This window comes from Chionomys nivalis, chromosome 18 (assembly GCF_950005125.1).
Source record: "Chionomys nivalis chromosome 18, mChiNiv1.1, whole genome shotgun sequence".
NCBI classification, from domain to species: domain Eukaryota; kingdom Metazoa; phylum Chordata; class Mammalia; order Rodentia; family Cricetidae; genus Chionomys; species Chionomys nivalis.
In genome coordinates, this window is record NC_080103.1 from 3936027 (window position 1) to 4003026 (window position 67000).

The 67000-nt window shown below is 51.4% G+C and overlaps 2 protein-coding genes across 30 annotated transcripts; one reads left to right on the forward strand and one right to left on the reverse strand.

The window, feature by feature from the left end:
* Positions 1-3364: 3364 nt before the first annotated feature.
* On the forward strand, positions 3365-25034 carry LOC130889493 (uncharacterized). 29 transcript variants are annotated; one of them, XR_009058573.1, is made up of 8 exons: positions 3838-4110; positions 4550-4650; positions 6237-6305; positions 6458-6550; positions 7919-8055; positions 17279-17383; positions 19531-23360; positions 23435-25034. XR_009058573.1 is itself a non-coding variant. In XM_057793261.1 (7 exons), exons 1-6 carry the CDS (start codon positions 3991-3993, stop codon positions 21039-21041), a joined length of 531 nt encoding a protein of 176 aa, XP_057649244.1. In that variant the 5' UTR covers positions 3838-3990; the 3' UTR covers positions 21042-23360; positions 23435-25034. The 29 variants fall into 29 exon arrangements, 5 of the variants coding, with proteins under 5 accessions (XP_057649244.1, XP_057649240.1, XP_057649241.1 ...); XR_009058572.1 differs by lacking the exon at positions 6458-6550 and having other exon boundaries at positions 4550-4721; XR_009058568.1 differs by lacking the exon at positions 6458-6550.
* Positions 25035-37993: 12959 nt separating this feature from the next.
* Positions 37994-42343, reverse strand: Rhbg (Rh family B glycoprotein). Its single transcript, XM_057793874.1, has 9 exons — positions 42162-42343; positions 41697-41847; positions 41451-41598; positions 40272-40438; positions 39960-40097; positions 39711-39844; positions 39151-39272; positions 38155-38228; positions 37994-38056 (listed from the first exon to the last, which is right to left on the reverse strand). The coding sequence occupies exons 1-9, from the start codon at positions 42326-42328 to the stop codon at positions 37994-37996; spliced, it is 1164 nt and encodes a 387-aa protein (XP_057649857.1). The 5' UTR covers positions 42329-42343.
* Positions 42344-67000: the final 24657 nt, after the last annotated feature.

The window sequence follows — 67000 nt, forward strand, 5'->3', positions numbered from 1 at the left end:
AGACCCTAAGCTAGCTGACCCACCTGTGTGGAGCCAGCGTGGGAAAGCATCCTTCCAGCATCAAGTGATCCAGGTGAGTGCAGAATAGAATATGCCTGATGTCATTGCAATCTGATCCCCAGTTTCTGGACAAAGCAGAAGAAGGGGTCCTATCCTGTCTCTCCTGTGGGGTGGGGAATGGAAGCTCAGCGCCCCCCTGGCTGGGCTTCAGGTGCCTCCCAGGCTCTACCTCTCATTCCAGGGCAGTAACCCGCCCCAGTTTTGCAGGTTTCTCCTGTTTTCCTGTCCTCCAGCTTCTGCCTCTTCAGCTCTTTCACTGTGCTTCTGCAGGGCTACGGTTCTTCCACTCAACACGACCAGACAGAAACCGACTGGCTGTAGGACAAGTCCTGTATGAGCACAGGTTCACTTTCTGCATAAACATCTGATTAACACCCCCCCCCCCAGGTTGTTTCCTTTTGCCTCTTTTTTGGCTCCTGGTTTTTTGAATATTTATATGCATTTCTCTCAGGGACATTCCAGACCCTTCCCTGATTTCAGTGACCCCTCTCCTGTGTTGCCTTTGTAGAATGTGACTTCATTGGCAAAGGCTTTGTATATGCCAGATGGATGGGCAAGGAAAGGGAGAGGGAGGAGAATTTGACAGGTGTCTTTAGGGATGTCAAAAGAAGAGGGGGGGCACCCTTAGAGGGCATAGTAAGTTAAGACACTTGCTGCACTTGCTGAGCTGATGACCCGAGCTCATAACTGGGATCCACGGATAGAAGGAGAGAACCCACTCCTTCACGTTGTCCTCTGACCGTGTGCATGCAGTGACAATCCTCACTATAAAAAATAATGAATAGAAAACATTTAAAGAACTTTGGAACCAGTCGGAGTTAGAGACTCCTTCTGAGCAGAGTGGGAACAGGGTTTGATGCCACTCTGGGTGCTCCACAGCCATCCAGAGCCAGCAGGGCATAGGAAGACAACTTCCATCCAGTCCATCAGGTCCTAATTAATAAAACCTGGAACAGTCTAGTCTGTCAATCTGGGTGGTGTGAACCCTGAGTAATGGGGTGGGGAATGGAATAAGAACTGGGCAGGGGGTGGTGGTGGGATAGTGGGCACCTCTGCAGAGACTGAAGAACCAGAACCGAGGTCTGGCGCAGAGAGCTCTCCAGCCCAGCCCTGGTAAGAAGGCTCTCGGGTCAGCCTTGGTCCTGGTTTGTAGGGTGTCCATGGAGCTGCTGCTTGGAAGTCTTGGCCACTTAGCAGGTATAGAAGGGAAAGGGGGTGCAGTCTCCAGGCTTGCAATGAGTGGAGGTGTACCCCCCAGCTCAGCCCAGATGCATAGATTTTTGTGTGCTCCCCAAATCAAGATAGTCTATGCCTGGCCCCCACACTCTATGAACCACTCCTCTCTGTCTTTGCCTTAAGGCTATCCCTATCTCCACCCCCTTTGTTCATTCAGTCTCCACACCGATCCTGTCCCTTCTTTCATCATTTTTGCTCTTCCCCTGCTGTCCCTACCTCAGTCTCCTCCTCCAAGGCTACCTTTCCCTCTTACAATGTCAGACAATTGCTGGTGTGAGGAACCAGAGCTTATGCCAGGAAGGAGAAAGGGAAGAGAATAAATAATAATTTGCCTCCATTCAGTGTATATAGGTTGCCTGATTTGCATATATGCTAATGATGCTACAATTACTTTGCTGTTCTGGCCTAAGCTCAAGTTCTATAAATACATATGATAGCAGAGATAGGCCTTGCAGCTCCACCCCACAGTGATCAGGCTTGTCTATGTGTCTGTGTACTCTAGCCTAGGAGCCCTCTTTGTTATCCTGTGCTTTCCGGCTTTCAGCTGTCCCTCCCTATACTTTGAGGCAATTCCAAGCAAAGGGGAATGAGAAAACATTCCGAGTTATAGTTCATTCTGAGTATCAATGCCGTTATGAATATGATGACTATTTTTTAGGAAAAGCAAAAATTCCCCCACACTCGTGAATTGGTTTTTCTCATCTGAATGCCCCCAGCTCCCATAGATCCACCTTTTGAGGTACAGGTTATGATCCAGGAAGAGGAAGACAGTATTTCCTGGGCCTAAGAAGCTTTTCCAAAAAGTGTCATTGGGGGAGAGGAAGTGGAGTGGCCTGGTCCTATGCCTGTCTCCCCCAGCAGGAGCTAGGACTAGGATAAGCAGGGGCAGATTTCTGGGTGATGGAAGAAATGGGGCGGAGGCTTGGAGCAACATAAAAGACAGGATCCACAGCTGTCTGCTTTTAATTATAATTATCCCCCTTTGCTTTCTTTCTGGCTAATGAGGGGGGATTTAAATTTTTCCCCTTCTTTTTTCTCCCGTCTTTCCCTGGAATCGAGGGTGGGGTGAATACAGGGTCCTCCCCTTCCTCCCCTAGCCCCTGGTTACTGGGGGAAAGGCAAGCTCCAGAGGGTGGCGACGGTATGAAGAGATTGTAGGAACAAAAGAAGGACAGGTTTGGATTGCTGGACACGTCCTCCTGGAGTTGGAGAGACCCCCCCATTTCATTGGCACCCCCTCCTATCAACCCCCCAGCTCCCTAGACAAGGAACTCAATGTCTTCCAGCCGGTGAGAAAGGAGCTAACGGGAGCCTGGGCAAGAGGAGAGGGGAGGGGAGGGGTGGGGTGCAAAATTAGTCTCAAAGGATCTTTATTCCTGAGCTAGTGAAGCAGAGGTAATCAAGGAGTGAAATAATCATGATGGGAGGGTGGGGGAGGGGCGGCTGCCCTGGAATGGGGAGACTGGGCCAGACAGGGCTGCGTTGGGGATAGGGGACTTGGAAGGGGGGCCGCAGTCAGAAGACTGTCCCTTCAGCCCTCAGAATTCCTCCTTGGGGCTTAGTGAAGCTTGGGCCAGAGGTGGCTGGGAAGGCGCCGGAGAAGAAAGCCTCTCACACACTCCCCATTTGGGGAAAGTGGTGAGGAGAAGGGGGACTGAGAGAAGGGGGGAGGGGGAGAGAGGGGAGCCAGCCAGCAGAGACTCGAGTGGCCTCCAGATCTGTGGGACAAAAGTTGGAGGGAGATTTGTGTATGAGAGAGAAGGGAAGGGGGCATGGGGAGGGGGGGCTTTGACAATGAACTTGAGACAAACTTCATTAGCATGCAGGCCTGCTGTCTATCACTTTGAGCTCAGACTGAGTTCCCATGCAGGCCAGGAAGAGAGGGAGGGAGAAAGGGGGAGGGGCTGAGAGTGGGGTGAAAGAAAAGAACCCCGACCATTGTACTGTGGGGGCCTCACCTTCTTCCACCAAATATTAAACCCCAGCCCTGGAAACCAACCTCCAAATCGTTCTTGTCCTCTAAGAACAAGATAATTTATCTCCGACTTTGAGCCTGTGGTCCCACCCCTCTTGTCTAGACATCCAAGAGCTGTGGCCCCTGTCCCTAGTCCAGCCTTTATCTTCCAGTGGCCCAGTTACTCCTTCACAACCGAGATCTAAATGTGTGATCAATCCAGTTGTTGGGGCTAGGTGGCCGAGGAGTAAACACCCCAACCTCAAACGCAAAGGGTGTCTCTGTGAGTCTCTGTCAGTCCCACATACACATCCAATCAGAGCCTTAAGTTCAAAAGTGAATTAAAACTCAAAGAAGCCTGGGGACAGGGACAAGGGTACTTCTGTCATTCATTCTCTTTTCCTTGCTTCCTTGGGGACAAGGGTGGCTTGGAGGAACAATAGTGTCCCTTGGCCCCTTCTTCCTGCATCTGGTTAGAAAAGCCAGCAGAAAGCAGTGAAGATGACAAAGACACACACACACACACACACACAGAGAGAGAGAGAGAGAGAGAGAGAGAGAGAGAGAGAGAGAGAGAGAGAGAGAGAGAGGCAGGCTTGAGAGGGAAGGAGGAGGTGACGCTGGTGGGGCAGGCTGTTATTTTGGTGGTGGTCACGGTTTCAGATAGGGCACCATCCCCCTTTTTCCTGGCTTTCCAGGGAGAGCAGCAAGAGAAAGAAAGAAGCAAACGAAATTCCTGAATGGATAGAAGATGCTACGTCAGCGGTACCCAGTCGCATCCTCCACTCCACAAGAGGAGAAGAACTGGGAGAGACCCGCGGCTGCTCAGCGTTGTCGCCTCTCCTCCTCGCAGAGGCAAGGTAAGTAGCCCCTGGGGCCCAGGGAGAGTCCTAACCCTGGCGGGTATCTGGGCTAGGGTTGGGGAGCGATACCCTAGGTTTGGATGCGTAGGAGTCCCAGCATCCAAACCTAGCCTTCCTCCTGGCTAATGGAGGCTGGTACCACAATCACAGAAAGAAAAGCTGGTGAAGATTTAGGAGGTCCGTAGAAGGCAGGCGACAAGGAGGCGTGTGTGGAATTGGCCTCCTGCCCACAGGTTTTCACCCCTGCTTCCTGGGCGTCCGGGCCATCTATCCGGTGCTGGAAGCAAGGACTCAGCCCCAGGCCAAAGGCCCCTGATCTCTCTGCCTACCCAGCCCCGGCCAGCCCGGAGCTCAATAAATTAGTCAATGAGATTGGGGTGGGAGGGTGGGGAGGGTCACAGTGCTACTGATCCTATTAATCCGCCCCTCCCTTCAGTACCCCAGACACGGCCAACGTCTTAATGCAGCCGGAGCAGCAGGAAGGAGAGTGCAGAGAGGACCTGGGGAAGAGGGAAGGGCTCTGAACCTGGGCTCCAGGTCGGTCCTCTTCCCGTCCCGCCTAATTCCTCTCTGTCCCGGAGACTGGGTTTTAGGGAAGAACAAGCCAGGTGGGACTTTGGGGTGAGAGGAAAGGTATCATGTTTTTAGGAAAGTGGACGCCAGAATTAGGAAAAAACCCAAAACCATTTTACAGAATTTATATTAATTTTATTCTTCTTCACCCTGTCCTCATGAGTGGACGGGCAGTGAAGGCAGATGCGGGGTTGGGGGAGCTCTCTTCACTTTTACCCCAATAGAGCCCTTCCCTCATGGAGTGGATTTTGGATTTTGTTTTTAATTTTTTTTTAAGAAGACCAGGATATGAGGAAGAGACACTCACTCTCGTGCCCCAAGTCCTCAGCAGCAGGCTATTTTTGATATACAGAGGGGACTAGGCTCCTAGGAGAGACTGTCAGCTGCCAAACATGTGCACACACATGTCCTGTGGACACTGGGCTGGCTTCTACCGCTGCCCTGTGTGAGCCTGGGGTGGGCTGGTTGGGCTGCAATGGGTAAAGAGAGGACCGCTGAGTTCTCTTTGAATCTGGTCAAGGGAGCAGGAGGTGCCTACCTGCCCTACTACCTGACTTCTCACGGGTCAGTAGAGAGGGGAGGCGAGGCGGGTACTTTTGATAACAGTTACAGACAGAGACCTCCAGTGCAGCTGAGCTGGGTCAGCTGAGCACCCCTGAGTGTGGGAATTAGGAAAAGCACATGCAGAACACTCCTAGAAAGCCGACTTGGTTTAAGGCTCATTCTTACTCCCCAGCTTTCTTTTATTCCTCTCCCAAATTCTTCTGTATTTAGGTTCCTTCCTGACTTAAAAAAATAGAATTCGTATAGAATTGCATCTGTTTAGGAGTTAACTATGCTGTTCCTTAAACCCTAATGTAAAGACCCAGAGAGACACTGTGAAATATGTATGGAGCCCCACACCAAACATTAAATAATAAGCATTGCTTTGTATTCATGTCTTTTGTGTACATGAAAAGAAGAAAACTGACATTCATGGCATGTCTTCCCGGATCCTGAGAGATACAAGGATCTGAGGACAGAGATGGCAGGGAAAGGAAGGGAGAAAATATGACTGTAAAGATCTTGTTTCATTATTATTTTTTAAGGTGTTGAACTTTTTTGATCCTTTTGCCCCATTTTATTGTGTGCTGGGAATACAGGTGTGTGCCACCAGGCCTAGCTATGACTGAGAATGTCTTTAATGCACACACAGTTTATAGTGCAGACGGAAATAGATCCCTAGTCCAGGCCCTTCATTCCACCCACCTATACACTGTCATAGCCCAAGAATGGCAACAATCTGTGAGGAGAGGGCGTTGGTTGGGTGGGCTTTTAGTTGCCTTGGGAGAGCCCCTCCAGTAGGCTCACCTCGGGCACTGGGCCGAGCTGTAGTAGGGAGGGATAGGCAGTGAGGGCAAAGCTACCCAGCAGAAATGAGCTGAAAGACCTGGAAGTGCCCAGTCCTTTGTTGGCATAACTGGGCAGACTTGAACCCTGAGGATTGAATTGGGGAGACTGCTGGAGGCAGGGGGGGAAGAGGACTAAACTCTGTATTCTTCCTTCAACAGGAGCAGCGGCCCTGTTCACTTCATCGGCTCATCGATGTCGTCATAGGCGGCCGGCATCTCTGACTTTGGGTATTTATTTCCTTCCTTGCTTTGAGGGTGGTGTAGGTGGGGAAGGAAAAAAGAAAGCTAGTTCTGTTCCCTTGAGTGCTCTCCCTGCTCGCTCTCTGCCCTACTTGCTGTCTCTCCCAGGCTCCAGCCTTTGGTTTTGGTCTCTTCTGTAGTGTGACCTGCATTGTCAAAGCTAAGAGGCAATGCAACAACACAGCCTGGGGACAAAAGGCCACCCTGTATCTGGTTCTGCATGGAGAGGGAAGGTATGGCTCTATAGGGCACCCTCCCTTTCTTCCACAGCCTCCTGAGGGAAGAGAGGAGGATGCGGGGGAAGTGGTTAGTTTGAGGAGGCGAAGAGGATTGCCATAAGGGTGACAGATGAGCCAGGAGGGGAGTTGGAATGAATGCCCCCCCCCAGGCCCTTAGCTGAGTGAGTGGGCATGCAAGGTCCTGTACCTTTAAGAACTGGGAGGTAAATCTGCTAGGCTTCTCCATGGAGTCACCACATAAGCTACTTGAGTTAATGAGGTGTGAGTGTGCATGCCTGAGATGGTGGGTGTGCTACACCTTTACACACCCATGCTTATGACCATGGAAGGTCTTAAGGAAAGAGCCTGATATGGATGAATAAGCTGCCCCCCTCATCATCTCTGTCACCTTGTCTCACCTCCCTGACATTGTAGGAGCAGGACAATAGGTAAATGAGACTGTGGAGGGACCAGGGGTATCTGGAAAGGAGTGTTGTCACAGGCTGGGTTCACAGTTCTGCCCCCACTCTTATGAGGAGGAAGGTTGGGTCCTCAGTGGCCACCTCCTCAAGATCAAGCCTCCAGGCATCCTAACCTCATCTATGCATATGGCTAGACCTTTTAAAAAACATTATTTACCATTTTTAACTGCCAACTATTACTTTAATTTGCCACAATTCTACAGACATTGCAAATATTCAGTACCAGAATACTGTTTAATAGTGGTCACAATAATGTCTTCCTCAGAAATAAGTTTACCCTCAGATAAAGCTCTCACCTGTATCTTCAAAGCAAACCCACCTTGTGAACAAGGAGAAACTATGTTTTTATTTAATTGCCTATTTCAAAAAAGTGCTTTAGTGCCAAAATATACATAGACTCAAAAGGCTGTATCCAGATGGCATAACCATGCTTCTTTCTCTGTGGGCCCTTCAGACACACAGACAATAAATGGGGGAGCAGCTGTGGATGGGGTACATTGACTTCAGTTCAGCCGGCCGTGGCTCAATGCTTGGGCACTTGCCTAGTCCAGGGTTTGATCCCAGGGACCCCAAAAAATGAAGGCTTCTGGGACACTCAGATTATCATTAGCAAAAGGAGTTGGGATGTTCTCCCCAGAACCTCCCGAGTGGACTTACAGTGAGGTTCACAGGCCACCAGAGAGGAGGCTGCTTTGTGTGGAAAGAGAGAGGGCTCTGCTCCAGCTGAGGCCTCTTTGAGGAGACTGAGACTGGTGAATCATTCTCACCCTCTGGAACTATTGTGCCCAGCTGTGAATTCTGCAGGTCTGCTGCTTCTCGTGTAGACAGGTCTCCTCTGACACAGCATGTTTCTCAGATATTCTGCATGAACCTTACTTACCTTTTCTTTTTGTGGATGAAGAATATGTCAGAAAACCTCCTCGCTCTTGAGGGACACTTTTGAAGGGGCATCTTGTTTCCAGCTGGAAGAGCATGAGCTATCCACAGACTGATCCCAGTTAAAGGAGCCAAGAGTCCTCTGCTCCTCTCCAAGCACAGGTACCTTTTGCACTGGCTGTGAGATGCTGGCTTGTCCTGTGAGCCAGAACAAAAATCTGCTTTGGGCAGAGGTGGGCGTTCTATGTGCAGGGGGCCAGGACAGCTAAGACTGGCTCCATACTCTTTTGTGAGATAGCTTCTCCTTAATTTGGATACCATTAGACTGAACTGCTCTTGGAAAACTCAAAACCATCATAAGAGGCAGCAGGACTTTTGTCTGTATCTGCTGTGTGGAGATTTTTCAGAACCAACCTAAGTGTGCTCATTTCTTCCTTAAGGTTAATTTTGAGGAAGCCCAGTTGAGTCTGAATTTGGCCATTAGGAGTAGGGGAAGGGAGTGGACATCGGGCAAGGAGGTCTTTGTGTATTCTCCTCTTTCCAGCAAAAGCACAGCTATGGTTGAGAGGGAAGTTTGAGTGGTCTAGTTGCCTCTCAACCACAAAGCCTGCAGGACTCCAGGGCAAGGGGCTGAGCCCTGCAGAGGGCAGGGAAGGGGGAAGTTGGTGAGAAGGAAGGGGAATGTTTGAGCTAGGGAACAGGGCTCTTTTCCCCGCACAGTGCTAGGTGCAGGGAAGGGAGGGAGAGGGGAAAAGGTGCATCAGGGGCTTTTAAGCGGGTTTGTGGGAAGATCAAGCGTTCTTGGGGTGCTTGGCCAGTATGTAGAGAAGTTTAGTGTGCATGGGATGTGTGTGTGCCAGGCATCCTGTAAAAGGTGTAAGGCGGCACGCAGAGAAATATTCAAGGGCACAGTGGAGAAACAAGAAGAGCCTTATGGGGATGGACGTGGGGACCGGTCTCAGAGTGGGGACTGCCTAGAGAGTATTTGGGGACAGCTCCCTTTTTCTGCAAATGTACTAGAGCTCCGGGATCCTCCAAACCTCCAGGCGCCCCATTCTCATCTGTAAGGGCATGTTGGGGGTGAAGGCTCTTTCTTTGCCTCTGTCCTTCCTTCCCCACCGCTGGTAAAGCACTCAGAGTGGCAAAGCTCCCAGATCACCTCTCTCTTATCTGGGGTTGGTGCTACAAGCTTGCAGTCTCAGCACTTGGGAGGCTGAGGCAAGAGGATCAAACTTCCAAAGTCAGTAGGTTCAAGGCTGGCCCGAGCAACCTAGAGACTCTGTCACAAAAGAGAAAGTGAGAAGAGGTCTGGGGGAAGTCTGAGGCAGAGGGCTCGGCTAGCCTATGTGAGGCCCTGAGCTTAATTTAATTCAGTACTTAAATTAATTAATTAGCCTCTCTTGGAAAAGAGCCTTAAGATACTGTAGAGGTTTGACAGAGAATTCTGGCTGAACCGGGCCTTGAGACATTGGAGGGATCAGGCCTTTTGCTCCAGTTTGCTATCACCGTTTTGACAGGGAAACAGCCGGTGGGCTTTATCTCACTCAGACCTGCCCCACCCACACCCCGCTGCCAACATTAATGGCAATGAATATTCAGATATTCTCCTGTTCAGGGGAGAAGAACCAAGTTAAACCTACTAACCATTACCTTCCATCGAAGCAACGCAAATAACACGCAGATCCAGCTTTGTCTTGGGCTGTATGTGGACTAGCAGATAGAAGAAAAGCTGGACAGGCCCGGGGGGTAAAACGATGGTCCCCCAAGTGTACTGCTGGTTTTAGGGGCCTGGATAGGGGAGCTGGCTGGTATTAACCTTGCCTGCAGGATCTGGGTACCTGAACCAGTTTTATAGAAGGGACCTAGCAGAGGGTGAATAGGAAGATGGAGGCAGATCCCTGGCAGATGCAGCAACTTCTGAGGGCCCATGACTTGTTTTGAGAATGTTGCTGTAGCTAGAACCCAAATATTGCCCGACAGCAACTGACTTCTGCGTCCTCGGCAAAGAGAAGGACCATCTAGCTGGACTAGATTGAGAGCCCGGTGAAGACAGTTGAGGATGGGGACTGAGGTTTACTGGAGAGTTACTTCCTGCTGGAGCCGGTAGGTCGTGCAGTGGAGCCTGGAGGATCGTGGGTAGTGGGGGGAAAGACTAAGCCTCCAGGGCTGGGGCCGTATTCTGAGTTCTCAGCTGTGGTACCCTTCCTCTCGTTGAACCTTAACGCTGCCACCTGGAAGGCAGGAATGTGCTCTCCCTGCTCACCCATTGTCTCCCAGCCAGAGTCTCAAACTGCAGAATCTTTCCTTCAGTGTTTTGAGTTAAAAAAAAAACTTTGAACAAAAGAGATCCTTACCCCTCCTAAATATTAGGATCACGCTTTGGGAGAGATTAGAACTAAAAAAGACTCCTCTGTTGGGAGCGGGCTGGGACCCATTGAGTCTCCAAGCCATACCCCTGCCTCAACCTCTTCAGTGCTGAAGTTACAGAAGACCACTCCTCTTTGAGGGAATTTTTCCCAATCTATTTTCTGTCTTTGCGCACTAGTTCTGGTGCAACTTACTGTAGGGCCTAAATGGAAAATGTAGGACCTACAAGAAGAGCGAGGGTGGCCATCAGAACCGCAAATGGCAGTGGATTACAAACGTGGCAGGCGGGTAGTAGGCGAGGCCTCAAAAGGCTGGCTAAGGATCCACACGAAGACATTGGTTCCCCCACCCCACCCCAGTCTCTGGGGGAGGGGCACCCCAATTGCCAGCCTTGGACTGGCCTGGGGGGGGAAGGGGCTGGGAGGGAGGGGCAGGGGAATGAAGTAGTGACGTCAGACCAGGTATAGCCAATCAGAGGTTGGCCTGAGGAAGGAGTGTGAAGGGATGAATGAAAAGTCCTGAGCCTTAGAGCGCCCCCGCCAGAGCAGCGGCCAAGGCTGAGGAGGGAGCTGGGACTCGAGATCCCGCTCCACCCTGCTGCCTACCGCTCGACCCAGTCACCTGGTAAGCCCGGGTACCCTCGATTCACGTCCGTGGCGCTGCCTGGGTGGAAACGCGCCGGAAGACTGCACAGGACAGCGCCACTGGGCACCCTGGGTTTGATGTAAGTGGCTTGACCCGCGTGGGGCACGAGGTGGGGAAGCGCCTCAGAGTCCAGCGCGCGTCCGCCACCTGCGATCACAGAGCCCCACACCCTCTGCTCGGCCCTTGGACCTCCTTCCAGTCGGTTCAGTCCAGATCGCCCCCGTCAACAACTAAGGACATCTCTTGCTCAGATCCCCGGCAATTTTCCCATCCTTGGGTGATTTCGGCTATTTTTTTTTTTTTTTTTTTTTTTGTACAAATCCGGCTCTAGCGGTTCTATGGGTCCAAAGCTCGGCGACCTAGCTGGCCTCCCTCCGCCCTTCCCACAGCCCCACATTCTAACTGCTCGCCCAAATCTCTCTGGGTGGGGTCTTTGCCCTTGGGAGACTCGCCGGGGAATCTTGGTATCACCCTCCACCCCGCCGCCAGCCACAGGCTTCTCCTCTGGGCCTCGGGATTCCCCAGTGCTGGGGTTCCCGTCCCGGGGTTCTTGGTTCGCTCTGCTTCAATCCGCAGCTCGGACCAGCTCTGCGAGCTCTGTTCTGCCGCACCCACGCGGAGCTCAGACTCCACCTTCCAGAGTAGGGTGTGGACCGGGGAGGTGGGGGAGGCCTCTGCTTCGGCCCCTGCGGTCTTCCCGGGTAGCACGAAAGGCCCTGAAGCCCTTCCACTTGCACCGGCGGAACCCCGCTTCTGCATGGAGGAGGAAGGGAGTGGGAAATGGGCGGTCAGGCTTGGGTGCTGCTTGAATCCAGTCTGGATTTCCGACCTCAGAACCGACGGCGGTTGCATCCTTTCCTCGCCTTTCGAGCTCTCATCGTGTCAGTGCTTAAGGTTCAGGACCCCATTTCTTCGCCTCCACACCACGCGCGTCCCCCTCCCGCCGTCGAGCGACGCGGGACTGCGGAGGTCCAGGCTGCGGAAGGCTGCGTGGAAGAGGCGGCGGAGGCCAGGAGGCGGGGTTGGTTGTTATCTTTGGTTATCTAGCTGTATGAGTGGTGTGGAGTCTTCATAAAGCTAGATAACCGAAAGTAAAAATAACCCCATACACTGCGCAGAGGGCCCGGAACGCTGGCGGCGGCAGGGTTGCATGCAGGAAGGAAAGCCGCGCCAGGCATCCCACGAGGCTGGGGGGCTAGGGCGGATCATCGTCTTCGAGGGTTGCTTAGCCCAGGCCACCTTCGAGGTCCCCTCCCACTGATGAGAAGAAAGCAAGACACCGCTTTGGGGTCGCCTCTGGAGGCCTGGTCAGAACGGAGCAGTCCGGGTGCTCCTGGGACAGATAGAGTCGTTGGAATCTAGTTGCAAGGTTGTGGGGGATGTGCCAGCACCCCTCCTGGTCTGGACACCTCCAGGGAGCAGCAGCGGGCTACTTGGTGTGAGCAGCTTCCCTTTGGCTCTTCGAAGCGACTGGTGGAATTCGAGGTTCGTAGGATATCTCTAGAAAGCTGGCTTTTGCTTTGGTGGGTTCCCTGAACCCCCAGCTTTTCTGGGAGCTGAGATTGTCTAGGTGGGAACAGGTCTAGGAGCTGTCTCGGGGTGGGGTGCTTAAAAATATACACACACCAAGAACTCATTAGGGAGTTGGGCCATGCGACAACACACCAGGGCAAGCGTGGGGGATGGCCAGAGAACCTTCTGCCCCAGTGGGGTTGGGGCAGAATCTTGGCATTCACTTTGCACCTTCAGGACCTGAATGAAGTTTAATAAGACTCTCTCAGACTGCTTTGACATTAATGGCCAAAGGTGTAGAGTGGGGGGGTCTTTACCTTCCAGCTCTAGCCTCACTCTTGGAGGTACAAAGGACCTCCAGGAGCTCCGAGGATCTCAAACACAAAGGAATGTGTAGCCCTGGTGCCCAGAGAAAGCAAAGAATTAGAGAGATTAATTGGGGCTCCAGCAAAAAGAATCTATTTATCTGACCTGACCTAAATATTTTAGTAAAAGAGGGTTTCTACGTGGAGAAGATGGTCTACCGAGCGTGACCGGCTAAGAATTCCAGCTGCATTCCTTCAGCTCTGGACTGGACTTGACTACCTGACCCTTGAAGACAACGGGCTGTAAGGATAGAAAAAAAGCAGAAAAACTGGGCGAAATGTCATTGCCCAGACTCCAGTGTCTTTTTCCCAGGACTTGATTTTACACCTAGAAGATTATGATTCAATTTTGTATTGTGTAGGAGAAGTATTGGAGAATTCAAATTCAAAATTTGGGGCTTTGAGGAGTCCATTTCTCTTGTGTGTCTCCTTTAGCCTTTTGGGGTGGGAGAATCTATCGGCCTCTTGTGGTCTTAAGCCTGGAATTTGTTTTGTTTGGCTATGAGGGGAGGTAGAAGGGATTTTGAGAAGAGGAGCTTGTTCTAGGCTGGGCTAATGGTCTTCAGAGCCACATGCCCCCTTTCTCATTTTCACCATCTGCCGCTACCAAGGAGTGCTTTTAGCCCAGGTGACAGAGACCCAAGTGAGCAGCTGAAGCTACTCAACAGCTTGACGCCCAAAGCTCCTTCCATGGACTGTCTTAGAGGAAGTGAGACCCAAGGGATCCAGCTGGGTTTGAGGAGGAGGGAAGTAGAGAGAAGAGGACCCTCACTGTTATTAGGAATTTTTGTGGGCAGAGGAGAAGCACCAGTAGAAATATGTTTTCTTATCTTTACTGTTTTTAATATTTTCTGTACGGTATTGCTAGTGTATAGCCCAGGCTACCTAAAAAATTTCAGGGCAGCCAGGGCTCCATCAAGCCTATAATCTCAGCACTTGGGAAGTAGAGGAGGGAGGACCAGGAATTCAAGGTCATTCTTGTCTATATTGCAAGTTTCTGGCCAGCCTAGACCCTCCTCACATGCACACGCCAAAACCAAAAAAAAATTAAAAAGAAATGTGTATTTTGGACACCGAGGGCCCATCCCCAGGAGACTTAGAGCCTCAATTACTAACCACAAGGTTTTATATTATGGTCTCCCACGAGCACATTGGACCACAGGCTCCCCAAGAGAACAGAAGGTTTTAAGGAAAGGAAGCTGTGGATTTTCAGGGCTTGTGTCTTCATTAAGTGCACACTGTTGTTGTGTTGGTGGGGTGGATGTGTGGGTGGGGTTCAGCAGGGCAGCTGGTGACTGTGAAGTACAGCTGTCTCACTGTGGGCAGTCAGCAGTGTGGGGATTGGGAGGAGGTTGGGTGTGTACAGCTCCCTGGTGAGCTAGGATGTGGGCAGGCAAGACCCACAGAAAACAGCTGGAGTTTACTAAATGCAACCGATCATAGTGACACCTGAAGTCCCCTCCTCTCCTTTATGTTTTAGGAAAATATCTGTTTTGAACTTTTTACTTGTTTTGTGTCTGTGGTCATGCATTTTAGGTCAGAGAACATTTTCTGGGAGTCCGTTCTCCCCTGCAACCTTGTGGGCACAGGGGAGGAACTCGAGTGCCAGGCTTGGTAGTGATCATCTTTACCCACTGAAATATCTCCCTGGGTCTCTCTTTTGTTTTTGAGACAGAGTGTAACACAGCCTTATGTGAAACTCATGGAAATCCTCCTGTCTCAGCCTCCCAAATGCTGAAACCACAGGCTCATCCACCCTCCCTTCTCTGTATCGGTGCTGCACCCTGCTTACCCAAGTGAATTACGCAAGACAACTGTTTCCTCTGGCAGTCTGGCTCCACCGTAGACTGCCTGGGCTTAATAGCTGCTGTCTGTGTTCTTAAAGGTTTGCTTCATCCGACAGATTCACATCTGATTTCCTTTCTTCTCTTCAAAAGTTTTTGAAAAAAGTTTTGTTTTTGTTTTGTGTGTGTGTGTGTGTGTGTTGGTGCTTTGCCTGCATGTATGTCTATACACCATATATGTAGTATCCTTGAAGGCAAGAAGAAGGTGCTGGATCCCCTGGAACTGGGGTTACAGATGGTTGTGAGCTACCATGTGGGTGCTGGGAATCGAACCTGGGTCCTCTGGAAGAGCAGTCAGGGTTTCTAACCACTGAGCCTCTCTCCAGGTTCTCAGCTACTTTCCTGGCCCATGTTTCTTCAGGCCCTTGTCCTATGTCCTTTTGTAAAGCTCTCAGTCCGGGCAGCTGAAGGCAGTTTCCTTGTAAATAATCAGCTAAAACTAAATCAATTCTACTTGATTACCTAGATCCAACATCCCCAGGCCCTTCTAGGCATCTAAAAGGTCTTGTTGAGTTGGGAGTGGCACAGGCCTTTAAACCCAGCACTTCAGAGGCAGATACAAACAGATCTCTGTGAGTTCCAGTACAGCCAGAGCTACATAGTGAGACCTTTGCAAAAATAAAATAAAATAAAAAACAAAGACAACCTCCCCCCCCCCCAAAAAAAAACCCAAAACAACAACAACAACAAAAACTTGGTTTTGTTTTGTGAGACTGGCATGGAATCCTGGTCTTAGGCACGGCACGCACACACTGCTTTCCAGTTGCCCAGGTTGTGTGTGACTAAAGGAGACCAGGGCGGGCACCCTCTGGCAGCCTGTTAGGAGAAGAGCTGGGGCTCCTGTCACTATCCATAGCTGTCCTCCCACCCACATCTCTCTGTCACATTTTGGAGCACAGTTTCGCATTCACCCCAAACTGGCCTAGAATTCACACGGTAGACGGGGCTAGCTTCGAACTAATCGTAGTCTTCCTGCTTCAGCCTTCCAATGCTGGGATCACAGGCATGTCTGACTTTGTGTTCTTTCTCCTAAGGAAGCACATATGTGGCTGGTAACCCGACCTACACATAATGTGCATGCAATAGTTACATTAAACCTCCAGATTCTAGAGTTACTAAAAGCAGGAGCTGGGCTTAGTGGGTCATGCCTATAATTTAAATACTCAGGAGGCTGAGGCAGGGGGATCCAGAATTCAAGGCCAGCTTGTTTACACTGAGATGTTGGCTAAGAAAATAATTTTTAAAAGACCCCACAATAGAGGAGATGGGGTTATTGTACCAATAGGCAAGATGGGCCAACTCCCCCAGGAGATAAGTGGGTTTAGGTTAATGGTGGCTTCAAATCACTGCAGGGGAGGAAGAGAGGGAAGTGAGGGAACATTTGGGGCTTTTGAGGAGAATGGGGGACTCACGGTTATGAAAGGAAGGGTGGGTGGGAGTGTTTTTAGCTAGGAGAGAGGTGAGAAAAAAGGGAGGCTCCTTGCCACCCAGGCTCACCCTCCTCCTACCCTAATCCCCCATTAAGGCAGTTCTGAGCTTGTTATGACAGCAGCTGAAGGCGGCTGAATTGCTGTTTGCTATGTCTACTAATTGGACTGAAGGGCTGGAGTCTGGACACTGAAAGAGACCATTGTTGCTGTTTACCTTCCTTGGCTGCCTCCCTGGGACCCTCTGGTTGCAGGGAATAGCTTACCCTCAGGTTGTGACACCCATTCCCTGTGTCTGTGTGATCACACCCTGTGGCCACGCTGCCCTCAGGTTGTGACACTCATTCCCTGTGTCCGTGTGATCACACCCTGTGGCCACGCTGCCCTCAGGTTGTGACACCCATTCCCTGTGTCCGTGTGAGCGCACCCTGTGGCCACGCTGCCCTCAGGTTGTGACACCCATTCCCTGTGTCCGTGTGATCGCACCCTGTGGCCACGCTGCCCTCAGGTTGTGACACCCATTCCCTGTGTCTGTGTGATCGCACCCTGTGGCCACACTGTACATCCCATTGCCTTGTATGATTTGAGTTTCCACATACAGAAGAGACAAGCATGGCACCTAAGCCTCTCTCTTCCTTGTCCTTACCTTCAGTAAGGGTACCTCTCCCTCCAGCAGCTCAGACACCTTTTCTTATCTGCCTCCTTCTGGACAAGGACTTCTAGACTTGGCTACACAATAAAACCACCCTCCACTCCCATACAGATGTCTGGGCTTGGCTTAGCCCAAAAATCAGAGAGGGAGCGAAAGCTTGGAATCTGCACCATGGATACAGTCTCATCTCTGTCTAGAGACCACACACTCACCTTCCTCCCAGCCTCCTGCTATATCTATAATGCTTTCAGCAGGTCGATCTCTTGTTCATCTTTATTACTAAATTATTTGTGGAGACTTTAGTACTTAGAATGGAATTTAAAGGTCTGCCTTTGACCTCAGTCCTGCTTTTCCCCAAGGGTAGAAGCACTGACTCAGCCTTGCATGTGCCTGTGAATTTTTCAAAAGGATCCTGAGGGTCATTGAGCTTGAAGATCTAGGATGAAGGGGCGGGAAGCTCAGGTCTCGTTGACACCAGCGCTTTCCTCCCCTCCAAAAGCAGGGAGACTTCCTTCAAAATTGCCTTTTGTCTTTCTTACAGTATCCAAATGTTTCTGCTTCTCTTCCCTTCAGCTTCTCCCCTGGGCGGGTGGGTGTTCCACCCTCCCGCCCTTTCTCTGCCTTGTGGACAAGGATGTGAGGACCAGTGGCATCCAGCACCGCGGACAGCTCCCAGCGGTGAGTGAGTCCGCTGACCCCTTTAGGAGCGGGGAGATCCTCTCATCTCCATCCCTGCAGACTCCTAAGTCTCAGTAGAGAGGTTAAGGGGTGTGGCACGGCAGCCCCAGGAACACTGGGCTTGAATTTGGTGAGGACAGTGAATGACAGTCCTGGTAGGAAGGATTCCTTGTGAGTCATGGAAGATATAGAATGTACAGTTAATTAAGGCTTAAAGGAGTCTCAGCCGACCTCACTCACCCTCCGTCATATATAACTCTGTGTGTGTGTGTGTGTGTGTGTGTGTGTGTGTGTGTGTGTGAGAGAGAGAGAGAGAGAGAGAGAGAGAGAGAGAGAGCATCCACAGCTGGTGGATGAAGCTTGGCTCAGGCTCCTGAATCTGATTCCCCCTTTAGGAATCTCCTTGCCCAGTCTTGGCAGGAGTTGCAAAAGGGACCTTACACACAGAAGGACAGGATGCATGTCTGGGAATGCGAAGTAGCCATGAGAACCAGGAAGAGGTGGGATTGACTGTTCTCACTGTCTGGGAAGGCTTGAAGGGAAAACCCTGCAGAAGGCATGGGGCAGGGCTACCTAGCAGGAAAGGCAAGGGGGCACCATCTGCCAGGGAATAGAGGCCAGTGGATGGCCCCAGGAGTCTCCGGAGGCCAGCAGGAGTCATGCAAACTGGAACAGGGCCTGGGAAAGGCCCTTCTGTGTGCCCATGCTTGCTCCCCCAACACCGTGAACCTAGAAACAAAGGGCCTTTCTCTCATATTTGATGCTGCCATCTCCGACTGGCAGTGCCAGGTGGCAGGGGCATCAAGGGGTGTCAATCCATTATCCACCCCCAACCCCTAAGTCCTCTGGGGCTGAATGTTGGGGAGGTGGGTGTTCTATGCTATGTTGCCATAGTAACCAACCCAACCCCCAACCCCAAAGCACACAAAAAGAGCTCTCACCCCATCTCTAGGAGAAACCTGGGTCTGCCTGGGAATCTTCCCTGAGAACCCTCTTTTCTAATGCACAGCCAAGCCATGTTTCTGCATGCCCCACCCTCAGCACTCAGAACCAGGCCCACAGGGCAGTGAAGTTGGTATATCCAGTATCTAGGCGAGAATACACAGTGGGCACCTACGCCTTCTACCTCACCCCTCTCTCCTCAAGGTCTCCGACCTAGGACTCCTGACCTGAAGTGGCAGGCTGTGTTGGGACCTTGGCCTTCTGCACTTTCCCAGAAATAAGGGACACCTGCTACCTTTAGCAAAGCTCCAGGCTGTGGGAACTGAAAGGAGGAGGGAGCCATTCCTGACACTCTCCATCTGTGCCCTCACCATCACTCATTAGGCATTCTGCCCCCTCCTTCCGCTCGTTAAGCCTTATTTGCATATATTTGCATAATACAGTTCATTTGCATTGCAGGAGGCTCATGGTAGAAGCCAGGAAAAAAGAGGTGGGGGGGGGTGGAGAAGAGAGAAAGGGAGAGATTTTGTTTTCATCAGAGTGTGGGGGGAGAGCTGGAGGGGAGGTGGCAGGAAGAGGTAGAAATAAAACTCATACTACCCTCTTTCTTCCCTTTTGCCCTCCCTCCTGGGTTGAATTCAAACGCCAAAGAGAGATGCCAAGGGGCTGCCTTTTTGTCCTTTCTTTCTCTTGCTTCCTCCGGCCTTGGCTTCTCAGTCGGGGCCCCCCACCTTGTTGGAATCAGGCTTCAGAAAGAAAGCCGGGTGGGATGTGAGGCTGTGGCAGTGGAAACATAGGAAGAGGGAAGCCGCCATCTTAGGTAGCTGGCGCTTATAAAATGGCCGACTGGGAGAGGCGTGGGCTGAGAGCCAGGCCGGGTGGTGGATCTGCAGGAGAATGACACTATAGGGAAGAATTCCTGGTTGACCAGGGACAGACCTGAACGTTGTTATCAGTGGCATTAAAAAGGGAGATAAAGAGGGGGAGCGGTAAGGAGGGGGTGTCCCCAGAAGAACTATGAGGTTCGGCATCTAAGCAGCAGGGTAGAGAAGTTCATCACTGGGTACAGATCCTGAGGACTCAAGACTGGGGGTGACGACAAAGGGGAGCTAGAAGAATCAGGGTTGAGAAGACCCGCAGCTAGAAGGTCTGAGGGCTGTGGAAGGACCCTGCTTACTGGCACGCTGGCCACTGTTGTCTTCCAGCTCTTTGGAAACTGTGCCTTCTCTAAGACCACTCACAGCATCTCCCGGGCCAGCGGACTTTCCTGTCCTCCCTCTGTGGACAATTCCATGCTGATCTGCTCTTCCCAGCCTCTGCGATGGCCTTGCTTTTGTGCCCTAGCCGACAGACTGTTGCTGGTCCAGTCACTCAGCCCTCTGGGTCAGCCAGCTCCACACAGAGGTGTCAGCCTTGATGTCCCCTCTTCTACCACCATCTGCCGACGGTGAAAACTTTCACTCATCTCCTTAAGTTTGGTCCATTCAGAACAGCAGAGTTACATCCTACCCACTGTCCAGCGTCCTGTCCTTAGCTCTCACACCCAAGCCTGGAGCCGGAAACGGCCACATGTGCCCAGGTCCTACTGTGAAGAACACTGGGAGGTGGCTGTGTTTCTACTTTGGGGTGGCAGAGCGCAAGAGGCTCCTATCAGGGAGTCCAGTTGCTCACTAGTGTGATTTGTGCCCAAGAAAACACTCTTGCTTTCTTCCCTCTAAACCTGCAGATCCTCAGGTTCAAATTTTTAGTTTTTAATTTTGGGGGTTCATTTTAGTTTCTGTATATAAATGTCTGCGTGTATATATGTGCACCACATATATGCCTGGTGCCCATAGAAGTCAGAAGAAAGCATTAAATCTCCTGGAGCAGGAGTTACAGACAGTTGTGAGCTGCCATGTGGGTGCGGGGATCTTAACCCAAGTCCTCTGGAAGAGTAAGTACTCTTAACCCCTGAACCATCTCTCTAGCCCCAGGCTCAAACCTTGAGCACTGTCTGGCTTTGCCCCGTGTCCAAATCCATCTCACCAAACCCTGTCATCCCCTCCTTGTGCCAACTCATGTGTCCAAGCCTTCCTTTTCCTTATGCCTCCAGGTCGACTCCTACAGTCAGAAGGCTTTTTGAACGCCTCATTCATGCCAGGTATGGCCCTGTGGAGCGGGCAGGCTAGTGGGAAAGCAGCTCAGGCCAGTGGTTGCCCTGCAATGTGCCCAGTGGCTTCCTGGAGGATACTCAAGCAGCTTTGCAAGGTGTTAGAGACTTTGGGGAGGTAGACGGTGGGAAGTAGCTGTCAGAAAGAAAATGTATATTTGGGGACTTGCCTGTCCCTCAAAGGAAGTGGAGCCTTAGATACTGAAGCAGGGAGGCTGGTTCAATGGTGAGGATTACAGGAAGTCAGCCATAGGCTCAGAGATGCTAGAACACGGCACCTGGCCAAGAGGTTGTGCATAACTTCCAGGTGGCTCACATGTGTACAACGTGATGGTTTCTGGGCTTGCATGTTAAAAACCAAAGACTTAAGAAGTCAAGGGCTATAAGGCCAACTCCTGCTAGACTGGAAAGGAGGGACTAATGAAAGTGGGAGGTGTCTGAGGGGGTTCTCTGAGAGCAAGGGGGAGCAGAGGAAGTGCTGCTGGTTCACAGGTTGCCACGTAAGCAAGATGCCAGGCTTCATACAGCCCCTTTCCTGGCCTCCCTTCAGCGTCCCTTCCTGCTTAGTGGCAGTGGAGAACGACGGACCGACCTCTCCCTCATCAGCAAGCCCTCGCTGACTACCTGGCCCTTCTAATTGTTCTTTGGGTTTGGAACACTTTAAACAGCAGAATGACTACAGATCAAGGGCTCAGTCCACAGGAAGGACAACAAAAGACTGAGTTAGGGTTGGGCAGATGGTCAAGACACAGGGTCCGGCTTCCCTCACTTGCTAGTAGAGGATTAAGAGGTAAGTTATCAATGCCTTTGGGCCCTAACTTTATAGCGCTTTGCAGGGTCACGTGCAATGTCCAGTGTTCAATGCTGAATGTTGAGGGACACGGTAAGAGGAAGTAGGAGGAACTGAAGCAACAGTCTCCCAGAAGCCTGGGCCTTGGGAACCCCATTAGGTGCCTGTCCAGTGCCTGGAGCTGTCTGGGTCTTAGGTCTGTGTTAGAGGGTGACATCTCGCTAGTACTAGTGATCTAGTAACTAGGAGGCCTGCTCCCACATTACCTACAGCTGATTCTGTTCCTTCGCTTGTCTCTCTCTCTCTCTCTCTGTTCTCCAAAGCGGCACAAGCCAGGCACTATGGAGTGAGGACCTGCAAGCCCTGCCCACAGGCTTCCAGCCTCTGATCCTCTGGCCCTTGGAATGGTCAGCAGTGAGCTACTTTTGAGTCTGTCAGGAGCCTTGGGCCCATGGTTCGGAGATACTCTGAGCAGGGCAGGTCTTCAGTTGTCCCTTGTCATGCAAGCAAGAGTCAGGGGGAAATGGCACTGGCCTTAGCCCTCATCAAGAGCACTGGGGCCTCCAGAATTGGAGGGAGGACCAGGCTGAGGCTGGCATATGGAGGAGAACCTGAGCATGGTGGAGTTTCACCTGCTAGGGCTGCCTTCTGCCGGATTGTCCATCTGGCACCAGCTGGCACATACCGGCTCCGCCCCCACAGCCACCCAGACTCCTTCCGCTGTTGCTATGACAACTGGCTGCCATCTTGTACTCAGGGCACTACCTCCTCTCTGGATTTTCCTACCAGGCTCCTGAAGGACAGGAGACGGGTCCTTAAAAATTTATATCACTATCTGGTGTTTGCAAATGGCCAGGAAGGCCAGGCGTGGGGCCTCCCAGCTGTAATCTCAGTCCGTGGAAGGCTGGGGCGGAAGAATGGTCAGTGTGAGGCCAGCCTGGGCAAAGAGTTAGACCTTGGTCTCAAAAACAAACCAAATTTCTTGGTTTGATGACACATTCTTTTAATCTCAGTACTTGAAAGACAGAGGCAGGAGGATCTCTGTAAGTTCAAGACCACCCTTGTCACCACAGCAAGTTTCAGGACAGCCAGAGCTACCTAGTGAGACCCTGTCTCTAATAAAACAAGCCAAATTAATCATCACATCCAGGACTAAGGCTCTAGCTCGGTTGGTAGTGTGATTGTCTATGCACGAGCCCTGGCCCCTTCCCAGCACCGGAGACCGTATATGGTGACACACATGAGTAATCCCAAAATCAGGGCTAGATTATGAGTTCAAAGACATCCTGGGCCGTGGTGTAAGACTCTATCTCAAAGAAATAAAAATGTCAATGACCAAGATAGGCCACTCCGTCCGGCTCTGCGTTAGACGTTATTCAGTTTGTCCAGAAGTTCAGATCCTGTGTCTGGGCCGAGGCTGTGGCTCCGTGGCAGAGTGCTTGGCTAGCCAGCGCTGCCTGGCTCAATCTCCAGCTGCCAGGGACGTGGGGGGTGGAGAGGCAAGGAGGCAGATCCTGTTTCCTGACCACCCATCCAGTCACCATCTATATTGCTGTCACATCAGCTCTTAGTTCACCACGGACGAGATGAAGGTAAGGCGGGTAACTGTAAAGCAATTCTGGTCCCTTGATGTGGGAAATGGAAATTGAGACTTAGTTAACTTGGTATGAAGTTTAAGTGCCCCTTAAAGACTCGGGTGTGGGGACAGTGAGATGTACTAATATCCTGGCCCCTATGTGGAAGGAGAAAGCTGATTCCCAAAAGTTGTCATCTGGTCTCCACACATGCACCGTGGCCTCCACACCCCAAAAATGTAATAAAAAAATTAAAAGCCATGGGGGCTTCCATCCAGTGTTCCCAATGTTTTGGAACTTTCTTTCTTTCCCCTACCAGCACCCTAGGGAGCCAACAGCCAGCATGGGCCATTTCCTAGGCCGGTTGATGGGACCTTAGGGTTCCCGAGAAGGCTCCAACTGGTCCCTGAGAACTCAGTCCTCCTCCTATCAACCAGGGGAAGGTGAGGACCGGCTGCCTAGCTGGGAGAGCGGTGGGAGAGCAGCGGTGATGCTGGGCAGGACCAGCTGGCTGAGAGGCAGGTGGGGAGGGAAAGGACCTTGCAAGAGGGGACTGGGTGGGAGGGCTGGGTAATTTATGATATCATTGTTCCCAGCTCCCTGCCACTTTACTGTTGCTAGGAGACCCTGGCTGACCCTGTCATCTGGATTGCTCCTCCCCAGCCATCTACAACCCTTTCTCAGGCTCTGCAACACACCAGCCTCTCCTGCCGGTCCCTCCAGGTCCAGCCAGCTACGGGAGAAGGAGCAGGGGAATATGGAGGCAGGCAGGCAATAACTTTGGGGATGGGGGAGCACTCTGACGGCCTGCAGGTGACCTGGGACCCAAGCCTAGAGGATCCAAAGTTTATCAATGTAGTCATTACCTTAGGGGTGAAGTCTTTCAGAAACATGATGCAGATACAGACTTCTCAGCCCAGTTCCTCCAGTAAAGGTCAAAGTTAAGGGCTGGTGATGGTGGGGGGAGAGCAGCTGAGGAGAGAAAGGCTGAGGAGCCTCCAGGCTACAGGTGGGTGACAGTGAGTGGAGCTGGTGACACAGGGACAGGGTTGAGATCCCCTCCTCTTCCTGGAATCCCCTTGTTAGAAGTGAAGGCCAGCCAAGCCTTTAACCCCAGCACTGGAGCAGAGGCAGGCAGATCTCTGTGAGTTCGAGCGAGTTCCAGGACAGCCAGGACTGTTTCACAGAGAATCCCTGTCTGGGGAGCGGGGAGAGTGAAGGCTGAGGAGCAGGTGGCTAAAGATTCCTGAATTTGGCTACTGCTTGAATTTTGTCACAGTTAATCTTCCCTGGGTGAGATCCAAGTGATCCTGTCCCCAGGTCCACAGGAGCAATCAGAGGTCGCTGTGCTTCACATGGGGCTCCCTCCTTCCCTCCATCCCTCCTTCCCAATGCTGATTTCCTGTGGGGCAAATTACGAGCTCAGCTGTAGACCAGAGCTCAGTGATCCAGACCCAACAGCACAGAGGAAAGCTCTACCATTTGCAGGGGTTGAAGGCAGGCCTGCAAAAGATGCTATCCAGCTGTTGAAGTCAGATACTCCTACATGGCTCTCTCATAACCAAGTTTTCTGGGCTCTGGCCACAGTTCTAGAATCCTTGGCGTCTGAGCCTCATCCAGGACATTCTGCCCTTGGTGCTCTGGGGTGGCCCGGTGGAGATGCTTACAGCAGGCCTCTTGTCTGCTGTCCCCACACTACAGGGGACTTTTTCCTCTGTGTGCTCCTAACTGAGGTCTCCGTTCAAAGAGTGCTCTTATTCATGAGTGTGCATGAGTATATGTTGTGAGTGTGAGTGTATCTGAGAGTGTGTGTGTGTGTGTTGATATGGAGTCCTATTGTATAGTTCAGGCTGGCCTAGAACTCAGAGCAATCCTCCTGCCTTTGGTTCCCCTATGCTAAGATAACAGACATTTTCCCACTCTGGACAATTTCTCTTTACAGGTCAGAGAAGACCTGACACCTCACCCTGCGCTCCCCTGCAATGCAAAATATGTTCCCAGACTTCAGAGGGACTGGCTCCAGCAAGCAGAAGTGAACAGAGGCAGAGGAGCCTCCTGGAAGCTCTCCCCGGAGCTATGGAATGAGGGCTTGCTTACCTGGCCACTTCCAGCGAGTTGTCCCACCAGCCCATCTGTTTCTCCTGTTGTCTCTCGACTGCATCCCCAAATCCTATCCCATGTCCAATAAAGAGTGTTGTGGACAGAACAGCAGTAGTGCCTATGGTGTGCTGGGCAGGAATGGGGAGTGCTGGGGTCTCCATAACAGAGAAGCACTAACACAGTATAGCAGGTGGGGCTCCCTGAAGCCTAACCAGGACTAGGGCGGTATGAGAACAGCTCCCCCTCCCACACCCTTCCTGCTAGCCTACAACTTCCTGAGAAGGTGTTTCAAGATCATCAGAGCAATAAACTTGCCTCCCAGCCAAGGGAACATCAGGCAAGAGCCGATGCTCCCGGCTCTGACGGTCCACAAGGAGGAGCACACTGGCCCATGCTGTAATTCTCTCTCAATGCTCTCAGTGACACAGAAGGAATTGTCTAGGGCTAGCAAGACAGACCAGAAGCAGGACTTCTGAGCCACAGGAACTGACAGACATCAAGGGAGCATGGAAGAGCCAGGAAAGAAGCTATGGCTGTGTCCTTGATCTTGGATCCCTGTAACACCCACATCAAACACACTTCCACCCTCTAGGAGACGAGGGTTGAGCATGAGCAGGGCCCAGATTGCATGCTTCAAGCTCTGATGCCACCTGTCTTTCCTGTGTGAGCACAATCCCTTCATAAAACTACAGTTCGAATCCCAGATTTGTCTAAACACAGAAAATATGCTGTTACACATGGCATGGGTAATAACACTTGTTACGATATAAAAAGAAAAGGAGGTGCCATTAACCATCCACCCTCCTTCCCAAGAGGCAGCCATTATTTCCAAGACCACCCAGGGATAATCCACAGGAATCAAAAATTGTGCATGCCCTGTGCCTCCACACCACTGCACCCCACAATGCACTGCTTCCCCACCAGCATCCCTGCGTATCACACACACACACACACCTGACACTATAGTGTTTCTCCACCTGCATCCCTGCACTGACACACACACCTGACACCACCCAAAGATGGCTGTTCCAGAGTCATCTTAGCCTCAGCCTGCTCAGGAGTAAGGTGCCTGCCTTCACGCTCAGACAGTGGATTCTAACCCTGCATGGATGCCCTGGTCTGGCCCAGTTCCTCATTTTACAGAGGAGCTGATGCTCTGGAGGGAAAGGACCAGCTGCAGGGTCCTCAGCGTGTCAGTGTCCGAAAAGCCCTTGAGATCCTGGAGCCTCAGGTCCCCCAGAAGGATGAACCTGGCTCTGACCAGGGTTCTAGGTGTTCCTGGTCTATTTCAGGATTCATCAGGCCAGAGCAGAGTTTCTGAATATCTCCATTTCAGGGGCTCTTTCCAAGGCCAGCCTTGTCCAGACCCACTGTGACCCCAAGGGTAGCTTCCTGCTTGGACAAATGAAAACTGGCCATCCCCTCCTGCTAGGCTGGAGCACTGGTCTCCAGGGACCTCGGGTAGGAAATGGTGACCAGTACTGAGCCCATCCTGTGCCTGCTCTTACAGCTCCCTAGGAAGCTCATGGGACCTATAGAGGATGGGTAGGGATGAGGAGTCCTCTCAACAGACCAGGGAAGGGGTTCAGACAGAGGCAAGAAGAGGCAGGAGGCAGCTACAGAGGATGGGAAGACCTAGGCAGACCCAGACGGGGTCAGGAGGGCAAGGGGGCAGAAAGCAGCTCCCCCCTGACTGAAGTGGGTGGGACCAGGCAGTCACTCACTCAAGTGTACTCTCGAGTCCCACTGAGTCTATGCAGATGAGCCTGTCTGCATGCAGATGAGCCCGGAGCAGGCATTCTCTTCTCAGGGTTACCATAGCGCCTGCCACCCCTCCCTTTCCCCTTGGGTTCCAGCTGTAGGGTAGCTTGGGAAAGAGGCCAGCCCCTAGGGAGGGGCAACCTTCAATGAAAGGTTAGACTTCAAGAAGGACTGACCAAAGAAAAATGGTCAGTCTGGGAAAGAACTAGAGATGAAAAAGGATATAGAGAGGCTGCTGGCACCGCGTATGGTGGGAGAGCGCCCAGACTCAGAAACCCGCACACTGGCAGACAGCTCTGCGGACATACAGGGCAGCAGATGAAAGGAACCTTGGAGAGCAGCTGTGCTGGCCAGGCCTCACCTGGTCCCAGGTGTCACTGGATCCTGGTGATACGGCTGGGCCCTGGGCAGACAGGCCTGGGGAATTCAAGGGCTCCTGCAGGCCACAGCTCGCGCGCTCGTCCCAGGTCCCCACTCACTGATTTTCAGCAACTTAGAAGCCTCCTATGCCATGGTGCCCAAAGCGGAGCGACTCTTCTTGAATAGCCTCAAGAACTTCTGTCAGAGAGTAGAGGCAAAGAAACCCAGAGGGAGGGAACACCAACCAGGGCAGGAGAAACTTAGACCCAGAAAGGCTAAGAAAGTTGCCCCTTCATTCAGCAGATCCAAGCCAAAGTTGGGCCTGAGCCCAGGCCAGGAACCCTGCTCAGGGCCTTCTCCTAGGAGTGCAGAGGCCTTTGGGAACAACTTTGCTTTTCCTCGGGTGGCCCCAGTTCCCTTCTCTGTTGCCTCCCATTCAATGGTATAGCCAAGGCCTTTGTGGAGAGGCCTTGGGGAAGAGAGGGTCATCCATTCATCCTGCAGGAGGCTTAGCCCATGCCAGCTCCGCTGAACTCTCCTTCCTGGGAATTGCCAGTCGGCCCCCACCACCCCCATGGCTGCTCCCCATTTCCATCATTTCCTGGAGCCTCAGGGTTTTGGCTGTGATCCCAGCCAAAAGATGGTGGGGAGTCCCATCTCTCACACCCTCCCCACACTTCCTCATTCACATACTGGCACCAGAGCTGTGGGAACTCCGGACAGCAGCTGGGCATTGGTGCCCAGCTCTGTCCAACCTCAGCCCACCGGCCTTAGAGAGGGATGAGTACAGGCCCTTCCCCCAGGCCCTGGACGCCCTCAGCACTGGTTGAAAATCTGAGGACAAACAAGACAGTAGCAGGCCTTTCCCAGGATGCCTCCAATAGGCCTGCATGCTGGGTCACCTTGTCCCTCCCCATACCTCTGTGGCTGAGGGGCTCTAAGGCTCTGAGAACAGGGGGTCAACATTAGGTCACTCCTAAGAGATATCTATCCAATCAGAACTCTGGCCTAAATTTCACGGTGACAGATCTTGGTGGCTCCTGGCCCAGGCAATGTGAATGACTTGAAAGAAAACAGAAGTCATTATGAAGGGGCCAAGGAAGACAGTTCCAGAGAACGCAGAGAAACTGGAACAAGAAGAGACAAAGGGGCGGGAGAAGCCAATCCTAGACACCCTAGCCTTTGTCCCAGACCATCCCCAGACCAGTCCTGGTCATAGGATGGCGGCCTCCCCTATGGAAAGACTTCTAGGTGGAGTAAAGCGGCTACAAGGAGCCACTCACTCCAAGACCAGAGACAGCACAGAGTCTTACTTCTTGTAGGCAGGAGGCCTCAGGCTAGAAAGGGGCTCTCTGTGGAAAAAAAAGGGGCTCCTAATTGGGGGAAGAAAGGGAGGGAAGAGGCTCTGCAGGGCAAAAACCCCAGAGCCAGCCTGCAATGGAGGGAGATTAAGGGATTAGAGCTGAAACAAAGTGCTGGGGCTGGAGCAGGTGGGTGGGGGCTGTGCTAGCGATCTAATTGCTCGGTGGTGTGAACCGGGGCCTGGCTGTGGATCTGTAATGAGTGGGGGTGTTGAGTGAGAAGGTGCAGAAATGAGGGGCCAGGCCGGAGTGTCTTTTCCTCTCTTGAAGCGGCTCAAGCTCACAGTCACGTGCTCTGCTCCTACCTGTGCCCACCCAGAAAACCTAGGTGGAAGAAGTGCCTGATGGGAGCCCAGCCTGTGCAAGGAGGGTGCCGGGTCCCTACCACATAGGCAGAGAGACGCAGGCCGTTATAACTGCAGCACTAACTGGGCACATGGTCGGTGTCAGGTTGCACTGAGCCTCCCAGATACACAGTCAAGTCTGGAGAATCCCTGCCCAAACCCAGGCCAGCCCACTAGCCAAGGAGACATCAGGGGGCTTTCTGACCAGGGCTGGCCCTTTTCAGATCCCTCCTTCTTCCTAGGGAGAGACAGATAGTCATACCCTCTCTGGGTGCTGAGAGAGCGCAGTCTGCAGTTGACTGCAGACCATGGGAGTCTAGTTCAGCCGGTCAACATGCTTCCTCTTTGCCCGCATACTAAAAGGACACTACAGACCTGGAAACATGGCAGTGTCCCATCTCTGAGCCTCTGCACACACTGTGCCCTCTCTCTGCCCACTAACAATCCTGTGACTCATCTGGAGTCTTCTCTCTGCCTGCTGGCTTCCCCTGAGAGTTGAGCAATAGCGGCTGCTCCCCACACATTCAGGGCATATATGGACACTCTGGTCACGGGGTGATTGTTTCCTTTTATAGCTAAGATGCCTGAGAGCAGGAGTTCTGGGAGCCCAATGAGCAGCAGGTAAACAGGGCTCTTCTGTCCCATATGAAACGAGTGCTTATTCAAAAATAACTTCTTGTACTGGGGATGAGTGTCTGCCTGTGCCAGTCTACCCTTCTACCAGTGAGCTACCCTCCAAGCCCAGTTTAATTTATGTTGATTTTGTCTAAGATTAGAGAAGGTAGTCTGGGATTGGGTGCACACCTTTAATCCCAGCACTCGGGAAGCAGAGACAGGCAGAGTTCTATGAGTTTGAGGCCAGCCTGGTCTATGTAGTAAGTTCCAGGCCAACCAAGATAATATAGTGAGATTCTGTCTCAAGATAAGCAAATAAAAATAAAAATACATTAAAAGGGGGCAGGTAGTGTTCAACTGTGGCGGTCAGGACATCAGGGGTCCCTGGATTTGAAAGGAACCAGTAAGGTCCAGTAAGGTCCAGTAAGGTCCTCTTCTCTTGGAGCCTCCCACACTCAGATCTTTTTCACTTCACCTTAATAAATTTACACTTGTTCCCCTACAAAAAGAAGGAAGAGGAGGAGAGGGGAGGAAGGGAGAAGGAAGGCTCCACCGTATTGTTTTGACTTGGAGTGGGAAGAACCAGTGTGTTTCTGGTCCTTCTCTCCCACCACCCTTCGTCACCATGCACCTGCCTCCTCCTAGGCTGCAGACTTGGTCATCATCCTATGGTCTTCCCCCATCCTCCCATGAGTCCTCAGGATTGGCCCCCTCCGCCTCTCTAGTTGGCACTGTGGGTGAACACCTGAATTCACCAGATGAATCCCGAAGAACCAACAAGCTATGGGGCCAGCAATGGTGGTCATTCTCTGCTGCCTCTAGAGGGTTATGGGAGTCCCTGCCCGGGGAGTAAGCAGAGAGAAGTCTGCTGCCAGCCAGGGAGCTGCTGTGCCACTGCCCCCTTCTGGACCTCGACACCTTCACCCTTCCCTTCTGTACAGCTGAGCTGAAGACAAAAGATGTCCAGAGGCTGCTTTACCTTTCTCGTCAGAAAAATGGGAACAGAAACAGTAGATATTTCTCAGAGCTCCTGGAAAACAAACTAAGCTAATGTCTGTGCAGAACTTGGTGCAGCGAAGGGCATGAAGTGAGGATTCACATGGTGGCTCTCACGATTGTTTTTTTTTTTTTAATATTTATTTATTATGTATACAATATTCTGTCTGTGTGTATGTCTGCAGGCCAGAAGAGGGCACCAGACCTCATTACAGATGGCTGTGAGCCACCATGTGGTTGCCGGGAATTGAACTCAGGCCTTTGGAAGAGCAGACAATGCTCTTAACCACTGAGCCATCTCTCCAGCCCCGGCTCTCACGATTGTTATGAAACAAGAACAACCCTGCAAAGTCGGCTGCTTCACGGCAGGGGCTCCTCACCTCCTCGCCATCACTCTTGCTGGGAATAAAGAGGCCTTGGGGCACCCAGCCCAGACAGGACACACTGGCTGTGGACGCCTGGAAAGTGAGGAGTGGTGCAGGATGAGACCCTGGAGGCTTGGCCTCGGCAGGACCCCAGGGAAGGATCCTCCAGCTATGGTCCCAGGTGCTTATGGGGCCCACAGACCAAGAATGTGAAGGACCCTGCCTTGCTCCAAGGCAATTCTGCAAGAACCTTAAATCAGCAAGTCATCTGGGCTTGCACTAATCTCTGGAGTGGCAGGTTGGGGCTAGCGGCTTGTTCAAAACTGTGCCACTGGAACCCATGACCTCTGACCGACAAGAATCAGAACAGCAGACAGCAAACGCTTGGTGTAAACCGTGCAGAGAAGGGAAGGGCAGGGAAAGCCGGCTCTGAGTTGCAGCTTAAAGTCAGGTACATAAGGAGAGTTGGGGTTTAGCCAACTTTTGTCTTGAGAAAAATTTTGGCGATACACAGGAAAACGGAGCAGTGTGGGGAACCCCCATGTAACTGATCCACTGTCTAGTGTCAAGATCTGCAAGCCTGGCTGCCTTTGTCTTCCTCCTCCCTCTGTGTCTCCCAAGCACCTCCCAAGTTCTGTCTCCTTTCATGGAGGTGCAATTAGAGCAAACCCAATGATCGCAGGAAGGGGAAGGAGCATTTGGGGTGGAGGGGCAGGACCAAGGCAGTGCAAATGCCTTGCCTGGTGTTTGAAGACTCCAGGGCACACAGTCTTCCACCTGCCTTTGAGTACGTGATCTAGCTCAAATCTCCTAACTGCTGTGTTTTCTCTATGGAAAATGGACTGGATAGCTGACCCCACAAGGAGTTTGTAAGGGAGTGTTGCATGAAGACAGAGCAAGGCCAGAGTCAAGGGTCAGTGGTTGCTCTTAGGTAGGACTGACCCCATAGGAAATATGTCTGAAGAGGTCAGACAAGGCTCCTGGGTGCCCGAGATACGGTGGTAGCTGGGAATGTGGCCTATCTTCCAAAGAAGGCTACACTGAAGGGGAGGAGCCTGGCCCCAGATCTTGGCTATGTCTGCTGCCCTTCACCCCCCACATACAGAGATCACTGACTCCTAGACTACTGGAGACAAGAAGGGTCAAAGGCCTGAATGGCCAACTGTTCTCTAAGGAGGCTTTAGAGGCTCTCCTCACCCTTACCATCACCTCCCTCCCAGGGTGATTATAGGGAGGGAAGTCACAAAAAGACCCTCAACAACTATGCTCTGGCCGAATAATGGGCCATTCACATTGAAGGAACCCCAGTCCCACACCTGGCTCTCTAGGACAGACCCCAACTGCCTCATTGTCCTAAACTCGCTACTGTGCCTTGAAGCCGGGTGTCAGCCATGGGAAGCCTGACACCCCAGCTGGGCATATTCCTGGCCCTCCCCCCACCTCTCCAACCACTCAGAGCTGGTTTGGTGTGGGCGTACCATTCATTCCTCACTCCTCACTCAGAAGTTCTCTCGCTCAGAAGTCCTCACAGCTATGGGAAAATAGGAGGGAATAATTAGGAGAGCCATTAGCGTCTCAAGGCCCATCTGAGAGGGATTAAGGGATTAAAGGCCTTCGAACAGGTCTCTCCTTGAAGATTGTTGCAGGGTTTATTTTCAGGACTTCTCTCCCTTTCTTTTTCCTGGGGTTGCGGGCGACTGAAACTCTTGGTGGACCCTCTCTTCAAAGCTGCAGGAAATAAAGAGGCTCATATGCAGTGGTTAGAGAGTTGGGGCCAGCAATGTCCTGCTCCTCCTCAGGGCACAAGTGGGGAGCAGAGGGCTGCAGAGGCCAGGAGATCCCTCAGGGAAGCCCAGACAGGGCCCCCTGGGAGCATGTGCTCCTTACTTCTCCAAAAGACCCCCAAGGGCTCAGCCCTGCCTGTCAGGCCTCTTCCTTGTCCTCTGCTCCCAGCGGAGGGCGCAGTCTCTCTGCCCCACTATTCAAGGCAAACTGAGCCAGAGGGCTCTACCCTTTTCCAGAGAGCCAGAGGCTGGAGGCGGCGGAAGGGCTCCTCGGGAAGAGCCACGATCTGTTTGCCTCTGTTTGCCGTGAGGCATGGCCACTGCCTGGCAGGACACAGAGCAGCAGTTCAAGCCATATCACTCGAATGTGGATGAGGAGGCGCAGAGCAGGCAGCCCTGGGCCATTTTAGAATCAAAGATGGCCGGCCCTTGGGAGAGAAGACCACAGTACATTTCTGAGTCTCCCTCCTATACTTCTCTGGCCACACGGTGCAGGGCTTGGTGGCTGTCAGGTAACTGTTACGGAGGTGTGTCACCAAGTCCTGTTACTGTCTATCTCACCGTCCTACTGAGATGATTCCCCAGGCCACAGGCTGAAATCAAACAAGGACTCCAGACTAGACACAGAGACGGATAGTCGCCAAAAGAAGTGGGGTACATTAGGGTACACACCCAAGCTCCCCCAACCAGCGTCCTGACCCCCTGGTTTTGGAAAGGAAGAAAAACCCTGACATGAGACCATCCTGCATCCACATGCTGGCCTTCCTGGACCCAGTTTGTGGGGACTTCTGGAAGTACAGCTTGCCCCCTCCGTTTCTAAGGAAAGTTCACTAAATGCCTTCCTAGCCTCTGTTCCTCCAACCTGCAGCTAGCAAGGCCTGAAGCCTTGGGCAGCCGGGAAGAGAGCACCTGGTGATGCAGGGCAGCTCAGCGCCATGACGAAGGGCAGGTAGCAGGTGATACACTAGCTGTGGCCTGACTCACCGTCACTGAGGCCCCTGATCAGTGGCCCTGTTAGCACTGCCAACAAGAAGCCCAGTGCTTGGACTGGTGTGAACAGAAAGGCCAGGAGAAGGAATGAATGGCCTGTAACCTGGGCCTGACATAGGCAGACATCACCATAGTGCTTGGTGTCTGAGTAGTAGAACTGGGGTCCAGGGGACCCTGCCCCCACCCCAGGGTTCCTTGACCCTCCATGGTACAGCCTCCTGGGGGGGTGCGCTGGGGCAAAGTGAAGCAGGAGGAATTGTGGAGAGGAGGGGCTTCTGTCTGCTCCTTTAGTGAAACTCAGACAGCAACCATGGGGCGGAGGCCAGTTTGTAAAAGCCTGGGTGAAATGAGCTAGAAGGGGATTGGGAACAAGTCCCACAGTGTCCTGAGCACATTCCTTGCTCTGGGGAGACGGATGGATGGTGCTGAACAGGGAAGGCGGGGTGCTGGGGCGGGATGGGGTGGGGGGCTTCTGTTGAGGACTCTCCTGCCAAGAGCAGGGTGGGAAAGTAAAGCTCTGGGGTCCCGGGGATGCCTGCGCCTCACGGGCCCTGCCGGGAGAGCCCTGCCCTCGGGCTGTGCAGGCATCTGTAAGCACCCTGTGGGGATAGGGCCCTGGGGGAGGGCAGCTGCTGAGGACCCCAGAGCAGCCTCCATGGGGGTCAGAGATTCCAAGGAACTAAGCAAGAGTGGAGAATTATGTCTGCTTTCTTGGCACCAGGAAACGCTACAGCTTCTACTGATCCCCTGGCCAACTCCCTCCTGTTCTCTAGGGTCTCAAATGCTATCCCAGAAACAGGAGAAGCAGGAAGACTCAGCCTGAGTCCAGTACTGGGGCTGCCCTCACCCCCTCTCAAGACTTCCTGGGAGAGCTGCTCCTCCGCACCTCTCCCCAGCCTCTGCAGGGTGTCTACTCAGTGCAGCAGAAATCTAGATGCTTCTGTTCTTTATTTGATAGACTCTCGTACCCCAGGCTATCCTGAAACAGGGTTTGTAGTTCAGAACGGCCTTGAATTTCCTGCCCAGCCTCAGCTTCTCTAATGCTGAGGTTAAGGCACAGGCCACCACACCTGGCAACACTTTGCTTTCATATTTTGGAGACAGGGTCTCTCTACATAGCCCTGGTTGTCGTTGAACAATGTAGAGCAGGTCAGGCTGGCCCAGAACTCACAGGGACGCAGCCCCTGAGTGCTGGAATGAATCCCTAGGTCCACTTTTCACTTTGGGGTTGTTTTGATTGATTCTGCCTGAAACTCTATTCCCAAGTCCCGAGGGACCAATGCCAAGGGGAACTCTCTAAAGAGCCCTTACCCGAGTGACTCTCACCTGGGAGCTTAAAAAAGGTGGACTCTAGTCCTGCATCAGGAATCTTGACTCTCTGTCCTGAGTTACAGACTGTGCACCCAGCGCATACTGTGGCTGCTCTCCGAGGCCATCCCTCTTGGCTGAACCACTGACTTTTTTTTTTTATGGTTTATTTAACTTTATTTTATGTGCATTGGTGTCAGATCCCGTTCAGACAGTTGTGAGCTGTCATGTGGGTGCTGGGAATTGAACCTGGGTCCCCTGGAAGAGCAATCAATGCTCTTAACTGCTGAGCCATCTCTCCAGCCCCTGAACCACTGACTTTGAGGCTCCCTTCTCCCACCTCCAGCAGTATCACTGGAGAAATTTAGGCCTACTGCTCACTCCACAGAAGACTCAACTACAGGGCACATTGCCCTGTAGTTTGCTCTTCTTGGGGGACATCCTGAGTACTGGATTCTCTGGAAGAGAATTGGCCCCAGTAGCATCTATCAGACTACCCTGGACCAATGTGACTGAGAAAAGGTAGGAGCGCGAGCACTGCGCAGCGATGGCTACTGGTTTGAACCCCAGGCACGGTGGCCCAGAGGTATGGGCTGCCCGCAGAGGCCTGCTTGAGGGGTGGGGGGCACTGCGCACCCACTCGATCTGACTCCCGAAGCTGATGCAGGTCCTCTTGCCACGAACGGCACAGACAATGGTGTTCTATTCCCGGAGCACGGCCGCCCCCTGCCCGGCCAACCCTTTCAGGCTGGCCGCCTGGAGCATTTGCATACGGCCCAGGGACGACAGAAGCCCGCTTTGTTGGCTGCGCACTTGGCGCCGGGCGGTGGGCGCAGCGCGCCAGACAAAGTCGCCGGGGGAGGGAGGGCGACCAGGGCAACCGGGCCGCACCTCGGATGCCGCGCCGTGTCTAATTCCTCCAAGGAACGGCCCGCGCCGTGACGCGAATCCCAATGCTCCCGGTTGTCGCAGGTTCCTCCGGGCCAGGTAACCTCCCACCCCAGACCCTAAGGTCCTGGCCTTGGACATGGGTCCTTGCTGTAGTGCACACACAGTATGCCACTCCGGAATAGTAGGGCTCCTGACGGGCTTCCTGCAATGCTTCTAACTACGCTGGCCTCATCTCCCCAACAGCCTGCCTGCTCCTCAGTCTAGTCTCCAGGAGGCAGGAGGTGAGGATCCAACATTGTTCCCAGGGCTCAGGCACTGGGGCTGGACAGAGTTCATGAGCAGGCAAGTGTCCCCTTGTCCTTGATAGAATGGGCTGGGCCTGAGAAGCAGAACTCTTATTGTCCTGAGGAATGACATGCCCCTGTCCTTGGCATCTGCTGACCCATTCTGAATAGGGGGACCAGTTATGATGAGGTCTGGGGGCTCCTGGCTGGAGGGAGGGCTCTGGAGAGACCTGTCTTTCCTGTGCTCTCAGACCTTCACTGGGATCTCCAGTGGACGAAATGGACACCCTGCAGGGCCCATCACATGCCTCTGCATTGAAGGCAAATGGGGAAAGAAAACACGTGGAGAGAAACCGAAAGTGTAGTTTTAAAGAGTTAGACCCCGGATGGAGTGCGCAACTGCAGAACCAGAGTACCAGGGCTGGTGGCGGAGTCTGTGTCATCGTGCACACGGGACCCGGTGGAGTGACTGGTCATGAGCATCCTCACCTTGTCTCTCTTCTCAGTGACCTTTTGTCAGGCCATCCTGGGGCTAGTGACAGAGCGACTGCCCTATCTGAAGAAGGACTCACATTTCTCTTCTGCTGGATTAAGATGACTTTTCTCAGAGCTGGAAGAGCCCATTTATTTCAGGCCTGAAGAAAAGGCTTGGTTGCAGTTTAGAACAAACCAGCAGTAGAGACTGAAAATGTTCGCAGGAAAGCCTGGGCAGCAGCAGGGGCAGGGCAGGGCAGGGCAGGCCAGCTGGCTGGCCATCACCCATCCGAGCTGGGTCCCAATTCTCCCAGCTGCTTTTCCACAGTGACTTAGAGCTTTCTCTTTCAGTCCTGGGACCTTACCCAGCAACGGGCAGGGTTCTATGGAGGGGAGAAGGTTGAGGGAACAAGAGGATAGCTCCCTGGAGAGCATCTCCACCTGAACCCAGAGAGCCCAGGTGAACCCTGGGCAACTCTGCCATTCTCAGAGGCTGGGCTCCAGGATACTTCTTCCCCTTTGGCTTCCTAGCTCGGAAGGACCTTAGCTTGGAGGTAGATGTGTCTGTGATTGCCAGAAGTCCACTAGCAGGCCAAGTGAGAGAAGGAAGAGGGGTCCCAGTCCCTCCTGATGGGGGGGGAGTCCCTGTGAGTGGGTGAGATATGGAATTTCTGACATCATCTGACACACAGAAGGGGTGGAGCTCAGAGAAGGCTGTGGCAGCTAGGAAAGTTAGGTTGCAAGGGACCTAGGTGAGACCCGGGGCTGCCATCTTCTTCTGCTGGTTTTAGAGCGCCCTCTTGTGGTCAAATGGTTTAGGCTCCCGGGATTCCAGGAGCTTTCCTCATCCACGGACTCAAGACAGGACTGTGAACTGGCATCAGTTGCTCTGGCTCTGAGATTTTGTGGTAGGCCATTCCTTCTGATGCCCTTCTTGGGCCTTTTTCCTACTCTGCTCAGAAGCGAACCCAGACGAGGGTCAGGGCAGCAGCAGTTAAGGAAGGACCAGGAAGGATTTGGGGGCAGCATTAGCTGGCTAAAACAGGCACAGACTTTCTGACACTGACGCCCCACTGGAGAGACGGAACTATCCGGGACGTATATCCAGGAGCATGTGGACCTGAGGAGACTTTGTCAACACTAAGATCTTTGATTGCCTCAAGAACTTGGCCTCAGGAGTCGAAGGGAAGAGACAAGTGGAAGATGTCGGGGTCCTTGGTGATGGTGTTGTTTATCATCCAGTCTCCCACCTGGAGTGGGCCTGGTTCAGGTGCACTGGGTCAGAGTAACACTGGCCAGGGGGGTAGCGGTCATCTACGGCTGACTTGGGCCTATTATGACCACAGGAGCAAGCGAATGGGGATCCACCTAGAGGTGGTAAGCCCCTTCTGGCTCTAGACCTCCCTGTAAAATAGTAACAAGGGCTGAGAAGGGCCTCTTGGCAGAAGCTATTGTCTTCTCCAAGGACAGTGTCCTGCCGCAGAAGCCATCCTCTCTGAAGACAGTGTCCTGCTGGCAGCAATTAGGCCTGGGTCTCCTCAGACTGCAGAGGCCTCTGGACCTCAGCCTCCTGCTCTCCGGGCACCTGCAAGGCAGGGAGGGGTGAAGGAAAGAGGGGAGTGGCAGCCCAGAGGTAAGGGCAGCCAGCCAAGGATGCCGTATGGGGAGAAGCCCGTGTCTCACCTCCCAGTAAACCTGGTCTTCGAAGCATTGGGAGTCTGGAGGGGAATCCAGGAAGGGCAGCTTCAGCAGAAGCCCTGGTTGCCATAGGGAAGGATATGTAAGGTTCCTCAGTCCCTACCCAAGGGGGAGGTTGCCACAGGTTGATAAGCTAAGGTCTGCAGAGTGCCCCCTTTCTGAGAAGGTATAGCCCTGCAAGGTGGCGTCCCCCCCCCCCCCCCGAATTACCCACAAAGAAGCCAGCTGGTGAAGTGAAGGAATCTGCTCGCGTTCACGGTCCTACTGGGGCTCTATCATAAAACATAGCTGTGATCTTTCTGTGGCTCCCACATGGGAGGGACCCAGAGGAAGTTTACTGCATAGAATGTGACCTGGAGAGCTGGACTGTGGAGAACGAAGTTTTCAGGATGAGTGTATATATGGGAGGGTAGGGATGTTCCATCACACTTTATTCGTTTTTGTTGTTTTTGATTCTTGTTTTTCGAGACAGGGTTTATCTGTGTAGCTCTGGCTATCCTGGAACTCTGTAGCCCACCAGGCTGACCTTGAACTCAGAAATCCACCTACCTCTTCCTCTGCCTCCTAAGTGCTGGGATTTTGTTCTTAAAGCCAGATGTCAGGAGGGATTCTGACCTAAGCCAGTGAACAGACAGCTTCTGCGGAAGGCTTTGTGCTCTGGTCCAGGGTGGGCTTAGCCTCCTTTCTGTCTGCTGCTATCTAGAGGAGGAGGTTGAACTGGCCCCTTCCCAGCAGCTGGGGTTGGACTGCCCTCTAGTGGCACAAGGGAGCATCACATGAACGTCAGACCCCATAACCTAGGGACCGGCCGTCCTTTCCCCTGGAAGGTGCAATCTCCCACCAGCACCTTTGCTGCGCCTCTGCTAGCGCAGGCAGGTGTTCCGAGAGGACCGCACGAAGTGCGCGGTATCCTTTGCTCTTCCTCCTGCGCGCCTGTTCTTGGGCCTCTCACCCACCACCCTGCCCACGAAACCCACTCACCCGCAAGGCTGCCCCCCACAGCGGCAGACACCAGTGTGACAAACATTCCAAAGAGCTGGTAAACCGCCTGAGACGTGGCGCTGCGCTGGCCGGCGGCTATGAGCGGAAATACATTCTGCAGGCTGAAAGGAGACCAATAGGGAAAGATGAGCAGGTGCCTGCAGCCAGGGGGTGTCCAGGGATCCCCACTGTCTCACCAAGGCCTTTGTCCTGCCAGGCCTCACTTTCGACCTCCTTTCCTAAGCTAGCCAACCCCACACACCTTCCAGAACCCAGTCCAAGGTCCCTTTTGCCTGCCTACTCCAAGCTCACAGTGTGAATTGTAGATCCCAGTGCTCATTGTCGCTTACTGGTTCTGAAGGAATGCTCAATGCTCTTGAAATTGTTTTCTCTGTGACCATCCACTTCACTGACCAGGAGGCCAGGCCTGGACAGGTCCTCGGCTCTCACCATATGGTGGGAGAATAGCCAAATGGGTACATGAGAACAGATGGGCATTTTCTTTTCTTGGCTCTCAGAGGAGAAGGGAGGCCATTCCAGGGAGGTTAGTGTAGACTCACCCATCTCCATAAGCCTCGTGGGTGGCCAGCCAAGTCACCAGAACTCCCAGGAGGGCCCCCAGCAGCCCTGGCATCCCATGGAGGTTGTGGACACCACACGTGTCTTGTATTTTGAATCTGAACTCAAGGACAGGCTGGAGAACAAGTTGGGTAATCAGCCGTGGGCAGTCCACCTGCCCCTACCCAGAACCTGGTGCAGGCCCCTTCCCTCAAATGCTTCTTCTCCCCAGGTCCTGAGAAGCAACCTACCGTAAAGAACTTGTACCCCAAGGTGGAGACAGTCCCAGCCAGGAAGCCAGCTGCCACAGCCCCAAAGGGTGTCAGCATCATTTCGCTTGATGCCCCCACCACGACCCCTCCAGCCAGTGCTGCATTTTGGATGTGGACCTACGGGGACAAAAAAGGGCAAGGTATCTTTTCAGATCACCACGCCCACACCCATTCCAGCCCCACCCATTCAGTGGCCTCTGCTGTCATCTGGCCACTGACTCGCCAGCTCTCATTCCCCTGTGATCTTAGACATCTCTTCCCTTTGCAGGCTGCCCGTCTGCTTCCCCCTACCATGTCCAGTCGGCCGTCCCCACTGACAAGGGCTGACAAGGCAAACGTGCTGAGGGTGCTTGCGGTGAGCGAATAGTACGTGTTCAGTGCTGTCCGATGCTGCCCATCCCCGAGCGCGGTGGGCGCAGAGTTGAAGCTGGGCCAGAAAATCCACAGGAAGATGGTCCCTAAACAGTGGGTAGCCACAGTGAGCATCTAGTAGTAAGTGGCCCTCGTCACCAGGGGGCGCTGCACTGCAGAGAAATTATTATGCAGCCTGTTCGCTGGTTCCTGGAATTGTCAGGAAAAAAAAAAAAACTTCTACGATGAGAGTTGAGGGAATGATGCTTATAAATGCTTGTCTCATGGGCCGCTAGGTCTGACTGCTCAGCATGGGGCCTAGCCCATGCTGCACTCCGGCTTCCGTCCCCAACACACACAGACTGGTTTTTTTGAGACAGGATTTCTCTGTGTAGCCCTGACTGTCCTGGAATTCCCACTGTAGTCCGGGCTGGGCCTCGAACTCAGAGATCTACCTGCCTCTGCCTCTGGAGTCAAAGATGTGCACCACCACAACCCAGCCCTGCTCTAAGCCTTCTGACTAAGCTCAGAGAGGGAAGGAGAAGCAGGGACTTTGCGGGCTCCTTCACTTTGGCTCAAAGTCCTAATACTGCCTCAAGATGAGGACCTTCTCAGTGTCCTGTGCCCAGGGTAGAGAAGGCAAGGACTGTTTCCAACACTCCACAGGAAACACGGGCTCTGGATGGCAAGCTGTGAGGGCAGTGTGCCACCTGAAGGGGGAACCTGGGGCAAACAGGCCCTACTGTTCCCGGGGTGGTCCAGGGCTCCTACCTCCCTGCCTGACTGTGGGGAGGAGTCCTTAGGCTGAGGGGGCCAGCTCAAGCACAGGTGACCAGACCTGGCAAGGGCACAGGAGAAAAAGGACTGTGTGGTGGGTTATGGGTCTGGCTTCACATATGTGAGCTGCAGAGCCCAGGGAGGTTTCAAGCAGGACTGAGGTAGATTTGAAAGGCCCCAGCGCCTGGTGTGGGCTCCTGTGTACCCAGCATTGAGTTGTAAGTTAGGGGCAATGATAAGCATGGATTTCAGGCCCCTCCAAAAGCAAGTAGGAAGGACTCAAATGTTGTCTGACAGTGCCAGGAAGTCTTCCTCAGGCCACTTCACCTCAGCAGGTCTCACCAATCATGGCAAAGAGGTCAGAATGGTAGACAGAGCTCGCGCGTTGCCTGCTCTTCTCCAGCTGGGATCTGTAGAGGACCCGTGAGAGGAACAGCCCGAAATAGGCCCCAAACATGTGAATGGTCATAGACCCTCCAGCATCTCTCACCTGGGAATGACAGAGGTTGTGAGGCAGCCCCTGCCCCCACCCTTCCTCCTCTCAGGCTGGACCAACACCTGGGTGGCACCTCCTCCTGGCAGACTTACCCTCAGGAGGTTGAGCAGTATGAACTCGTTGGCACTAAACAGCATCGTCTCCAGTAGGGCCATCAGCAGCAGCTGCGCTGGCCCTGTCTTGCCCAGAACAGCCCCGAAAGAGATGAGCACAGCGCCCGCACAGAAGTCAGCATTGATCAAACTGCAGTTACACAGGGTGGGAGAGGCGGGAGGATAGGAAGGTCACTCCAGGCCTCACCAGGCAGAGGGGCATGGTGGGGCACGGTGAGGACAGACCTCTCCTGGGTATCAGAGGGTGCCACCCACCCTTGGAGAGGAAAAGAAGCAGGAGGTAGGAGGTGCCATTTTTCGCTGGCTGCCAGTCCTCTGGGAGCTGGGGTGACAAAGGCCTAACGGGAGGGGTGTGTGAACATAGACAATGAGAACGGACAGCGGCCTAGAGAACCCTCTGGGGAGCAGGGCCGTTGAGGGTGTCAGGGGTGTACTGTTGCCCACCTCTCCACACTAACGTGGATGTGGCCGCCGTGGAAGGAGTGAAGGAAGCCTTGGACCAGCGTGGCCCACTGCAGGGTGAAGGTGGCCACGAGGAAGGTAAAACCCACGCTGCTGAAGCCATAGCGCTGCAGGAAGACCATGAGAAAGCCAAAGCCTACGAAGACCATGGCGTGCACGTCCTGGAAGCCTACGGGTGCACAGGGGAGGGGCCGGCGGGAGGAAGAGGCAGAGTCACGAGGCCTGCTCCAGTCACACCCACCAGCCAACACAGACCTCTAGTCAGGACTGCCTTGAAGCAGCACTGTGCCTGTAAATTCCCCCGCGTCTGACTCCTGAGCAGCTGGAACAAAGGTCCAGCCTGGAGCAGCAGGGCTAGGCCACCCTTGCTCTCCGTGCTCGAGGGAAGAGCTAGACTTCCTGCTACAGCATTGGCTCTCCTTCTCCCCGTGTGTAGTGTGTACATGTTCTCATGTATATATATGCACACGTGTGCATGTGTGTATAGAGAGGTAGGAGTCATGTTTCCCTCCATCATGCTCTCTGCCTTGCACCGAGATAGGATCCTTCAGCGAGCCTGGACCTCACCAACGTGACAGAGTAAACAGCCAGCAAGCCCTGGGGTCTGTCCTTCTCTGCCAGATCATGAGTGAGTGCTGCTAACCTGATTTTTACTTGTGTGCTGAGCATCTGAACTCGGGTCCTAAAGCTTGTGCAGCAAACACTTTACCTTCTGAGCCATCTCCTGAGCCACAAGGAAGCCCTTCTTGATGTCTAACTTCCATCTCTCATCTTTCCAAGTCTATACCTCCCCATTTTGAGAACAGAATGAAAATAGCTTAGGAAATGGCTTCGAATTGTTAACGGGGACTACACCCACCCGCACAGGAATTGAAGGGAGAGGGTAGACTGCTGGGGCGTGCCTGCAGTGGCAGAACCTGGAACCTGTGTCTCGCAGGCATCCTCAGGTGTGAGGACTGACTTTCTGTTTTCTTTCTATATTTTGAGTTTTTTGTGTTATACATCACACTTGCTCTGTTGAGACAGGGTCACACTAAGTAGTCTGGCTGTCCTCAGACTCTGGACCTCCCGCCTCAGCTGCCCAAGAGCTGGGCTCACAGCATGGGACCACACATGACCTGTGTCCCTGAACTGTTGAGCGTATGGTGGACTTCTGGACAGAAAGGCTTGGGCCTTTTCTCTTTGCTTTCTTCATAATACAGAGTAATACTGAGAATAAGATGTATACAAATGAGTTGTTGAGTGATTAGCTATATAGAATCAGCATTAAAGGGGTTGGGAGACGAAGAACAGGCAAAAGCATTAGCCACACAGGCAAGGCTGATGATCCCAGAACCCATGTAAAAGGCTGGATATGGTAGGCGCAGCTATACTCCCGGCACTCCACAGTGACATGGGAGGGGGAGAATCGCCTAGAAGTTCAGTCCCGCTGGCCTGAAACAGCAGCACAGCCACAGAAACGAGATCCTTCTTCAAACAAGGTGGGTGGTTGAACAAGATGTACACCTGAGACGTCGAGGGAGGACTGCCCCAAGTTCAAGGTCAACCTAGGAAGAGCCCCTCTCAAAAGATCGTGAACAAGGCCAGGTGTGGTGGCACACACCCTTTATCCCAGCACCTGATCTTTCTGAGTTCAAGTCCAGCCTGGTCTAGTGAGTTAGTTTCAGGACAGCCATGGCTACAGAACAAAACTGTCATCAAACAAATGTGAACAAGCAGAAACAAAACCCACCAGCAGAAAGCCTGTGGAAGTTCCCTTTCTGCAAACGCCTGGGGACAAGGGACATCACCCCAAGTCCTCCTTCCTTTCACACTCCACATGAGAAACTGCCCGCTAGGGATGAGAAGATGTCTGTCTCTCACTTGGGAGCAATAGATGTGCTGAGCATCTGTGGATGGGGCCCAGGGTACAGTTCCCACCAAGAAGTCAGTTCCTGCTCTCAGGGCGGAGTCAGACTGGAGAATCAGCCTGCTGGTGAGAACAGAGACTCCCACATGGGCCTTTCTCCTTGGCCACTGGGAGCCGGAGCTGTGGTGATGTCACGCGCCTACGCTCTCACGCAATTCTCACTTCAGATGCAGCACCTCATCTTCCCGCGCGTCTTTCCTTATGCACGCTCACTGTGCAAACAGGGAACCCCAAACGCTCCAGAATCAGAAAGCTTTCAAGCATCAGCGTGATGCCATAGTGGAAAATTCCACACCCACCCAGGGTCTCATCCAATGGCTTTACCCCAAATGCAGGCTTACTGAACACATTGTATGCAATCACCTTCAGGCTGTTTGTATAGGGTATGTGTGGGATGGCTTTGGATTGCTTGTCTAGGCTTGACTGCCATCCTCAAGGTATTTCATTATGCATACATAAACACTCCCCAAACCAAAACACTTCTGACTCCAAGGATTTTCATAATGATATTCAACTTGTATACATTTTTATCATGGATGACCTTGAATTTCTCATAGAAAGAAGCAGGTTCTCAAGCTCGTGTTCTGTGTTGTTTGATCTCAAGAGGCACAGCAAGCTGAGCGCTGCTACTGAACTTTGGGATGCAAGCAGGAGCCTCGAGAGCAGCTAAAGCTTGTTCCGGTTCAGAGCTGTCTGCATGTGTGAGCTGAAACAGATACTAGCAATGCCTTGCTCGTTCCTGCAACCCTGGGTGCCCAGGGCGTGTTGTCCCCTCCTCAGGATGACCCAGATCATACACACAATAGAAAGGAGAGGCACACTTAGAACTCAGGAGCCCCCAGTCTTTTCCCCCCCAAGACAGGGTCGTACTATGTAGCTCTGACTGTCCTGGAATTCACTTTGTAGACCAGGCTGGGCCTCAAACTCACAGAGATCTGCCTGCCACTGCCTCCTGAGTGCTGGGATTGAAGGAGTGTGCTGCCACACTTGGGCTAGCTTACAATCTTTCAGACCTCTCTGCCTTTTGCCTTGCTCAAACATCCAAGAGGAACTCTTTTTGTTCTTGTCCAAGGACAGCAAGAAACCAAGGGGGCGGGGCTGGAGAGATGGCTCAGCGGTTAAGAGCACTGACTACTCTTCTCAAGGACCTGGGTTCAATTTCCAGCACCCACATGGCAGCTCACAACTGTCTGAAAATCCAGTTCCAGGGGATCTGACACCTTCACACCAATGCACATAAAATAAAGTTAAATAAACCATAAAAATTAAAAAAAAAAAAGAAACCAAGGGGGCTGGGTGGCATGTTTCAAAGCCCATTCATGCAGGAAATTCTCCTAACTGCTCTGAGCTTGTTTTAAATGCTACTGTTTGCACTGAAAACTCAATCCCAGCCAGGCATGGTGACACACACTTGTAATTCTGCCCTGTAAGAGATGGAGGCAGGAAGATGAGGTCAAGGCCAGACTGGACTACACAATGAGTTTGAGGCCAGCCTGAGCGATGTGACACCCTGTCACAAAACAAAACAACAAAACAGGGTAGAACAAATAAAACCCCAAATCCTCCGGGCTACCACGCCAGTCCTTCCTCCCAGGGCAAGACTAGGGCAAGGCTACGGTTAGGGCTGCCATGTCAGCATCCAGTGCAGCTGACCTCATGACCTTGGGCACACGACCTGAGGTCTCTCTGAGCCTCAGGTGCCTCCTCTATAAAAGGCAGATATGAGGCAGAGGGGCGTGGGAGCTGCCATCTCTGAGCCTCTTCCACCCCAGCTTCCGGAAAAGAGGCCAAATCCTCCGAGGGCAGGTCACAGTCCCAATCTCCATCTCCCCTAAGATGGCTGTGATTCTAAAACAAGGACCCACTGTGAGCCAGTCCCTGCCCCCACCTGGAGGAGGACTCTCCCTTTACTCTGAACCACTTGCTTTGCAGAATAAGATGCTGTAGGCAGGGTGCAGCGGTTCACATCCGTATTCTCTAGTCCTTGGGGAACTGAGGCAGGAAGACAGTAAGTCTAGGACTAGCCTGGGCTACGTTGCTAGCCCCTACCTAAAAGATAATGTGAGCCAGGTGACGGAGTGTGGCAGGCACATCGCGATGGGGAGGGAATCACAAGCCAAGGCCCAGCGCCACTCTTTTGGTAATTCACCGTGTGGTCTTGGGTAGGTGAGTCCTTCCTGGTTCTCTGCCCACATCTGATCTAGAGAGGTAGACCATAGAATCTGAGGGCCCACCCTGTCCTGTCTGCGGGGAACATCTGCCATCTACAGATGGCCTCTGAGAGTGAGCAGCCATGGCCCACAGCCACGGAGCCACTGCCACCCGCCACACAACCCTTTCATCTTCCCTGTCAACGGCTGTTTCTCCCCGCCCTGTGGCCTTGACCTTTTTCTCTGGACACAGGACTCGCCTCATCAAAGCCCAGGCTTCAGGGACCTCACATCTCCCTCCTGCCTAGCTTTCCCAAACAGCAGGGTCAAAGTCCACAGAAATTGACACCAGGGCAGACAGGCGCTCACTCTGACTTGATCCTCTGGCTGCCCTCTTGGGGCGGAGAGCCCAGCACTACCGCAGTGGTAAGAGGGGATTCACAGAGGGATTTGGAACAAACAGGTGGGTTTGGAGGCCCCAAGTGAAGCTGCTCCTGGCCAGCTTAGACAGGGAACCAAAGCTCACCTCCCTCACTTCTTTGACCCATTTCCTCCCAGCTCCCAGTCTCTATGGTCAGTTTTAGGTTGGTTTGAATACCGGTTTCCGTGGCCTGGTTGCTGATTCCCTGACACACTTGGGAATGAACTGTGGAGAAGTGGGTGCGGTGGGTGGTTAGGGGTCTGGTGTTTCCTGCTACAGTCCAAAATCTCCCTCAATCCTCTATGTCCCCAGAGCTAAGGCCAGGACAGAGTGAGGTGGAGACAGCCTGCCACCAGCTCAGCTGTAGAAAGTGGGTGGTAGGGCTGGAGAGATGGCTCAGTGGTTAAGAGCATTGCCTGCTCTTCCAAAGGTCCTGAGTTCAATTCCCGGCAACCACATGGTGGCTCACAACCATCTGTAATGAGGTCTGGTGCCCTCTTCAGACATACACACAGAATATTGTATACATAATAAATAAATATTAAAAAAAAAGAAAAGAAAGTGGGTGGTAATAGCCTCATTGTTTTATTGGGGGAGGGCTCTCATACCCTAGACCTTATCTGAATGTCCTTCAAACTGAGATATTTTTCTTTTTCCTTTTTTGTTTGTTTTTGTTTTGTTTTGTTTTGTTTTGTTTTACCAGACGGTGTTTCTCTGTTTAGCCCTGGCCATCCTGGAACTCACTCTGTAGACCAGGCTAGCCCTGAACTCAAGAGATCCGCCTGCCTCTGCCTCCCAAGTACTGGGATTAAAAGCATGCACGAACCCACCTGGGGTTCCTTTTTGTTTCGTTGAGACAAGATTTTGTGCAGCCCAGACTGGTCTCAAACTCACTGTATAGCCAAGGCTAACCCTGAACTCCAGATCTTCCGGCCTCCACACCTGAGTGCTGAGATTACAGGCAGGAGCCGCCATACCCAGCTTCTTCCTGTTGCCTGGATGGGGAACTGGAATTAAATAAGGTTGACTTGGGCCCTCATGAGAGGGTGGTATGTTTGGTTCCAGATAACCAGCTTGAGGGAGATGCCCTGTCTCCATCTGGGAGTTAACGCCCCATCCGGAACCTTGTTAGGAAGCCAATGGCCATTGGTCGAGGAGTTTATGGTGTCTACACCCAGTTCTCGCTGTTGGACCCATGGCGGGTGATAACAGGCACATCACAGCCAGCTTAGACCCTGCCAAGGATCCCCCACCTGCTTCATGCTGGCCTTGCCCCTGGTGAGCCTGCCCGGTGTTGTCCTCTCTAGCACCCTACCTGTCAATCTCAGCAGGCTTCTCCTTCCTGTAGTCAAGCTGGACTCCTAGACAAAGTCGAATTAGCTCCAATGGAAGGTGAGACAAGACTCTGATTAACACGGAGCCTATTTACAAGGGGATTGAAACTTCAGCTCCCCTTACTATGTGACCCTGAGCCTTACCCTTCCTCAGCCTGAGAGAGAGCACGTGCCATCCCAGCAGTGCCGGGAACAAGAGGGACACTAGAGGAAGGGGCTATTTTAAAGCCCTGGTTGTCACCTCGGTAGAAGGAGTACCCCCTCATTCAAGCGCCCTTCCCAACATACCTAGGGCTTAGAGTCTCTGCTTCCCACACCCTCACCCTCACTCACTTGGGTAGCGAAAGTAAAACTCGTTGTCCACATTGCTGTGGTTGCCCCAGTGCCACAGGGCAGCGTCGGTTTCGTGGTTGTAGCGGACAAAGACCGCAAAGAGGAGGGCGGTGGCGCCCTGGAAGAGCAGGCACAGCAACGGCAGGACCAGGCGCCGGTGGCGAGGAGTGCGGGCCATGGGTGCAGTTCTGTCCCAAGCTCCAGCACTGCTGTGCCTGCCAAACCGACTCCTGCAGCTGCAAAAGGGAGGCCCCGCCCCGCGGAGGCCGTGTTGCTCCTAGGAGAGCCCCACCCCTCAGTTTGAGACTGGCAAGGACTCACCGTGCAGGTCAGATCCTGTTTCCCATGGCCCTGCTGAGGTCCAGGTGATGTGTGAGCTTCCCACAACTGTGCCCCAGATGCCAGAGAGTGGTGGGAGGAGAAAGGGGTCTCATCAAACCTGGCGTTAGAGAGTGGCACCCCTTAAAGGTCCTACCAGGTCCCTCCAAAGTTAGGACGAAAGATGGAAAAAGTACTCCCCCATCTGGAGAATGGCGGTGAGACAGCTTTCTAGGCTTGGAGGACTAACAAGCCACTTGAGTCCCACCAGGGGGACCCTTGCTGTCCCCCTCCAATCTGAATTCCCTAGGAGATGGAAGTCTGGGAAGGGGTCCCTTCCTACAGAGCTGTCCCCTGGGGTCCTGGCTAACACTAGGCTATCAGACTCCTCTGAGAACTTTCTTTGCCTGGCTGGGCAGCTAAACCGATGGCCCCTTTCAGAAGCCCCTGCCTCTACTACCTGAGTGCTGAGCTGAGGTTGTGGCTCCAAAAAGAGGGGCGCAGAGCCCACAGAGTCATGGAAGGGGCTGCTAGTCACTGGGTACTGGCTCTCTGAAGGACTCTAGCAGACAGAGATGCTGGCACTGTGGGTGCGGACACCTGCTGTCCACAGGGGCCTTGTCCTTTCTCCACTGCTTCCTTGTCCAGGTCCTCCACTGTCCCATCAGGGATTTGAGCCTCTATCCTACCCTTGTGTGGACTCTGGAGAACACCTGGATTCTCGGTGTCCAGTTTCCTGCCAAGGGTCCGGCCAGGCACATGAAAGGTCAGAGGTCAGCTCTGGTGGCAAGGCTCTCATCTGGAACATGTGGGCTCCATTCAGAGACTTTCCATACTCCTCAGTCAGCAGATAGGTTGTTTTCGGGTCCCTTGGGGAACCAGAGAGATTATCTGGTAAACAGCCTTTAGATAATGGCTCAGCATCTATGGGACCCCCCCCCCAGGTCACCTCCATCCCCTGAGCCCTACTTGGAGTCAGCACTTGCTTGGGTTGTTCCAAGCTCCCAGTCCTGGAGCTATAAGCAGAGGCTCTGGTACAGGGATGTAACAGGCTGGGTGCTAGAGGCCCCTGTCCAGCAGGTGTTAGTGCTAAATCGGGGAGGGCTTTAGAAGTCCCTTGGGGAGCTGGAGAGATGGCTCAGAGGTTAAGAGCACTGGCTGCTCTTCCAGAGGTCCTGAGTTCAATTCCCAGCAACCACATGGTGGCTCACAACCATCTGTAATGAGATCTGGTGCCCTCTTCTGGCGTGTGGGCATACATCAAGGCAGAATGTTGTATACATAATAAATAAATAAATCTTTAAAAAAAAAAGTCCCTTGGAAGGGCAGGAGAGCTGGGCCAGGATATGGTCAGCATATGAGACTTGTGAGGTGTGACCTGGGTATATTAACAATGTGTGACAGATACCAGTTATCATCCTTTCTAGCCCAATAGAGCGAAACCCCGAAGGCCTTCCCTGAGACTCCCCTGCCAGTGTGCTACCTAGGAGAGGCCCAGCCCTGGCTCTCGCCCTTGGTCCTCCCTCCTACGACCCTGTGAAGTGATGAACTTCAGCCCTCATGCCTTTCTCAATCATAGGCCTCTGAGGGGCAGATGCAATCACCAGCCCATTCTGTCTAGTCTTGAGGTTTTCCTAATCTCTTACTTTCCATCTCTGGCTTCCAGCCATGACCAGCCAAGCATTTAAAGGGCCAAGGGGAATTGATGTCTCCTGCCTGCCCTGACCGGGCCTAGGCGGGTTGTCCCTGGGGAATCAAGAGTCTGAGGTCACTAAGTAACTCAGTGTTGACCCAGTAAGCTCTCCGCAAGGGCCACATCCTTCCTCTCCCTGCTGCCTTGGTTCAGGGTTCTAGAGCTGCTGTCCCCATTCATCTCATTGGTCATCTCCAGTGTACTTAGGGCACAAGAAAGAAAGACCGGCAAAGCTACGGTCACACAGCCCCCCTCCCTCCCTCCCCCCTCCCTCCCCCCTCCCTCCCTCCTCCCTCCCTCCCTTCCTCCCTCATATCTGTACCGTATGATCTCAGGCAGTTTACTGACTGCTCTTTAGGTTCCAGTTTCCTTGCCTGTGAGAAACATTTCCTACAAGGAGTCTGAATAATCTGTATAGATTGCTGGCACGTTAGCAAGCATTCAACAGATGTGGTGATTGCTTTAATCTGATTGGCTACGCAAGGTCAGCAAATGGATCACTAGCGGCAGCACTCAGAAGCCCAAGGAAAAAGCAGGTGCTGGTGACTCTGTCCCCATGTGGGTCTAGGCTAGGCATTTTCTGAAAACACACTCCTTGCTTCCACTTTTTTTTTTTTTGAGGTCTTGTGTAGCTCATACTGGCTTTGAACTTGCTGTTTAGTGGAGGGAGACCTTGAATTTGTGATCTGCTTGCCTCCACTTCCCCAGGACTAGGATTATAGGCACATGACATCACCCCTGGGTTATTTTTTGTTTATTTTTTGAAACAGAGTCTCATTAAGCAGCCCAAGATGGCCTCAAACTAGAGGGAATCTTCCTGCTTTATTGCCCCAAGTGCTGGGGTTATAGAGTTGTTATAGCGACATGCCAGCTACAGGCCGCTCTTCAGCAGATTTAGCCAAAGGAAGAACTTTCCTTCATTCATCTAACACATGTTGAGAGCCTGCTGTGTTGTCACTGAGCTAGACCTTGGGGATCTTGGCAGCGCAAGGCCCATCGAGGGTGGTGAGCAGACTGCTGTATGCTACGACAGACAGCCCTTCCTAACCTGGCACTCTGGTCCAAGGAAGCAATGCCTGTGCTTGAGATCTAGGAGAAGGGGTTCCTTTTCTACCCTAGCCCTCTCCTGTGAGAACAGCAAAAGGCTATGCCAGGAAGCTCATCTCTTCTGTGTGGATGAACCCCAGACTTCAGTCTCGCCCAAACCAGCAGCCACTATGGCACTGTCTAAACAATACCGTCACACATACCTATTACATATGAATCCAATGTCATTCCTCTCTAGAGGGCTGCCACGTTAGCCTCTGTTAAAGCTTGTTTAGGGGCTTTTGGTGACCTTGAATTCTTAATTCTCCTACTCAAATCCAGGATAAAAGGCAGGCGCCTCACACTGCATTCGTGGTGGTGTTTTCATGAACATCTGGGTCCTCTGGAACGAGGACAAGCAAGTATAGAAATGTTTCTTACATACGGTCTGAGACAGGAGCGTTGTAAAACTTATCAGGCCCTACTGAAGGCCTGGCGAGGGCTGTGGAGGCAGGAAGACGTGCGATGCAGGAGCCGAGGTCTGAGCAGCTGGTGGCACCAAAGGCATCCGACTAGCCTGAGAACTGACCTCGGCCTCTGTGGGAGACATCCAGGGCCACGGGTTACCTTCTCTGAGACTTCCCTCTGGCAGCCTGGCCCTCACAGAGGGCTTGTGAGATCTGTTTCTCAGTTCCTATTGTTTGAGACGCCCAGATGAGGTGGCTGCCTCGGGGGTGCATATGCATCCACCGTATATAATATCCATCTCGTTTTCTCTACAAGGTCTAGGCACCTGGAGGTCTCCCAACGCCTCTACCCTAGGCCTACAGTTACAGTTACCTCATGTCCTTGACTCGGACTGTGCATGCGCTCTCTCTTTCTCATAATTCTTCTTTTTAATGATTTTATTTGTTTCATGTGCATTAGTGTCTTCCCTGTATGTGTGTCTGTGGAGGGTGTCAGATCCCCTGGAACTGGAGTTACAGACAGTTGTGAGCCGTCATGTGGGTGCTGGGAATTGAACCCAGGTCCTCTGGAAGAGCAGCCAGTGTTCTTAACCTCTGAGCCATCTCTCCAGCCCCAAGGTGTGCTCTCTTAAATGACTGTTTCGCCACCTTCTTTTGCAATTTGTTTGTTTCAGCTTGAGACAGAACTTCACCCTGTAGTGTAAGTGGAGACTGCTTGATTGTTTCCCAGCCTCCCAGTCCCGAATAATCACATCTCTTACATCTTAAATTAGCCCATTTCTTTTAATCTGTGCATCACCACAAGGCTGTGGCCCACCAGTAAGTTCTGCCATCTTTCTTCTTTAGCAGCTACATGGCATCTCCCTGACTCCACCTTCTTTCTCCTTGTATTCAGTTTAGTTTTTCTGCCTAGTTCTATTTTGCCCTGCCGTAGGATAAAGGTGATTCTTTATTAACCAATGGTAATAAAACATATTCACAGCATACGGAGGGGAATTCCACATGTAGCCCAGGTGAGTGGCTTCACTGGCTATTACTCCAGCTCTGAGATTGGATGCTCTTTTCCACATACACAATATAATAATAAATCTCTAAGGATCAGGTGTAATTTCAAGACCAACATAGTCTACACAGCAAGCTTTAGGACAGCCAAGACCACACAGAGATAATCTGTTTCAAAAAATCAAAACAATAGCAAAAAACCTTGTGCATCCCTCCTGTCCCAGCCCTTGAGAGCTGGGCTCAGTCCTCTACCAACACTCCCAGCTTCACCTTTTTTCTTTTTATTTTCTCAGCCAGATAAATTTGTATGAAATATTGTTCTTCTCACTGTCAAGAACAGGAGAAAAGAGCAGTGATGGCACAGACCTTTAATCCCAGCACTTGGGAGGCAGAGGCAGGTAGATCTCTGTGGGTTCAAGGCCAGCCTGGTCTACAGAGCAAGTTCCAGGACAGCCAGGGCTGTTACACAGAAAAACCCTGTCTCAAAAAGCAAAACAAAAGAATAGGAGAAAAAATAAAAAGCCCTGCACTGCACAGTGGTACCCACCTGTAATCCTGACGCTCTGGAGGCTGAGGCGGCCAGAGTAAGCACTGAAAGTCCGCACAGGTTATACAGTGAGATGCTGCCCCCTCCCAAAAAATAAAATACCAAACCCTGACTTTTCACAAGTGTAAAACTTAATCAAGAAACAATTATTCGGGAGCTGGAGTGATGGCTCGGAGGTTAAGAGCACTGGCTGCTCTTCTAGAGTTCAATTTCTGCACCCACATGGTGGCTCACAACCATGTACAATGAGATCTGGTGCCCATTTCTGGTGTGTATATACATAATAAATAAATAATTTTTTTAAAAAAAGAAATAATTATTCTGGGCGTGGTGACCCACACCTTTAGTTCCAGCACTTGGGAGGAAGAGGCAGGAGGATTTCTGTGTGTTCAAGGCCAGCCCAGAATACATAGTGAGTTCCAGGACAGCCAGAACCACACAGTAGGACCCCGTCTTAAAAAATGAACTGGAGCTCGGGATGTACTGCAGTTGGTAGAGCATTTGCCTAGAATGCATGGAACCCTGGGTTTACTCTCCAGCACTGAATACACCAGGCACAGTAACACACATGCTCTCCAGCACCGAATACACCAGGTACCGTGACACACATGCTCTCCAGCACCGAATACACCAGGTACCGTGACACACACCTGGAATCCCCGCACTTGGGAGGTAGAAGCTGGAAGCTGGAGGTTATTTTCAGCCGCATAATGAAGTCAATGTCAGCATGGGCTACAAGAGCCCCTGCCTCAATACAAACAATTCAGTGTTTTACACCGCATCACTATCTGAAGCTCGCGATCTGAATTTTTGCCAAACTCCCACCAAATAGTCTGCACATGTCAGATGATAGAACATCCCAGAAGGGAGAAGACAGGCTGGACCAGGGGAAGACAGACAGAGGCGTCATGGAGCTTGCGGAAGAACCCACCAGAATCCTGACTCTTTCTTCTATTTCTCTTCCAAGGTCTGGATCCAGTCAACAACACATCTGAGGTATACTGGGATGTAGACAGAGGAGGGCGTAAAGGAACCGATGTGGTCAGCTCTAGAGAAGGGAGGTCTAGACTGGAAGGGGCGCCAGTCACGTAAAACTTGCAGAAAGGCAGTAGAGTCAGACCTGCTCCAGGAAGGGCTCCTGGGACAGTCCATGAAGGGCTGGCCCTTCTCTGGCAAGGCTGCTGCTGGAATTGTCAGTGGGAGAGCCGTGAACAAGAGGTTATCTTAGAGACACCATACCAAGGCAACTCTTTCAAAAGAAAGCATTTAACTAGGAGTTTGCTTAAAGTTTTAGAGGCTCAGTCTGTTGTCCTCATGGCAGAGAGCGCGATGGCAGAAAGGCAGGCATGGCGATGGACAAGTCGTGGAGAGCGACACCTGATCCACACACACAGAGTGACACTTTGTTTAAAACCACAAAGCCCACTCTCAGTGACAAAGCCTCTCCAACAAGGCCACACCTCTTAATCTTTCTCTCAACAGTCTACCAACTGGGAACCAAGCATTCAAATATATGAGCCTTGAGCTGGAGAGATGGCTTAACAGTTAAGAGCACTGGCTGCTCTTCCAGAGGTCCTAGGTTCAATTCCCAGCACCCACATGGCAGCCTATGACTGTCTGGAACTTCAAAATCTGATCTCCTCACACAGGCAAAACACATAAATTATTTTTTAAAAAAACAAGTATATGAGTCTCTAGGGGCAATTATCATTCTAAACACCAGAAGGGGTAATAGTCTAGAACCCCTACCCAACACCAGGACATTGTTGAAGCGTTCCACAGATGATGAACACGGAATGCTAGCACTTCCCAAGTGTACTACTCCAGTTGAAGGGATTCTGAACTGGTACCCTAACCTTGAGTGTGCGTGAGAGCCACCTGCCAGGGGAAGAACTCGGGGGGGGGGTCGCCAACTTTTGACCCCATCATGTGAGTTTTCACTGAAGGGCTCGAGAGCAGGTCTCATACTGTCAGACATCAGTGTGTAGCCAGAGTCACACAGCACTAATCTGTGGTGGCAGCGAGTTCTTGGGCCCTGTTCTGGTCCCAGTGAGTCAGAACCCCGGTGACTCTGCTGAACATCAGAGTTGGAGAACCACGTGTCTAGGGGAACCCATCCCACCTCACTCTTGAAGCCCTGGAGTCTGTGGGAAACGAAGTCTCCTCCTCTCTTAAACAAGAAACCTGCTCTGGTGCTCAGCCTACAGGACGAACCAGTCCGACCTGAGAGGACAGCTCTTTACCTCTGTGTTCCTGTCACACACCATAAAATAGCCAAATAGCTGGGTGTGGTGGCTGAAGCCTGTAATCCTAGCACTTGAGGAGGGGGCAGAGGGTTGCTGTGAGTTCAAGCCCTTCTTTTTCTTTTTAAAAATATTTTTTAAGCCTGGCGGTGGTGGCGCACACCTTTAATCCCAGCACTCGGGAGGCAGAGGCAGGTGGATCTCTGTGAGTTCGAGACCAGCCTGGTCTACAAGAGCTAGTTCCAGGACAGGCTCCAAAACCACAGAGAAACCCTGTCTCGAAAAACCAAAAAAAATAAAAAATAAAATAAAAAAATAAAAATACTTTTTACATTTATTTATTTATTCGTGTGTGTGCGTGTGTGTGCATACACAAGTGTGCCCAGAAGGGCACAAGCATGCCACAACCTACATGCAGAGGTCAGATCACACCCTTCAAGAGTTAGCTCTCTCTTTCCGCAGTGTAGGGGCCAGGGAATGAACTCAGATCACCCAGTTTGGCCACAAGAGCCTTGTCTGATGAGTCACCTTGCCAACCCTCCCTTTCGTTTTTGAACCTGGGATATGTAGCCCAAGTTGATCTGCTTCCCAGGTGTTGAGATTGCAGATATGCACCACGCTCCTTGGTCTTCATCCCATCACCAAGATCTGAGTTTCAGCACAAGGAAGGACTTGCCCTTGAAGAGGACCAACTCGATGTCTTAGTCACTGTTCTATTGCTGTGAAGAGACACCACGATCACGGCAACTCTTACAAAGGGAAGCATTTACTTGGGTGGCTTACAGTGCAGAGGTTTAGTCCATTATCATCATGAGGGAAACATGACAGCGAGCAGCAGACACGGTGCTGTAGAGGAGCTGAGAGCTCTACATCAGGATCCGCAGGCGGCAGGAAGACAGAGACACTGAACCTGACTTGAGCGTTTGAAACCCCAAGCCCTACACCTAGTGACACACTTCCTCCAACAAGGCCACACCCACTCCAAAATCCCTGTCAAACAGTGACACTTAAATGAATTGAATGATCAATCATTCAGACATATGAGCCTATGGGGGCCATTCTTACTCAAACCACCATGTCAACTTACCCAGGGAAGAAAATGGTGACTGAGGGCTGGAGAGATGGTTCCGAGGTTAAGAGCACTGAGTGTTCTTCCAGAGGTCCTGAGTTCTTTTTTTTTTTTTTAAAAAAAAAATATATTTATTTATTATGTATACAATATTCTGTCTGCATGTATGCCTGCAGGCCAGAAGAAGGCACCAGACCCCATTACAGATGGTTGTGAGCCACCATGTGGTTGCTGGGAATTGAACTCGAGACCTTTGGAAGAGCAGCCAGTGCTCTTAACCACTGAGTCATCTCTCCAGCCTCCAGAGGTCCTAAGTTCAATTCCTAAGTTCTATAATGAGATCTGGTGCCCTCTTCTGGCATGCAAGCATACAGGGAAGGAATGTTGTATACATAATAAATAAATAAATCTTTAAAAAAAACAAAGAAAGAAAATGGTGACTGAGTGGGCTGTTTGCCTAGTCCCTGGGCAAACACCTGTGCCAGCCATATTGGGATGGGAAAACTCAACTCCTGTGTCAGAGATCCAGCTAGGTATGTAACACCTGCCTGAAGGACTGAGAGCTCAAGGTTACCCTGTGTGACAGAGGGAGACCTTGTCTCTTAAAACTAAGAGCTAAAGATGCAGCTTAACGGTGCAGCATTGGTCTAACACATTCAAGGCCCTAGGTCGGCCCAAGCCCCATAACTGGAACAAAGAAACCAACAAAACAAGCAACAAAACAAACTACAGACACAGTCAACAGCAGGACTTTGGTGGGAGCTAAGTGGGGGGGGGTTCAGAATATGGCTCTAGTTGTGAGGCCTCCGCACGTCCAGTATCAGCTCCAGGAGGCACAGAGGGCAGGAGGGCACAGGCGCCTCTCAGTTTTTCTCTAGGCTGTTTTGTTTTAGCCTCAGAGCATTGAAAAGCCATCCAAACTAGAAAAGAGGCCAGGACCTGGAGAGGCAGAGAAGAGAAAACGTCAGCCTCCACTATACAATATGTCCAGGTAGGAATGAAGAGAAAGAGGAGGGAAGCTCTCAGGACTCACTCTATGAGGCTGCAGCATAAGAAAACAGTGATGGAGGGGGAGACTCTCTGGGGGACCTGCCTGCACATTGTGCAGACAGCTCTGGGGATGCGGCTTTACTGGACATTAGACAAGTTAGGGACCTAAAACAAGGAACCTCAGAACACTCCACATTACTGATAAGAACATCTACCTGGCTTTTCCTTCATTTCCCATCACCTTGATGGCCCCCATCTAACACTGCTGACCAGATGGAGTCTTAGTGTGGCAGCTGCCCAAAGTCACACACGCTCCTGTACACAGCCCAGGAAACTCCCTGATCACTGTGATAGGTTTCTATTGCGGCAATAAACACCATGACCAAAGCCAACTTGGGGTTTACTTCTCCTTATTGGATGTAGTCCATCAACATGGGAAGCCAGGGCAGAGGTTTAAGACAGGAACTTGGAGGCAGGAACTGAATCAAAGACCATGGAGGAGTGCTGCTTAACAACTTGCTCCCCATGGCTTGCTCAGTTCTTACACCACCCAGGCCCACCTATCCAGGGATGTTACTGTTGTGCCCAAGTTGAGACCACCAGAATTCAGTAGAGTCCAGAATGCAAAAGCAAGGTTTATTTCTGCGCACAAAATCAAACCAGCTAGCTGGGAGCTCAAAGCCTCCACTCACAAAGCCAGGTTTACTCAGGGTCAGGGGGGTTGGTTTTGCTGAGCACAGGGTATGGATGACTTCTGCTTCTGTGCAAGAAGCATGCCCCCGCCCTCCCCCTGCTTCTGTCTAGATCACAAAGCTGGGTGACACTTGAATGAACTGACAGGTGGCTGGCTGCTAGGAGCACTTCATGGTGTATTCTTCCGCAGAGGTTTCGGTTTTCAACTAGCTCTTGAAGATGCAAAAGTCCTTGAACCCAGTGCCTTAACCAGCCCCTGATCAAGCAAAGTTTCTTAAAACTTTCCACGTCCTCATGGTACCATCCACAGTAGGCTGAGCCCTCCCACAGCAATCAGCATTCAAGGAAATGCCATGAGCTGGGTGGTGGTGATCACCTTTAATCACAGCACTCAGGAGGCAGAGGCAAGCAGATCTCTGAGTTCGAGGACAGCCTGGTCTATGGAGTGAGTTCCAGGACAGCTAGAGCTACACAGAGAAACCATGCTTCAAAAGAAAGGAAGAAAGAAGGAAGGAAGGAAGGAAGGAAGGAAGGAAGGAAGGAAGGAAGGAAGGAAGGAAGGAAGGAAGGAAGGAAGGAAGGAAGATATAAAGAGAGAAAGAAAGAAGGAAAAAAAATATCCATGGCTAGTCTCTCTGAGACTTAAGTCACGAGGGCATTGCAAAGGAACCATTGTGTGATGTAATAGCACCGATTCTGTAAGCCCTAGGCTTCCTCCCAGCTCCAGCACTCTGGGACTCTAAGACAATGACCACACTGATGTGGAATTCCCCTCTGTATGCTGTGAATATGTTTTATTACCATTGGTTAAAAAAGAAGCTCCTTTGGCCTATGGCAGAGCAGAATATAGCTAGGCAGAAAGACTAAGCTGAATATAGGGAAAAAGAAGGTAAAGTCAGGAAAATGCCATGTAGCTGCGAATGGAGAAAGACGCCAGAGGCTTACCGTAAGCCACAATCTCGTGGTGATACACAGATTAATAGAACTGGGTTCATTTAAGATGTAAGAGCTAGCTAGGAATATACCTAGGCCGTTGACCAAACAGTACTGTAATTAATAAAGCTTCTGTGTGATTATTTGAGTCTAGGGAGCCAGGAAACTAAAGCAGATCTCATTTTACACCACACAATCAGAGTGTTTTATCAAGGCAGAGAATCTGACTTACAGAGGGTGCGTGGCCTTGCGGAGCCAAAAAGTGCATGCATGGCCTTGCCGTGTCAGAGGGTGTGCGCGTGGCCTTGCCGAGTCAGAGGGTGAGTGCGTGCAAGCAAGCGTGCATGTGTGCATGCGTGGCCTTGCCGAGTCAAACAGGCAAGCACACTCAGAAGGCGGTTCTCTCATCTTTTATTCCTAACACAAAGGGTTTGTATGCAGCTGGTAAACGGAATGTGATCTTGAGCACCGGGTGAAACCTTATGCACATATTTTAATTTCAGCAAGTGCCGACCCTGGAGGAATTCGAATTTCTGCCAAGTGGCTTCTTCACAATTTTTTAAATGAAGTAGTTTTTTTTGTTGTTGTTTTGTTTTGTTTTGTTTTTTTGTTTTTTTGAGATAGGGTTTCTCTGTGTAACAGCCCTAGCTGTCCTGGAACTTGATTTGTAAGCCAGGCTGTCCTCAAACTCACAGAAATCTGATGTGGTATTTCCCTCTGTATGCTGTGATTACTATTAATGAATAAAGAAATTGCTTTGGGGCTGGAGAGATGGCTCAGTGGTTAAGAGCATTGCCTGCTCTTCCAAAGGTTCTGAGTTCTAGCCCAGCAACCACATGGTGGCTCACAACCATCTGTAATGAAGTCTGGTGCCCTCTTCTGGCCTGCAGACACACACACAGACAGAATATTGTATACATAATAAATAAATAAATAAGAAAGAAAGAAATTGCTTTGGACCTTATGTGGGGGGAGAACTGCTTTGAACTTATAGGGGGGACTGCTTTGAACCTATGGGGGGAGGTGGGCAGGGGGACTGCTTTGAACCTATGGGGGGAGGTGGGCAGGGGGACTGCTTTGGACCTATGGGGGGAGGTGGGCAGGGGGACTGCTTTGGACCTATGGGGGGAGGTGGGCAGGGGGACTGCTTTGGACCTATGGGGGGAGGTGGGCAGGGGGACTGCTTTGAACCTTATTGCTGGGAACTTTAGCTGGTAAGCCGTCAATGTGGTGATACACAGATTAATGGAAATAGGTTAAATTAATATAAGAGTTAGCCAATAAGAAGCTAGAGCTAATGGGCCAAGCAGTGATTTAATTAATACAGTTTCCGTGTGATTATTTCAGTGCTGGGCAGCCAGAAGAACAAGCGGATCCTTGCAACAGAAATCCTCCTTCCTCTGCCTTCAGAGTGCTGGGTTAAAGACGTGCACCACCATGACTGATTCTTTGATAGAAACAGACAGAAGGTCTCTCTCCCTCTGCCGCACTTTCACTCTTTATAATACATTTTACTCCTTTCTTCAAACTCAGCTGCCATTGTCATAGTTTCCTGTCCTGCGATATTCAGCAGTAACAGATTGTGATAAGAGGCAGGAATGTCAGCTGAAGTCATGATTCCTAGGTGTAGGGTACAAGGTCTGAGCACACTTTCAGGTAAAATCCCTGAGCACTAAATCCCACCAATTCCCGAGCTCCCCCTAAACTCAGGACTTGAAATCTCACCAATCCCCACCCTGGGAAACTCCTCCCCCCAAAACCCTAATATCAGCCTGTCTCTGAAGCAGCTGTCCCTCTTATAACAGCACTGACCCTAACAGGGCCACTTGGTTTTTTTCCAGGGGCCAGTTTGCTAAGACCTCTGTATCATATTACCCCACCACCCTATGTTGACTCATGTCAACCAGACCCTGAGGAGATACGTCCAGTCTGATAGACAGACAATCAGGGTCCTACCCAGTCACAAGCAGGAGCTGTTCTTGCTATTTTCAAACAGACCCCTGACATGGCAACCACAGTTGCCGACCAGATGTCATGAGCCAATCATAAAACAATTCCTGTACCAGTAAGGGTCTATACCCAATCACTTCAAAGTACTCTTAACCACAGCTGGAATCCCCTAATCCCATTTACAAGGAGGCGGGAGCTTCTCCAGGGTTGCCAGTGTCAGATGATTGACCACTGCGTGCTAGAATGTTTTATTAAACATCCTTATTGGGGCTAGAGAGATGGCTCAGAGGTTAAGAGCATTGCCTACTCTTCCAAAGGTCCTGAGCAACCACATGGTGGCTCACAACCATCTGTAATGAGATCTGGTGTCCTCTTCTGGCCTTCAGGCATACACACATAAAGAATATTGCATACATAATAAATAAATAAATATATTTTTTAAAAAATCCTTGCTGACTGCATGTGTGACTGGTAGTCTTTTACAGGACTTCTTGTGGACCCTAACATCTCCTTCCCAGTTCCCTGCTGCTTCTTCCAGGAGCAGAGGTGGCCACCTTGTGTCTTTCCCAATAAATCTCTTGTGTGAGGTTTGCTGTGTGGTGTCACTTTGTGGTATTCCTTGCCTTCCAGCTGCCAGGATGACTTTCCTTTCAGAGCTGTTAACACTTGCATCAGGGAAACTTTCCCCTCAGAGTTGAAACCCTTCCATCTGAGAAGCCACCCCTTCAGGGCTATGGTGTGTAAATGGGGTTGAAGCTTTTCTTTTGTTCCAGCCTTACAGTCCCAGATAATCACATAAAGGCTTATTAATTACAGAATGTTTGGCCCATAGTTCAGGTTTATTGCTAACTAGCTTAGAAAAAGGGTGGTTTACTCCTGAACTTTCTGCTGTCTCATTGGGTACCTGAAAAGTCTCTGCAATTATTCCTTCAGGAACTGCATTGTGGGTAATAGAAATGTACCGCCTTCCTCTCCTTATGCTGCCTAGATCATTTTAAATGCGATCCTGTTCTCCCAAGTCGCTCAGCTGCTGGCGTCCGGTTGGCATAAGTGATAAATATTTGTCAGTTATTTTACATTCTTGGTTTTTGTTGATACCAGAATAGTATTTTTTTAATGCCGTAGCTATTTGATTTCTAGCCTTAAATTCTTTGGAACCCCCTCTGAGGACTCTTGTGTTCATTTTCCTGCTATAATGAAACATCTTTCAAGGAAGCTCCTTAAGACAGAAAGTAAATAACTCAAAATAACTTCAAGAATTTCCCCCAAAACTGAATAGATTCAATAGGCCCCTCCCTTACAAGAATAAACAATAAAGACTGTTCGGAGTCATTCATTCCTAGACAAGTGACAACGAAGCCTGAGACCAGCCAAGCTGCCTGAAAGAAGCAGAAACCAGCCAGCTGACCAGCAAAGGTTTAGGTCAAATGAACCACCTGGAAAAGATACCCTGCAACTTGTTGAGCTGCTGCAGGCTCTTGGGTGCCCCCAAGTTCCAAGATTTTTTTTTAAAAAGATTTATTTATTAATTATGTACACAGCATCTGCCTGCATGTATCCCTGCAGGCCAGAAGAGGGCACCAGATCTCATCATAGATGGTTGTGAGCCACCATGTGGTTGCTGGGAATTGAACTCGGGACCTCTGGTAGAACAGTCAGTGCTCTTAACCTCTGAGCCATCTCTCAGCCCCCAAGTTCCAAGATTTTATGAGCTGTCACCCATGCTAGGGCTGGCTTTAGAGATACAACTGTCTTTGAGTCATTTTTGCTCTGTCAAGTAACCTCCAAAAACCTTTTTGGTTTATCAAGTTCGACTTTGGTGATATCCATACTCTGGTCTGTTGTGGGCTCCCCATCTGGGGCAAGAAGATTTTGTGTTTGCCATGTCTCCCCAGGAAAAGACTGTCACAAAACAGACTCCTGCCAGACAGTGGTGACACACGCCTTTAATCCCAGCACTGGAAGGCAGAGGCAGGTGGATCTCTGTGAGTTCGAGGCCAGGAGAGGTTCCAAAGCTACAGGGAAACTCTGTCTTGAAAAATCTAAAAACGGACTCCTATAGACATCAAAGGACCCAGGCATTGATCTCATGGTCCTGACTGAGACTAGATTTGCTAAGAAGAGAATTAAAGACCAGGATAAAGAGTTGAACCAGCAGGCAGGTTCCATACCAGTCAGGTGAAGGCTGGAGTAGTTTCTCCTGTCTATAGTACCATCATGCGTCAGCTCAGAGGACAGTAACTGCAGAGTTAAGGCTAGTTGCTCCTCTGTTCTTGGAGACATTTAGGATGTGGGTACAGACATCAAGACCCTGTCCTGTGAGCTATAGGGTTACTTCCCTCTTCCTACTGAGGAGGAGGTTCTGGTGGCTACTGCCAGGAGCAAGAGCTGCAGACTGGCCAGTCTTGCTTCACATCAACCTTATCCTGTAGCACAAATAGCATGCAGTTTATTCCATTGGAGCCTGTGTCACACCCAAGGGAAAGGGGTGCTGTCTGAGCCTGGGGACATCCTGACACAAGGGCATGCACTAGAAATGTAACCCATTTTACACACATTCAGTTTTCCATGGTTTTTCTACCAGCACACTCACTAAAGGGAAAAGCAAAGTGAACTCTGCCTGTGTGAGACTGTCTGGAAACTCATCTGCAACAATAACTGCCGATGAGGTGGAATTGACTCGCCATGGTGGCGAGAGCCTAAGGAAGTCAACAAGGTGGGGCTTGTGAGTAGGCTTACTAGTTTGTTGCACGAGTTCTAATTGGTCTTGATACTAAAAACCCAGAGCCAGATATCAGAGTAAATGCTGAAAGATCAGAGAGACAAAGGAGCAAGCCACAGCCAACTCCTACGTTGCTAACTCCTCAGCCGGAAGAGGGCTGAGCCTTATGGCTCCTCCATCCTTATACTCCTCTCTCCACCCAGCCAAGTCTCTTCCTGTCTGTCTGTACAGACCTCCAGACCTCTATGGTTAACTAGTGGCTAGCTCTGCCCTCTGATCTTCATGCAAGCTCTTTGTTAGAGCACAAAATATCACCACATATGTGAGACTCGGAGAATCACCACCTGATTGCCTTAAAGGACCCACCAAACCTCTCTCTGTGTCTCTCTCTTTCTTCTTTCTTTTTTTCTTTTGGAACAGAGTTCTCTGTGTAGCTCAGCTTTTGACTACACTTGGGCACGAACCCAGCTTGGAATGGACCCATTGTCTACAACCTGTAAAACCTCCCTGCTTTCATTTGGCGGTATGGCTTTTCTGGTCTTGATCTCTGAGACCAGAGCACCCACCTGGGAGTTGCTTTGTTCAATATATCTGTTGTTATACCTTTTCCATTTGGCTTGATCTGGCAAAGAAACTTATGATGTAGTGGGGTGAGAGCTATAAAACCTGTTGGTGGCCATGTGTCTCTTCACAGGAGAAACTGTAAGGCGGAAGCTAAAGGACGCAATGGTGGCAGAATTCAGCTTGCTTTCCCCTACAACTCACTCGCATAGGCTCATATGTCTGAATACTTGAGTTCCTAGATGGTAAAAGCGTTTGGGAAGTGTCAGGAATTTTTTCCTAATGCAAGCTCTCTGCCGAAGCAAAAATTCCAATCAAGCCAAATCACAACAAGCCAAATTAAAATATATCCAGGTTTAATGGAATTCTGCACTCTGGGGTGGCCCGGAGCGGGAACCGGGAGGCTGCCAAAGTGACCACTGATGGGAGAGGAAAGAGACCACCATGTTTCTCCTTTGGGAGCTCACATAAATACCCTGTGGAGAGGTCCTGACCTCCCCAGGGAGGGGTCAGGACCTAGCATGCTGGGATTTGGAGTCCAGACCAATACAATTCTCAGGCTTGGGGGCTGGGATGGATGTGAGGTGCCTGGGGCTATGCTCCCAATTTAACAGGAAGGATTAGGAGCTGTGTCATTGGGGGTGGGGTTTGAAGTTCCAGGAGTCTTGGACATTCCCAGAGTGGTCTCTCTGCCTCCCACTGTGGTTTAAGATGGGAGCTCAGCTGTCCTGCCACCGTGCCTTTGCTCCACCATCATGGCCTCTAACCATTTGGAATTGTAAACCCAAGTAAATGCTTGATTTTATAAGTGCCTGGGCACTCATAAAGCAATAGAAAAGTAACCAAGCCGGGCGGTGGTGGTGCATGCCTTTAGTCCCAGCACTTGGGAGGCAGAGGCAGGGGGTCTCTGAGTTCAAAGCCAGCTTGGTCTACAAAGTGAGTTCTGAACATCCAGGACTACACAAAGAAACCCTGTCTTGAAAAAGAAAAAGAAAAAAGAAAAGAAAAGTAACTAATACAAAAACTAATACAGAGGTTGATACCATGGAATGGGATATTACTGTAATAGACCTGACTATGTGAGTTTTGAGGAATTTGAAAGACTTTTGAAATTTTGGGCTGGAAAACCAGTTAAGTGCTGTATCCGAGTTTAGCGGGTCATTCTCTTTTGAGCTTGGAAAACCGAGCTGAGGCTTCGGAGAGAACAGTATTTGCAACTGCTCTATTTCTGTGATAACTCACAGAAAATGTGGCTGCTTTCTGTCTCCACCCGAAGACCGTGCCTGAGGCTAAATTAAAAAGTAGAGATTTCTTTGGTGGAGATTTCAAAGCAGCCTGAACTGACTGTTACAGTATTACTGGTGACCACTCTCAGGCAGGTCCACATTAGAAGAGAGAACGTGGGGCAGGAATAAATACAAAATGTAAAGTTCGGAGAGCAGAGTACCAGGTAATTTAGTGCCGTGATGAAAGAGATAAGGGAATTAAGCAGGGTACTGATCTGCCTTGAAATGAAGAGAAACACTTCATCAGCCAAGCTTCCAGCTTGTGAAAGGAAAGGCCTGAGCAATTTTCTGCTGTGGAATATTTATTTATATTGTAAAGATGTGTTTTTGCCAAGGTTGATTGATTTAATGAACCTAAGCTGGAGATATGGGCAGGACTTCCGGGCAGAGAGAGAGGAAGAGGAATCTGGGCATGCAGGAGACACCAGCAGATGGAGAACAAGTACAGAATGAAAGAAAGATAAAGAACCATATGGTAGGACATAGATCAAAAAAATGTGTTAATTTAATATAGGCCCATATTATACAGGCCCTCATTTCCACACTGTATGGCGGTCAGAATTTCAGGCCACAGTTTGCACCTGCCACACAGGAGGTGGTCACCCGGCCTTTCCAGACAAACTGAGGCCATCCTAAGCAAAGGTCAGATGTGCTAATCTCGCTCTGCTCCTTCTTTGTAATTGGGGACGCCTGGGAAAGAGGTGTTAACTCAGTCTACGTGACAGAGCAGGCACACAGAGCAGTCATAGACAGGAAGACGTGACAGAATGGACGTAGAGGTGTGGACGTGACCACAGCTACCTAGGAAACAGACTGCTAAGGAAATCCCCTCAGTTTACGTTTTGGTATAAAAGCTGTTTGGAGAATAAACACGGGTGATTTTTAGAATGTGAACTCAGGATTTCATGAACGATCCCTGAAAACTCCCTCCCGATACAGCCATGTGAGTTGTGCCTCAATTATTCCCATGCCTCCCCTATGGTTCGAGAAATAATTTAGGTCCGGGCTGGCTCCAACCCTCAACTATTTAAGATATAAGAGCTAATTAGGAACAAGACTAAGCTATAGGCTGAGCTTTCATAATTAATGTAAGTCTCCACATCATTATTTGAGAGTTGGTTGGCAGGACGGAGAGAGACTCATTACAATTTTCTACTCCTAATCATCAACAAAT

What these genes read in the sequence shown, in the direction of transcription:
- LOC130889493 (XM_057793257.1), top strand. Translation starts at nt 3,991, where the DNA reads ATGGATAGAAGATGCTACGTCAGCGGTACCCAGTCGCATCCTCCACTC. An exon ending in CTCCTCCTCGCAGAGGCAAG is followed by an intron (nt 4,111 to 4,549) that starts GTAAGTAGCCCC and finishes CCCTCCCTTCAG; the next exon opens with TACCCCAGACACGGCCAACG. An exon ending in GCCGGCATCTCTGACTTTGG is followed by an intron (nt 6,306 to 17,278) that starts GTATTTATTTCC and finishes TCTTCCCTTCAG; the next exon opens with CTTCTCCCCTGGGCGGGTGG.
- Rhbg (XM_057793874.1), bottom strand. Translation starts at nt 42,328, where the DNA reads ATGGTCTTCGTAGGCTTTGGCTTTCTCATGGTCTTCCTGCAGCGCTAT. An exon ending in TGGGGTACAAGTTCTTTACG is followed by an intron (nt 39,845 to 39,959) that starts GTAGGTTGCTTC and finishes CTTGTTCTCCAG; the next exon opens with CCTGTCCTTGAGTTCAGATT. An exon ending in CACGAGGCTTATGGAGATGG is followed by an intron (nt 39,273 to 39,710) that starts GTGAGTCTACAC and finishes GTCTCCTTTCAG; the next exon opens with CCTGCAGAATGTATTTCCGC.